The 57,589-nt window shown below is 35.3% G+C and overlaps 4 protein-coding genes across 4 annotated transcripts; 3 read left to right on the top strand and 1 right to left on the bottom strand.

Annotated features, from left to right (window-relative positions):
- Positions 1–11,333: 11,333 nt before the first annotated feature.
- On the top strand, positions 11,334–14,117 carry LOC146138263 (heparan sulfate glucosamine 3-O-sulfotransferase 3A1-like). The gene is made up of 4 exons (XM_083394548.1): positions 11,334–11,342; positions 11,767–11,930; positions 12,641–12,815; positions 13,530–14,117. The coding sequence occupies exons 1-4, from the start codon at positions 11,334–11,336 to the stop codon at positions 14,115–14,117; spliced, it is 936 nt and encodes a 311-aa protein (XP_083250674.1).
- A 646-nt stretch (positions 14,118–14,763) lies between these two features.
- LOC146138262 (uroporphyrinogen decarboxylase-like) lies at positions 14,764–17,775 on the bottom strand. Its single transcript, XM_083393579.1, has 5 exons — positions 17,358–17,775; positions 16,779–16,985; positions 16,434–16,606; positions 15,935–16,077; positions 14,764–15,482 (listed from the first exon to the last, which is right to left on the bottom strand). Exons 1-5 carry the CDS (start codon positions 17,456–17,458, stop codon positions 15,009–15,011), a joined length of 1,098 nt encoding a protein of 365 aa, XP_083249705.1. The 5' UTR covers positions 17,459–17,775; the 3' UTR covers positions 14,764–15,008.
- A 1,091-nt stretch (positions 17,776–18,866) lies between these two features.
- LOC146138261 (uncharacterized) lies at positions 18,867–27,596 on the top strand. The gene is made up of 11 exons (XM_083393864.1): positions 18,867–19,549; positions 20,558–20,638; positions 20,708–20,849; positions 21,115–21,249; positions 21,695–21,899; positions 22,393–22,580; positions 22,978–23,042; positions 25,133–25,262; positions 25,996–26,124; positions 26,575–26,702; positions 26,995–27,596. The coding sequence occupies exons 1-11, from the start codon at positions 19,452–19,454 to the stop codon at positions 27,095–27,097; spliced, it is 1,404 nt and encodes a 467-aa protein (XP_083249990.1). The 5' UTR covers positions 18,867–19,451; the 3' UTR covers positions 27,098–27,596.
- A 7,634-nt stretch (positions 27,597–35,230) lies between these two features.
- LOC146138260 (uncharacterized) lies at positions 35,231–56,544 on the top strand. Its single transcript, XM_083394547.1, has 21 exons — positions 35,231–35,422; positions 36,169–36,342; positions 36,628–36,660; positions 39,022–39,185; positions 39,810–39,921; positions 41,632–41,685; positions 42,597–42,749; positions 43,324–43,491; positions 44,551–44,661; positions 44,791–44,854; positions 45,736–45,927; positions 46,365–46,519; positions 47,131–47,319; positions 47,700–47,875; positions 48,314–49,255; positions 49,375–49,481; positions 50,509–50,703; positions 51,661–51,772; positions 51,951–52,150; positions 53,126–53,466; positions 55,293–56,544. Exons 1-21 carry the CDS (start codon positions 35,281–35,283, stop codon positions 55,310–55,312), a joined length of 3,804 nt encoding a protein of 1,267 aa, XP_083250673.1. The 5' UTR covers positions 35,231–35,280; the 3' UTR covers positions 55,313–56,544.
- The last annotated feature ends 1,045 nt before the right edge of the window (positions 56,545–57,589 follow it).

Genomic DNA, 57,589 nt, shown 5'->3' with positions numbered 1-57,589 from the left:
GCTGCACCCCCAGGGGCCTTTGCTTGGGGGGGGCAAAAACCTGAAATATTGCGTTTTAGCTCTTTCTAGCTAACGACTGCCATCAAGCAACAGAAAAACTTTCATACAGAATTCGTTCACATTCGCTTGCTTTGTCCAGCTTGTGAAGTGACGAAGCGACTCACCGCCTGCTGTGCTTTATTGTCCCGCGCGTGAGACTTTCATTGTGTGAAGTGGCACGTCCAACACTGGGCTCGTGCGACTTGCATTTTAAAAAGATGCTTCTCTTTAGTAAAATTACTTAATGCTCTTAAGAAATAACTTATTTTACCGCTGCAAATTTAAATGCGAAATCTGGTGGCAACTCTAATCCAACATATCAACACCAGGCCTACACAACTTAAAATTGTGTGTTGATATGTTGGATTGGAGTAACATAATATACAGGTGCAAATAGCAAATATTCTCCAAATACGATTTTTTCAAATATTCTTTAAATCGTATTTCATCGTATTGTCGCGGTAATACAAAAAGAGGTAAGGCCGTGAATAAAGTTTCACCCACCGTACAATTAACGCAGGGAAGCATTTCGAGTAGGGATGTTCAAGGCAGAATATCGGCGACTCATTTATAATGCTTGCTTTAAATGCAGCGTCAGCATTTTTTCGGGCGACCAATTACTTTGCGATAAGCTTCGCCTAATAATGAAGTGTCAATAGGGTGTATTTACCGCCTCAAATTTAAATGCGAAATCTTGAGACAGTCTACGCCTCTCTGTTAGCACCTGTTGTGCATCTTGCTCCACCCAGCATACCAACATCAGGCCTAAACATCTAGCAAAACTTTCGATTTAATAGTTTGCGTAATAGGCACATAATAGTGTGTTTCATATTGTTTGAAACTACAGATTTAAAGTCTGTTTTAAAAGTGATTGCTCGGACCAAGCCATGGTAAAAATTTACCGAGTAAAAGTTTGCAAAAGTATAGCAAACCATAGGCGTTAAACCATTTTAAGTCTTTAGGAGAATGATAATATTTGCTCTTTAAACACGTAAGCTGGCAAAAATGTAATAAAATGGCCATACACATTATCTACGTAAATTCTATTTATCAAATATATGTTTCGATCATTCCCCAAAATCTACGCCATATTTGAACCCCTTTCGCATCAAAGGCATAAGTTAAGTGGGGAATTTTTTGGCCCATATCTGTTTTTGCTTGCAGAAACAAGTTAAGGAAAATGAAAAACAAAATATGTAATATAAAATACACAATACAAAATATTAAAAAAAAAATATATAAACAAAAAAAAAATGAAAATAAAAATAAAACATAAAAAATAAAAAATAAAATAAAAAAATAAAAATATTAAAAAATAAAAATATTGAAAAAAAAAAATTAAAAAAAAAATAAATAAAATTAAAAATTAAAAAAAAATAACACTAAACCTTGAAGTATACCCCCTGACAAAATAAACAACAACCGCGCCCCTGTCTAGTCTTTTTTGGTTTCCTATGGTATGTTTCAGACCGATTTTTGTCCGAAGCTTTATAGAAAAAGTAGACATCGTAGAACCTTCAAATTTTCAGACATGGCGTAGAGTGATATGTAGGTGCTTTGTAGAAGTTTATGAGGCTGCACCCCCAGGGGCCTTTGCTTGGGGGGCAAAAACCTGAAATATTGCGTTTTAGCTCTTTCTAGCTAACGACTGCCATCTAGCAGCAGAAAAACTTTCATACAGAATTCGTTCATATTCGCTTGCTTTGTCCAGCTTGTGAAGTGACGAAGCGACTCACCGCCTGCTGTGCTTTATTGTCCCGCGCGTGAGACTTTCATTGTGCGAAGTGGCACGTCCAACACTGGGCTCATGCGACTTGCATTTTAAAAAGAGGCTTCTCTTTAGTAAAATTACTTAATGCTCTTAAGAAATAACTTATTTTACCGCTGCAAATTTAAATGCGAAATCTGGTGGCAACTCTAATCCAACATATCAACACCAGGCCTACACAACTTAAAATTGTGTGTTGATATGTTGGATTGGAGTAACATACTATACAGGTGCAAATAGCAAATATTCTCCAAATCGTATTTCATCATATTGTCGTGGTAATACACAAAGAGGTAAGGCCGTTAATAAAGTTTCACCCAGCGTACAATTAACGGAGGGAAGCATTGCGAGTAGAGATGTTCAAAGCAGAATATCGGCGACACATTTATAATGCTTGCTTTAAATGCGGCGTCAGCATTTTTTCGGGCAACCAATTACTTTGCGATAAGCTTCGCCTAATAATCAAGTGTCCGCTGCAAATTTAAATGCAAATTCCAATACACAAATTTTAATAATAGTTGAAACTTTACGACAATTTCCTAAACTTCGTCACGTCTAAAACAAGTAGGTTCTAACCTTTCGTTCTATGTAGGCACCAATATGTAACTGAAATCTTAGTTTAAATACAATCATGAATATTGCCGGATGCCATGTGGTGAAAAAGAACAGGACCTAATTTAAAAAAATAATCACACAGACCGACCTTTAAAAAACAACACTTGTTTCAGTAATGGAAATTTATCACTTGTTTAATTTAAGGAGAACCTTCAACTTGCTTCATGCAACAAGTTCTGAAATTGGGTAGAAAGATAACGTATTGTTACGTTATAAAAAACCTAAAATAACGGTAATACGATAAAGAACAAACGACAGGCCGACACGCAATAAAGCGACGGTTAAACTTTTTTTGACTGCGACAAAAAATTGAGCTTTGTAAACATCTTGCGACCCAAGACACAGCAAATTATAGGCTAGTAAGAAATGTGTTAGTTTTAATAAGTCATTTCTAAGCAAACAATTTAAAATGGTTTAATGGCGTTTTACCACACTCACAAGGACGGATGCTGATTTTTTTTGCGGGCATGACATTTCTTTTTTACGCTATAACGTGACTTCATAAAACAACCAAGGCCCAATCCTAAAACCAGCTGTCGATTTTGGGCGTACGCATAGACAGGGTTGTCGTGGAATACTAGTTACTAGGGTAGCCATATTTTTAAATAATCTCTGATAAACCCTATGACGGTTTAAGGGGCATAAAAAGGCCGGAAACGTCATAACGCTTTTAATTTTTTTAGGAAACTGCTGTTGCCACGCGAAACAGTGCGCAAACAAACGGCTTAAGTTAAGTGTTTTTGCGAAAATGTTTTTTAATTGTTTATACTAGGGCCAAGACGGGGCTCGCTAACAGCATGTGGCTCTTCACCGAGATATATGCGGCTCTTACGCTTATGTTGCACTTATGATTGTTTTTAAAGGTTTCGATTTCGTTTGGGGTATGGATTATTGCCGGTTCCGACTCAGACAGTTTGCCTTAAGGCCATTGTATTTAACACTTTTAAAACAAGATAAACTCAAAAAATCTGCCCATTAATGAATGACACTGTATCGAGAAATGTATATCTTTCATTCAATGCGTCGCGTATTCTTTTAAATTAACATTTTGTCTATTTAACAACATATAGACACTTTTTTCGCGCTCCGTGTGATCGCTTTGTGGAAGTGAGTAAGAAACGGAGTTATAGGCTATTCTTTTCTTTCCATGTGTTAGGTGTGGCTTTTTGCAGTTAACCAAGTAACAAATGCGGTTCTTGGTAACTGATTGGTTGGCCACACCTGGTTTATACCATTCTTTGTATTTAAAAAAACAGATTTTGTTAATTGCACCTCAAATAGTTTTGAGGGTCTATAATCTGGTACTCATAAAGTTAAACTTTCAAGCTTAACATATTCGGCTATGATCTTTAAAATTTATGTTTATTATGTTACATGGGACAATAGGTTCAAAATTATGGGCGGGGCCTATTTTTTAGCTATAAAATAGTGTGACGTTAAGTTATTTGAATCTCTCTACGCCTAACGACAGTAATATCTAGCAACATATCTCCCTTTTTGAGGGCTCGCCAATATGCTATTTATGTAAATCAAATTACTAGTAAACCATAAAAATGATACTACGAATCCCCTGTTTGTTTTTCAGGGGTGAACAACCCAAAAACTGGGTGATTTTATGGAAAATTAATACAAAAAGTTGATTAATAAGAAAGTTGTTGATTGTACTTAAATCGAATTTAGATAAAAAAAATTATCAAGAAAGTTGTAGATTTTTGTGGTTTGGGCCCAAGGGTTGGGGATGCATTTTTTAGAAGAGGGTTTGAAAAAATATATATTTTAAAAATATTGTTTTATTAATGAAATATTTACTTCCTGGTAGAGAATGTTTTTTGTTTTGTTTGTCGTTTATCTATGGTTTCGGGGGCATTAAACATATTTTTTTAATTGATTGTAGGTTTTTATTAATAGGGGAAAATGAATTGTTTTTTGGGGGGGTTTGAGGGGAAGGGGAGGGAACTAAAACAACAAGCGTATTTTTGTGGAAAAAATATTTGCATCTACTTCAGAAGTGAAAGTAGAACATTTTCGGTCCATATCTATTTTTGCTTGCAGAAACAAGTCAAGGCCCTGAACCCTTAGTAACAAGGCCCTGAAAAATACCCCCTGACAAAATATGCAACAACCGCAACCCCGTATAGTTTAAACCGTTTTCTGTTTACAAAATTGACTTGGTAGGACAGGCAACTAGGTTATGTTAAAATGTACGCGATTGAGCTATGTTGTTGATTTCGGGGCTATTTCCAGTTGGTACGTGGAAAGTAACGCAAAAAAGCGGTCTACAAATGCCGCATACCGCAACGAACATTATTTAGGTTATAGGTTGTCGGTTAGCGTTTAGGTGCGGGTCAAGTATTTTTATATTTATTATTAATAACAATGCTCGACCAACCCAAACTCGAACCCGCAGCGTTACCAGAATAAATAATGTGCGTTGCGGTATGCGGTATTTGTTGACCGTTTTTTTTTGCGTTACTTTCTACGTACCAAATCGATGGAGTTGTTTGTGACTTGCTGGCATAAAATAAAAGTACTTATTTATTTCAAATATTTTTTTAAATTTAGTATGTTACACTATTTTTCTATTATACAGGTTGGAAAACTGATTGTTACCATTTCTTGTGCTGTAAGAAGCCTGATAATTAATGTGAAACTTTATTCTATTGTGGACAACTAATAACACTTTACACAAATTCCTACTGGCAATTTTTTGGGCTTTTTAGTTATTTAGATTTCTTAAGTCAGGGTGGTTCAAGGTTGTACAATATTTCTTACATATTCTTTGCGGGCCACAACGCAGGCTGTACATCCGTGCCAGGAGCGGATTAATGATGTTCGTTAGGTCGGAGCATGGAGTATTTAAAGATGACGGCAAAAAGCATTGCCAAAAAGTAGCTGTCGAAAAGATATATAAGCTGCACAAACTTTCTGCTGTCGCCAAATTGTGAAAATATAATAGAGTGATAATAATCAGACTGACACAATGGTCGCGCCAAACGAGCAAAATTGCATATTTGACAACACTTAAATTCGAAGAAGACTGCATTTATGAGCGAACACAAATATAATTTGTATTGCAAAACAGCCATTTTGGAAAGTTCCATATATGACGCACTGCGACTTTCAAACCCTGTCTGACACATACCAAAAATTAGGCTTTTTTGCCAACCCCTGGATCTGAACTTTATAAGTGATAGTAAACTGGTTTATTTAAAGGTGTAATCGGAAAAAATGTAAACCAAACCAAATAATTGCAGTATGTTCGCTGAACGCTGGTCACTTATATTTCTTCAAAATAACCCTGTACAATAATTCAACAGTGCTTCGTGGGCCACAAACAATGATGTCGGGCCTGGGTTTTGGACCATCCTGCCTTAAGTAATCAATCTCTGTCAAAAGCGTCATTATTTTCCTATTTCTTGGTATACGTTACCTTATATGCAAACTCAGGCAAGCAAAACAAAATAATGTTTAATTATAATTTATTTGGTTAAACATGGCAAGAATTAATCAATTTAATGAATCAATATAGTTCTTTATTGACACCAGATTCCAGAGGCCACTTCAGTATTATATTATTTTTTTACCTTGTAAACAGCGTCTATAAGAACACAATTTATCGATCAATATATTACGAATGTTTTTTTATAATTTTATTAAATTATCTCTTTGCACTGATTTAATATATTTATATTTCAAAGTATGTATTACAAAGTAAACGTTTTGTTTTATATGAAAAAAATATTTATAAATTTTTACTTTGGTGTCAAAATAGTTGTTGAGTTATTACTTATTCTGAAAAATTTCAGGAAATAAATTATAGCTCTAAAAGTATACTGGCTTAATTTATAGTAAATAAAAAATCCACACAGAACTAGGTAGCATATTGTTCAAGTTTAAAATCAGGGCTGCTGAATCGGACTCGGGACTCGAGGAGTCGTCAGTTTGTTTTGCTGGAGTCGGACTCGGGCCTCCAGTAAGACCACGTAAAACTACCCCAGTCCGACATGCGCAGTACCAACTTAATTAATATCATCGAAATTGTAAAGGTGGAATAACATGTGGTGGAATATTTTCCAACCATGTATTATGATTGAATGAATTATACAACACCCCTATCAGTGGGTAGGTGAATATCCATGTTATTTTGGTTACGTAAATTGGCGGAATACAGGCTGTTTAGTCAGGGCTGGACTCGGAACTTTAACCGGAGTCGGACTCAGGTTATTTTTAACCGACTCCGCAGCCATGTTTAAAATATATATTTTAATTTTCATTGTAAGTTTGAGAAAAGTATTTTTTACCTTGAGTGCTTGATAATAAAAGTTTGGAGCTTAACTGCTCGAGGTTGTCGTTGAATGAATATCAAAGACCATACAGAAGTAGGTGCCATCTTGTAAACAGCTTAAACGTATCTTTATTCACTTTAAACTTAATTGGATAACTGGTTGTAAAATAATAGTTAATTGTTACATTTAATTTTAACAGATTACAAAGCTGCAAAAAATATAGTTTGGTGCTTTCTTTTTATAACAGGAAACAATATTACACACTAAGTGTGTGTTCACCGAACCCTATCCACTAAACTGGTACCAAAATGTGTAATGTTATTAACACCAAAACTAAAGAATAATTTAATATATTACAAGATCCCTATTTGCTGATTGTACTCTATAAGCGAACACACAAAGTTGTACCAAAAGGCTTACTAGTAATAATAACAAAATGTAATGTCCTCTCCGGCACCCCGTTTTGGTACACTGGCCTACTCTACAAAAACGCGTTGTACGCTTTCGCACTCATTAACTGGACGACGTTGGCGCGCCAACGAGTGTGTTATACCATATTTTATAGTACTTATGGTCAGCTGATATTTTATGCCTTTTTGCAGGCTTAATTTTTGAAGTGTGTTTACACGATCTCGGCAATTAAAGTTTGACACCTAATTCAAACATACTTTCAACCTTGAAAATTTTCAACCTTTTGTTATTCGAAAGAATACTTTGATTATACTTTCAACCTGTCAGAAATGTCGCACCTTAATATATATAAGCTGGTTGCGCCAAAAATTTACCTCACCAACATGCAAGTCAAGCCCAGTTGTTTATGTTTAACCATTATGCACCATACTAGAGTGACTAGTAACTAGACCAGACCTGGGCAACATACGGCCCGCGGGCCGGATTCGGCCCGCCAAGCAGTTTAATTCGGCCCGCGGCTTATTTTTAATAAAATGCAGAGGCTAAGCAAAAACCAGGGCGAGTTTGACAGATCTTGTCAAAACCCGCCAAATTCGATTTTTAGCCTGTTAAATGCTAAAACGGAAATTCTTTTCGCGCTTCGCGAATCTCTTCTGTGTTGCTCGTATGTTCTACGCGATTTTTTGGCAACTACACAGACAGATATAGCGACCTCTGCTCAGTGGCACTCTCTCCAACGAAAGTTTAACAAACTTAGCCTAAAATTTAAAATATATATAAATATTAGGCTAAGTTAGTTAAACTTTGTAACACATCGGTAACTTAAAGTTTTAATAAAGAATAAAAAACATATAGGTAAGTTTTTCGTACGAAATTTTCACGTGTTTTAATCTTAAGTTTTGGGTCAACGCGCCCCACAACTTATCAAGCAATATACATTTTTAGTCGGTGCTCAATGCTTCACGCACCATCTAAATCTAAATTAAAGTTTACATTTTCAAACAAACATAGTCGCAAATTTTTCGCGCTTCGCGCGACGTTTTGTGACCTTCTTTAAATCCGACTTAAGTTGCACATTTTTGCACAACTCTAAACGTAATAACAAATTGGTTGATTATTTGTTTTACACCGTCATAGTATGACGTTATATTGAATGTATTTTAGATCCTATATTTGACCCGGCCCGCGACGGTATTTTAGGTTTCTCAAGCGGCCCGCGGCTAAAAATAATTGCCCACCCCTGAACTAGACTGTAACAAGTCTAGAGGCAGAGCGGAACGCTGTCCAAAGTAAAACAATCGGCTACGTCACAGTTTGTCCTCTTGGTTATAATCTCTTTGTTTCGACAGAGAGCCTATTTAGCCTAATTGTCGCTGGAAGAAGTAGGCCTAGCATTTTTTTGTAAAACTTCAATTTAATTAGAACTAGAATTAGAGCACACAGGCTGTTCACAAATTTGATCAGAATTATAATTAGTCATTTATATTATTTTAATTAGCTCTAATTCTTTTAATATACCTACGTATAGAATTATCTAATAGACCAAGTCTAACGCAAACATTAACCTCTATTTGGTGGTTTTAAAGGACTTCGTTCGGTTTATTCAGAGATTCTCAACCGGGGTGCCGCGGCACCCTGGGGTGCCACTTCTAATGCTCAAGGGTGTCGAGAGATATTTAAGAACCTTCAAGAATCTGATTTTTGCTCAACAATTTTTTGTAAAGATCAGAGTGCAATAAATCTAATTATAACTTCCTACGTTTTGTAGAGTAGATGTGTGTTGTTCCAGTTCCGTTTATTGTGACATTCTAGTAGTAAGCAGTGAAATTACCAGAAAAATCGTGTAGGGGTGCTGCAATCTATTTGTTATTTCTGAGGAATGTTGCTAGCCGTAAAAGGTTAAGAAAAACACTGGGTTAATCACTGATTTTAGGCTTGCAACTATTGCTGACTTAACTTACTTTTATTAAATAAATAAGAGGATTAGTTTATACATACGTATTATTAATGCTAGTTTTTCTACATTTAGAACAACTAATAACTTACTATTATAAGTTAAATTTCTTCATTTTAACAAAGGGTTTGACAATTACTTTGGAAACAATTGCTTTTGTTCATTTAAAAATCTTTAAATAAGACGCTAAAAGTACGCTATTCTTTCGGCTGCGGCGAACAAAAGTAAGAAATGATTAATCGTTGGCTGAAAAAGCTATTTCAAAATAGATCACGCTCTGCTGTGACTACGTATCTGGTGGCCGTCCTGTGGATTATTTGTATAGGAACTGTTTTCGTGCAATATTTGGAGTTCAAAAGTACGTAAGTGGTTAAAAGTTGCGATTTTGTGTCAACAACCGCTTTAGCGGAGAACAAAACGTCTGTAGTTCACGCTATGTTATAATTTAGTTAACCAATCGTAAAATAACAGGAAGCAACGGAATTTTGAAAACAAGAGAAAGATTATTTGAAACATTGGAAGAATTCAACAAGAATCACGCCAAGGTAGGTTAATAGGCAATTTTGGTTTACCAGTAAATTTCATCCAAATGACCATCCGTTTAGTTGTCATTTAAATCACAAAAAATCGGTGTGAAGTAACAACTACTTAAGTTTTGTACAACCATACAGATACCCTACGGCCTCCAGCCATAAGACCTAGGTAAGGTAAGAACAACACCAACGTCAGAATAAAACACAACTCTGATCAAGGCCAAAATAGGACCAATACCTAATGGTATTAGTGCCGTCCAAGTCGGAGTAAGTTCTAAATCCGTCGGAATAAGACCTAAAAGGTCAGAATCAGGCCTAAACAACACTTTAACTAACCCCAAACCCCACCCCTAAGTTCATCACTAACTCCCCTAGTAATTTAAACACTAACCCATTTTCTATAACCCCATCCATTACCCACCAATAACCCCAAACATGACCAGAAATCCGGTGCCTAAAGAGCGGCGCCCTGATGGCGCCGGTCAGACTAGGGTGTCTAAACGTAGTCACCAAAACGGCCGATGCCAGAACGATGGCCCCCAATCGTTCCATAGCATCTACCCACAGGTCGGGCGTTATTTTGTCCATTTAGGCTTTCCTCCGATAAAATTAGGCCTTATTTCGATGAAGGGGATTGTCTGGGGGGGTCGCCGTGTAGCATTTCAAAAAGAAAATAGTAATAACAATCAGGCGATATTAAATAAAAGTTTAGAAGGAGAAAAAGCAACCGCCAGTCTAACATTTGTCTTTGTGTGGCTTTTGCTGCATTGAACCAGTCGTGTTTATGACGTCACCATTACACTTTTCAATTAATGAATCAGGCCTTGCTTCAGTCAAACAATGAGATGGCCTAAAATTCGGAACAAAACGATAAATGTCCTAATTTTACCTGCTGTGTCCGACGGTAAGCTTTCTGTCCTAATTTGGCCGTATTTATTTAAAACATTGTGGGATGAAGTAAAATCACGGGCTCACGAGGCCTTCAAACTTTATTTATACCAATTTGAACAACGTAAATCCAAAAATTGTTCGCGGGCGAATTTGGTGCGTATTTCAACAATAATTATGTGCAGCACAAAAGCGTCAGGTGTAGTACCGGTATAGGGCGCTTTAGTTCCAAATTAAAATTTAGGCCAACTTACAACAAATCGTTGTGCTAGGCTTACAATAGGTTACAGGCAAAGTATTTCTACTTTTTAGCGGTATCATAACTTTTTACATAGCTTTTTCCAAAAATCCACAGAATTCCGGTAATCAAATTTTGGTGTTGCAGTTTTGGAAAAATGAAATAGAATTTATGGAAAGCTTTATTAATGCACTGCTGTTAACGACTAACCGTTTTGTAAATTTGTAAGGAATTTTGGCCACTCACCAAGAACATTTAACTCAATTAATTCCCTTTTTTGTCCGAATTTCACACCAACAATGTTCTAATCCTAAACCAAGCATCTGGTAACCCTGGCTCAAACCGTAACTTTAGTTTGTTGTGCATAGTACATTTTAGCCAAATTTTTAAATTTTAAAACAATTGTTTGTGCTAATTTTAAAATGTGGTTTAACATACTTAAGTTTATTTATTATGCACTATAATTGGGGGGTCGCGCAAGTTATCGAAAACTTAAAAGGGGTCGCGAGAACAAAAAGGTTGAGAACCACTGTCTTATTTCGATGAATTTACGATGGTGATCTTATGCTGTACTGGAAATTACTGCTTATTTGGCTGTATTATGAATGTCGTTGGTCTTAATACTATGGTTTTACAGATTTTTTTGCTTTGGGTATTGTTGCTTTTTAGGCGCGCACCCCTGGTGGGGCGTGAAGGGTTACCAAGGGGGCGCGAAGACTCTTTTATAATCTATTTATTAAGTTGTACCTTTTTTTAAACTACTTTCTTGTCGTGCTTGGTGTTGCAAATGTTTTATAAGTTTTTGACTGTTTAAAAAAATCTTCTTAGAAGGCATCGTACACAGTGTGACATGTTTTTTTGTGTTAGGTAATACGCTCTCCAATGGCAACCTCTACCAAATTATTAACTTATTTTATGTGCCCATTGCGTCTTTAGCGCAATCTAAAACAGAAGGTGTTTTTGACATTAGTTAAGTTATGACTGGTTGATAAAACAAGTATATGTCAAACTTTTTTAATTTTGACTTTTTAAAGGGTGAAAAGCGTCGCTTACCTCGAATGATCGGTATTGGCGTAAAGAAATGTGGAACCGATGGAGTTCTACGATTCCTAGAACACCATCCTCTAGTTAAGGTGGTTGAAGGCCAGGAAACATTTTACTTCACGAACGGCTTCAGACGAGGAATTGACTATTACAAGTACATCACTAGTTCGATTATATGATTTGAAAATATACGTTCATCTCGAAGAAAGTTGTGTTGATAGGGTGTTGGTCATATAAAGCAGTGCCCGTCAACCACGGTGCACCCTAGGGTGCATCAAAATATGCACGGGGTGCACCAGTACGAAAAGGTATACAAGGGTGCATCACAAACTTTTAATGAACTATTGATATTTGACATTGAGGATAGAAAAGTTTGTTTAAATGATGTTTTATGACTTGCAATAGTACTCGCAAAAGCAACCTGCAGCCATAATCGAACTCTCACCGATCGTGTGTAAAACTTGGCAGCTCCGCTCAGTTAATCGACATGATGTTGATACGCATATAATGCTTTTTCACATCGCGTTTTACCTCAGTTTACCTTTTAAGTAAACAGGGTGCATGAGTTATCGTCACAACAACAGGGTTCACCAAATCAAAAAAGGTTGAAGAGCACTGATATAAAGTGTATGAATCCCACTATATAAGAAAAAACCGTTACGTTTTGGAGCGATTTGTATGCCCAGCTTTTACGAAATAATTTTAATGAGGAACAGAGTAAGAAATGATCACTGATGATGGCATTAAAAATTGCCGAAACGTTTGAAAATAAAGCATGTCGCTTTTAACGTCTATTTGGGCCGTTATTTTCATCATTAGAGTAAGAAATAATCATGAGAATAGTGAAACGCTTTAATTCTCTAGAAAACGGATGCCACTTACAAACGAAAGGCAGTTCGCCATGGAAAAGACTCCCGTGTACTACCTGGCACCACCGGAAAGCATACCGCGACTGATCAAGGAATTAGTGCCAGGAGTAAAGCTTTTCCTGATAGTTTGTGATCCAGCAGAGAGGGCTTTTTCGGATTACGTCCACGAGGTACCTTTATTTTTAATTAAAGGCAGAATTTCTCCTGAAATTATGGCAGTTTAATGCAAGTACAATATCGCAACTTAAAAACAACGCTTCTGTCATTATCCTGCAAACTTTAATATTGTTTTTGCATAATGCAAAGATGTACAAGTTTTCCAAAATTAAAAAATATATATTCAACCAAATCAATATTCACAATGCAAAAGAAAAAACAAATTGATTTGTGTAAACGACACTCATTTTCTTTATTAAACCCAATATTGGTGCATTGCAATAATTCAACATCAAAAATCGTGAACTTCATAGACAATACGGTTAACCGATATTCCGCTCCTATACTGATATATCAGTATCGAAGCACTTAATACGATATTTTACCATGAAAACATACAAAAGTTTTTCCTTACAAACAAGCAAATTTTCTATCTTTTTAAGTTGCAATTTTGTCCTTCGCTTTTATTTTATGGCTGCCTAATTTAACGTAATGTTTGGTTAACGGTGTCAACATATAATGCAAAGTAAATATGTAAAAAACTTGTATGATATGTTATTTGCATTATATTTTCAATTATTTAAATTATTACCGGATGTCAGGTTTATGAAAAAAATGTTATCACTATCGCACCGATTCAAAAAAGTTATATTGGTCAATCTCTACTATATACACTTACAAATACTTTCAGTATGCAGTTCAGTCACAAGCTACAGCATATGTTATAGAGAATACGATTTAACCTCTACAACGACCCGCTGATAAAGGACTACGACACGTTCGAAAAGTACGTCGACAAGCATCTGCCCAAAGTGCAAGCTTTGACGCGCGACTGGGAGGAGGGTCATGACGTTTCGGAAAAGATGAGTTCCAAATTTGTCGAGTTCTTTCGTCGCGAGGAGGCCGCCTCACTTCTGAGCAACGGCATCTACGCAGCACACTGGGGCCGCTGGATGCGCCACTTTAACCGTTCAAGCTTGCTGATCATCAACGGAAATAGCTTCCTAAACGATCCGGGAACCGAAATGGAAAGGCTGCAGGATTTCCTGGGTCTACCCAAGGTCCTGCTGCGACGGGACTTTGTGCGACGGCCCGACACTGGCTACTTCTGCTATCTTCGCGAGAAACCGACTTGCTTTCTTGATGGCAGCGACTCGCCGCCCCTTGGCGACCTTAAGTGTCTACACGGGGGCAAGGGACGCACCCGGAATGGAAGGCTTGCGGCCGAAGAGAAGACCTTGCAGAGGTTGCGCGACTTTTACGAGCCGTTTAACCGGGAGTTTTACCGACAGGTTGGGATCGACTTTAAATGGTGACAGCGACGTCCTAAAGAAAAACATCGTAAAGTTGGTGCTGCGACCTTATAAAACTGCAGAATTTACTAGGTTTCAGAGTTTGGCGTGTAAGAAAGACGGTAATGTTTTTTAACGTGGGTATTTTTTCAGTACAGAAAAAATTACAAAGATATGCTACGCAAAACCGTCTTTCGAATACTTAAAATGCAATTAATACATAAGTTGAGTTTGAAAGATTTTATGTTCAACTCTTGTAAACGTATTTACTACGTACGGTCACTTAGTGTGCTAAGATTAGTGGGCCTCGAACTGTGAGCCGCCGAACATTTTCGGATTTTTGAAAATAAACTCTTCGTTCACTATGACTTAAAAACTAAAAAATAATTATATATAACTACTACCTTGCCGTTTAGTTATAGGGTGATTGTTTATGGTAGATTGGTTCTGTAAAATGTGACGCGCATTTTTTTCAATGTGATGTAGGCTAAAAAAGTGAAGAACCATTGGCTAAGCTGCGGTCCTGTTTATTTAAATTATTTACCAAATAATTTACTTGTTTCGCAAGTATACTTGTTTGTGAAACAAATCGGTCAGCTAGCACTGGAAAGTATTAAAGCCATTTCACAACGCTGCAACCCCAGAATAGAAACAATCAATAACATTGTATAAGCTGTGTTTTACTGCCTCGCAAATTAAAAACAAACAGTACGAAAATCAATAAATAACCTCATCACAATTTTAAATTCTTTACCATATAAGCTTTGCGAACAAAATAAGCAAGCGGAACTTGAAAAGGTGAGATTTTGACGTAAATCCACCCGACACAAGATAACGGCACTGGTGTGTAAATAGGGTGCAATAATTTCCGGCAGTGGCGAATCCTAGCATTCAACCGACGCCTCATGGTGTGCGTCAATTACACTTTGGCGATCGAATAAGCGCCTCTGAACTCTCGTGAACCGCGTTCACAAAGGCCTTGAGATGCTCTGGGTCCATGTCCGGGTGCATTCCGTGTCCCAAGTTGGCAATGTAGCCGCGTGTCCCGAATTTGCCCACCATTTTGTCGGCTCGCTGACCAATGCTCTCAACGGAGCCATAAAGTGCGGCTGGGTCCAGGTTGCCTTGCAACGCTTTTCCGTGCTTGTCTGCGATCTGTCGCGCTTTGACGGGGTCGATGGTCCAGTCCAAGCCTATTATGTCATATTCAGTGTCGGCTAGTGCCTCGAGAGCGTAGTGGGCGCCCTTAGCGAAGACGGTCATTGGTGGAGGCTCAACACCTTGCTCTCTCAGGCGCTGCTTTACCTCGGACGCTATCCGACTTAAATAGGCCAGCGAAAATTCCGCAAACGTTTCCTCTCCCATGAGCCCGCCGTGACTTTCGAAGAGCTGCGCATTTAATGAAAAACAAATAACCGTTAACACAAAAAGTTTCCTGGATCGCCATCCGAAAATGGCATACAAATATGTGAAATAATGTGCTTTTTTAACTAACAGAGGCGCAGGCATGACAATGATACCAACAGTTTACCTTGTTCTAATCTAGGCACAGGCAAGGCGGGTTTTTTTGTGTGAAAACCAAAATTTCTGCATGTTTGGCAAAACAAAGTTGCACCTTGTTTCGATAGTACTTTTTTCAACGGCTCTTAAAATAATATTTCGTTTTTTGTATAAATATTTCAATGTTTGGGGAACTAATTTATATAAATAGTGCCTAATGTTCAGTTGACTATCTTTTAAACCTTAAACCAAGTGTGTCAACTCTACAAAAAGATTGCCAGGAAAACAGCTAATGAAAAAATGTATTGGTCTGTGCCACAGTTGTATATTGATATACTTGCCTGCAACAGCTGTGCACCTGCCTTGGCTTGACCAACTAAATATGTAATTATGACGTCAGCTAAAAGGTTGAGCAGCTTCTTGCTTTCCTCAGGGTGGCGATAGAGCCAGGCTCGAGATTTTGGGAAAGTTGTGGAACCTGAACCTGAAAAAGTCACGTAAAGTTTCCCAAAATCATGAGATCTATATTTTTCAAAAAACACATTTAATTACAAACATTTTAACAATACTAAATTAACAATCATTTTACCCATTACCAAACATAGTAAAGATAGATTTTATATATGGCCGATTTGTTTATTGGCAAAATGAAATAAACATAGTTTATTTACAAACGAACACATAAACAGTATTAAACACTATCCATGGATGGCTGACTTGAAGTTTATTTGTTGGACATACGGTTCAGTTACTATATTATTAGATGAGAACTCATTGGCGGGAAATTGTGTAAATTATTAATGCGATTTGATGGTGAATTGCATAATTTAAAGCATTTACCTTCAATCATGTATGACATTAGTGTCCAAGGTGCACCACTAAATCCAATTAGAGGTACTTTCCCTTCCAGTTTATGTCTTGTTAGGGTGAGGGCTTCAAAAACATACCCAAGCTCTTTGTCAACATCTGGAGAGTGATTTAATCTCTTCATGTCATCAGGGGACAGTAGTGGACTGAAAGTAAAAAAAACACGAATTTTGTTTAAAAATGTACACTGAATTTTTTTTTGGTAGGATACCGAATATTAACTTGTCCTCTTCTTAAACATAGGTTGTAATCTATTTGTTAAGATATACCTAATGATAATAATAATAATAATATATTTGGTAAAGTATTTTATTTTACTTTGGGAATACGGGACCCTTTCCCTTGACCATTTGTACTTCCATCCCAAGTGCCTGGGGAATCACAAGTATATCAGAGAAGATAATTGCAGCATCCAGATCCATTCTTCTTAGGGGCTGAAGTGTTACTTCACATGCCAGTTCTGGTGTTCGGCAAACAGTAAAAAAGTCATGCTTGCTTCTGACCTCCTGAAACTCTGGCAAATATCTGAATACAGTTGGAAACAATATAGTCATTTCACTCTGGAAAACTATTATTTAAAAGTTCACACTATTTAAACCCAGGAAGTCTAATAAAACCACCATTCAAGTAACTTTATGGTAACTTATAGAAATGTTTTTTAAAACCGACTTATATTCCAATCCAAATCAATTCAAAACTGATATTTTAGTGCAATTAAATAAGGTCATTGCAATACTGTCATTAAGTTAATATATCTACACTCAAAGCAAATATTACTAATTTTAATAAATATGGTAAGGTTGGCTTTTAGTGTTCGTAAAATAGGTTATTCAAGTTACTAAGAGAGAAAATATCCTTCAAAAATGAAAGTTTTTTAAAATGTTTTAATTGGGTTACCTTCCTGCTTGCCGCATCACCCATATTGGAACTCTTTCAACTTCCTGGCACTTTGCAGCACGCAAAATTAGATCATTTTTCATAGGGGGGAATTTATCCATAGTTATTTTAATAACTCAAATTGTTTTTATAAAAAAAGACTACCTATAATATATACATTAATATAGGGAATTGCACTTTTAACAAACTTGACATCCTCATGTTATATTAAACATTGTATGAAGCACATTGAAGAAAGTTATTTAGTTTTTAGCAAACCTAATTGATAAAATCTTGGTTAGAAATAATTAGGGTTCATAGTTTTAGCAACACTTAGGAAATTTTGTTCATTTAATCTGGCCCATAGGAAAAATTATATTAGGGTTTTTCATCTTGAGCTGATATGAGAGTTTTGTGGTGCTGCTGGTATAAGGACTTCATCTGAAGAATAAATATAATTCACAAGGCTATTTACCTGGATGGTAAAGTAAGGTAAATTGATTCATAATTAATAATCGGTGTGTTTGTGTGTGTAGCGCAACCGTGTAAAAGAGTAATTAAATTGATTAGGACAGGGGTTTCTTAACTTTGTTAGCCGTGTACGATTTCTAATTCATTTGTATAAATGTCATACTCCTTGAAAATATAAAGTAAAAATAAAAAACAGTGTTTTTATGGTTGTAGGTAGGTTAGGCATGTATAATACTGCTCAACAAATAGCAACAAAACCTGATACAAAATGACAACACTGTTAACTCCAACAAGAAAATTGGATAAAATAGAAGCGTTTAACGACATTTTTTGAGTTATACATTAAACCCAAACCTAAATGTTTTATGAAAAAAAATTTGGCTACAAAGTTGAAAATGAAATTTAATGAAAACAATAGCAAGGTATACATTTAATCATAAGACTTTTGTCTAAAACATATTACATGGTGTTACATGAGCATAAAAACACTCCCTACCTGGTCAGTGCTGTGTTGCTGTCCTAATACCAGCAGCATCACTTTACAATATTGCTGAACATTTAAAACTTGCTATTAAAAGTAACCATACATAACCAAGCACTTCTATTCATTGTGATTCATGCGGTGGTAGTACAAATAATTGCAATTCATGAGGTCCGCAGTCACACACTACGAAGTAGCCAGTCAACGACTTAAATCTTTTTAATAGCACTTGATTGCTGGACGAAAAACGTTACAAAGTTTGCATTCGGTAATCGGTATACTACCTTTTCGCTGATTCATCATTAAAGCACGATTTTCCTTAGGGTAACCACCTATTGTGATACTTATTACGTAACCAATTCAGTTAAAAACTATCTAATAAAGCAAGTATAATATATATAGCAAACAATTGTAATATTTTCATTTATACCCATATAATTTTATTAAGTATAAAATGTAATATAAACGATCTTATAAATATATTTAAATCAGTCTCCAGATATTTTTACAAATTAACACGTGACCAATATAATGCAGTGGACCATTATGAAAGCAAATAGAAAACTTTAGTTTCCTTAAAATTTTATAATTATGTTGTTATTGCGAGCCTTTTTTGGCGCTGGTATAGAATTGTACCATTTTTTAGGTACAGTGACGAAACCATTTGGATAAATTAAACTTGCAAACTGGGAAAAAACTCTTTAATAATACTTGACACACGCGAACCCAATACCCAAATAATGTGTGTTGATTTATAATTATTTAAAAGCATGATAAGATTCTAGACTAGCGTTCATTTTTTTATGTAGTGTTTTGTGCTTTTACATCCTCCAGTACAAAATATCTCTTACCACTACCCAATTGCATTCTAATAAAAGTACTCGCTCAAAACTGCGCCGTTTTGCATGAAATATCTCCGGTCTAGTGAATTTAGACAAAAAATTGTCGTTTTGACAGATGTATCATCCTATTTTGGCATCGCATTTCAGCCAAAAAAATTTGATAAATGTTTAGCGGCCACAAATTGTGGTATGCAGTCGGGTCCACTAGCAAAGATTTTTCTTGGAATTTGTATGTGCGATAAATTTGTGTCCAAGCTAAATGATTTTTATAATAAATAATTTGTTTTTTTTTGGTTTGTGACCCATTAACTCTGCAGTAAAATGCTTCGGATTGATTCTTGTGATGTAGTTCCTGCCGAGATTGACTCAACAAACCAAACTGCATTTCAAGGTCAGGAATTCACATTGAAAAAGTCCAGGTAACTATGCATTACGCTTTGTAATTCACCATTGATAAAAGGAAATATACCCAAAGTTTTTTTCACTAAAACCAACCTGTACTGAAATAAGTTAAATATGCTCCATGATTTTCCTGTGTGAAGGTGTGGTGCACTTATAGTTTGGTGCATCTAATCACCCTGTTTTTTTGCGGTCATACACTTGCAACATTTTACTTGTAACACTTTTACGAAAATCATTTTTACTATGAAAAAATTGCACCAGAACCAAAAATGATTTTTAGCAAAATTTTTACTATATTATAGTCATGAAATTTCACAAAAGAATTAATACATTTTTATATGTAGCTTAAAGAAAATGCCTGGCGTTGCCCTAGCTTAAAGAAATGCCCTGGCGTTGCCCTAAGCAGGGCATTTACTTGTGAACAATACTATGTTGCAATGGGCCCAATATTTTACAAGCAAAGCCCCAATTTCCAGTTGTTCACCATTGTATTGTGCCATTTCAACATAAGTTTGCTGGTACCTCATGTTATACCCGATGATTTAAATAAATAAATTATTCTTAACTTGTAACCAAAAGGTAAAATACTTTTTCACATTAAAAGTTGGATGTTGCTCTCTATTAAGCGCAACAGAAATACTATATAAATTGCAAAGTATTTTTATTTTCCCTTATAGTACTTTTTCGGTTAAACCTACTGGAATAAATAAGATATATTTCTATATGTAAATGCTTACTGTTAAACATGCTGCAAAAATGCGATATTTGCAAACTCTGCCTAAGTTTTGCATGTTAAAGTGAAAATTGCTTTTGCTATATATGAGTATTGCCATGATCAACCCTGGAGAAGGGCTCTCATTGCTACATCCTTCTCCCATAAGTTAGCAATAGATTTTAATTTTATACTGGTTTCACAAGATGGTTAGATAAAAGGTCAAACATTATTATTTTTCACTTATATATTTTTGTTTTTTATAAAGTATTAATACATTTGTATATAATACTTATTACATCTGTAATTTTAGGTGGATATCTGATGAATCAGCAATTTTCTGTGCTGTGTGCAGAAGCAAGTTCAACCAATTAAGAAGAAAGCATCATTGCAGGTATAATTTTTTTTTTCTCTTCATGGTTAGCAATATTGTGTTATGTCACACATTGTAACTTTGTTTTAGGTGTTGTGGACAGGTACTGTGCAATAAATGTTGTACGGAAAAGGTTCCACTCCCTCAATATGGCTTGGATTCCCCGGAGCGAGTTTGTCGAGCATGTGTTCCTGTTGCAACGTGTGTTACAATGTCCTACTCGAATGACCCTGTAAATTTTTTAAAATATTACTTAATCTTAAGCATAACTATTCTTTATTGTTGCTAGTTTGTTGGCTAAGAATTAAATATGAGCTACAATGTAAATCATGCTTCTAACTAAACCAATTTAATATATATTTGTCATTTTCATACCTCAATGACTATCATACACAAAAACTTCTATTTGTATTGGTGTATATATGTATAATTGTATATATAATTATAATCAACTACTTATATAAATATAATTGTTATTTTTATTCTACTATTGAAAGGCATTTCACCTGCGTGCTGTCACTGGATTGTCCGACTTGTGCAGAGATTCTCCAGCTTCTGTTATTTCGCTTGGTGGTGCCCATATGCTTATTTATTTGACAAAGAAGAAAAGTCCAAATCATATTCAAACATTGGTAAGATCTAATTTTTTTCAGAGGGGAGCACATTAAGAAAAAAACATACCTCGATTGCCTGCTGCATCCTGTTTCCTACATACATTGCTTCTTGATATGCTCCCCTCTGAATCTGATCTTGTGTAGCTCAGTTGGTAGATTGATGGTGCCGGTATGACCTCTGTTGTGAGTTCAAACCTCACTCCAGGCTAGTTGTTTCTTTAGCCTGATGTTAATTGCACTCTATTCCTGATCAGGCTGACTGATTTTGAGAAGCCTTTTCAAAGACATCCAGTGTACTATACAGTGTGTGACAACCCCCGAGGGTTTGATCACAGAGTACAAATTGTGTGTATGTACGTTTCAGTAAATGAATATATTTTTAGAAAATCAGTGAATTTGTTCTACAGGGATGACAATGCAAAGCAAGTTAAGAGTCACTTCATTATTTGTTTTATTGATTTAGGTGCACATTGCTAACAGTCTCCATTCTCTTGTTCGCCACTCCAGCCTTGTCACTTGGTTAGCTGGCATCGGTGCAATTGAGGCCATCGGAAAACTTCTAGAATTATGCAACCTAGCAATACCTGGACAAGCGGTTCCTGTGATCACAGATACTCTGAGTGCACTCAGGTTGTTTCTTAAAGCAAACGACAACCTAAAAATAGCAGGTGGCGATTTTTAATTCTATACTGGCTATAGATATTTATAAACTTAAATCCTACATAAAGCACCAAAATTACCCCTATTTTGTATTTTCAAAGTTCATATTTTTTCTTAATTGGTTTGTTAAATTTGAAATCAGCCCTTAAAAACTTATTTCGCTCTGAAAAATCTCTATCATATGAAGATGTATACTGCTTCATATTACAAAATAACAAACTCGTTTCACATTTTGGCAACCCTTGGCTAAAATATATCTCGAAACTATGTTATTTTTTGCTAAAGTTTTAACTAAACGACAATTTAAAAAAGCTGACTATAATTGTTTTAGTGTTGTAAACCGTTTATTATCATTTTTTTCGATTTTGACTTGAAATAATTTTTTCTAATTTTAACCTAACGTATAAATAAAGACAAAATTTTGACTTTTTTTAACAAGTCAAAAAATAATCGCCCTAATAATAACAAATCAGTGAAGTCCGTTGTTTTGTTCCACTTTAGCGGTCCAATCAGGCTGCCTTCCCTCTCTTCTGGTTTTGTGCAACCATACTGAGCCAAGTGTTTCACTGGTTGCCACCACAACACTGTGTCTGCTGGCAGAGTGCCAGGCCAACCAGGCAGTTATCATCAACGAGCAAAACGCACTGAGATCAATGTTATACAAGGTTGTGCAATCGCCAGACGAGCAGGTATTACTGAATTATTATAGAACCAGTATATGTTGATGGAGCACCAAACTGGTATGTCTCTATTACAAAGCTACCACCTTATTGCGTGCACCCATCTACTGCATTGTCCATCCAATTTTAACTTTGTGCCATCATGACTTTGGGTAATATCTGGTTACTAACACCTTTAACACAATGTTCAAATAAAACGTGGAAGTCACTTTCGGTTGCGTGCTGGTTTGTATGTTTCGCTCAATAGCATATTTTAATTGTTACCATGTTTCGATGGAATGCAATTATTCAATAAACATCCTTCATATTAAGATGTGTAGTTCTGACATTCGTGAAACATTAATGTAACTATACAATATTTAGTATCAATATGTATACGAGAAACCATTTTTTTTGTGCATGATAGGTCACCGAACATGTCCTTCGAGTTATTGTTGTTCTTTCTGCTGGAACTGAGAACACCAAACATGTGTAAGTCCATAACATTTATTTCTGTTTATCGCAGGGGTTCTTGTTCTGTGTTGTATGCTTGTATCTAACATAATGGCCCCCGCTAGTCCAGCGGTTTGTAAACCGTTAAACAAAATTCTTGACCAACACCTTGCTATTTTCTGTAATGATTCGCACTCCATGACGTATAGTGCAACGTTTATTTAATTTGCTCAATTTATTTGCCTTATTCCATTTACTTGTTTCGGGCTGTGTTTAGAAGTAAAACTTATCTGTCGTGGACCCCCTAAAACTGTTTAATGGTCCCCAGTTGGACGACGGACCCACTTTGGGCACCAGTGGGCAAGTGAGTCTAAGGGATTCGGAAGAAATCCTCAGAAATGTAGTACTTGTAATGTAATTTTGTTCTTGAGTGGAACTGGCGAATTTTTTACAGTCGTGCTACCTCAAATACCTGTATTTAAAAGTAATATGCTTGACAGCAATTGAAATCATAAAATCGCTGTTGTCACTAGTGCTCGAGCCAGCTACACTAACATTCATATCAATTGATGATTCTGATGAAATGCTTCCACTTTCATCACAAATTAAATTTAGCTTTGTTTTGCAATTACTACAAATTTTCTGTCCGGGAATAAGCCTAAAATTATTTTGTCTAATTTTTTGTGAAAAATCAAGTTGTATTGTTTGTAATTTAACCATAATATTTCTTTTATGTGATTTAAATGGATTGCAGCATATTTTTTGACACAGTTCATATTTCTTTAGGTAAAAAGCATGATGGTACAAGCAAATTTTATCCATCAAATTTTCTGTTTCCAATAAGTTGGCTCTTATTAATAGCAATGATTTATCTTTTGTAGATAGTTCAGCAAATAGAATATGCCCACGTTCTTTTACCATAGTTAGTTTATGGCAGTCAGAATTCCCATTTGTGTGTAAACCAACACTGCAAGCACTAAACTCTTCATTAACTGGGTTTTCCATAACTGGATGAGAACTTTTTTGATAATTTTAGATAAACAATTTACAAAACTACAGAATTTATAAACTTGTAATGAATCTGAAATAAATAAAAAAACAAGAAATCATGCACTTCATTCACCTATGTTTTAAAAAAATATTTGGAATATAATTTCCATAGACACTTTAGGAATAAAATATATATTGTGAAAATAATCAATTTAAAAAACAATGTCACAGTTTTGTAGTTGATAAACTAATGTAATTCAGACCTTGTGTTAAAAAAATTTGTAATTCGAACCAAAATACTATTTTTTAGATGGCTGTGTTACACAGCTCATATGACAGTGGTATTCCTTGAAAGGAGCAATGAAACCTGGTTTAAATGAAAGTACTTGGAATAAGCTTTCCATAGACACCGTACACAAAAAAATTTAATTCAACCCTTTTGAGATATTTTATGTCAAAGATTTGTTCCGCTTGACTGATTTTTAAAATACACATTAGTTTAACCTGTACTTGACCTTTGACCTTTGGTCTGAAACAACAAAACAATGTAACAAATGTAACATTAGATTATTATCTTTTAAATAAACTTTATTTTAAAGTAAAACTCCAATTCAATACAAAGTTATGCTAGATTGAAGTTTGCATAAGTAAAAATCAATAAATTTCACGGTTCAGCGAGCACAAAATACCAAATATTTCAAAACAGCATAACTTTTTAACCCCTTAAAAATTTTTGGTAAAACAAAGTTTATTGTAACCAGGTTGAAAAACTCTACACATGTACACAATTTGAGCAATTTTTAAAACCTATGGGTTAAATAGGTTGGTTGCTTTGACATGGAATTACCCCTAGTGTATTTAGGTGTTTCCAAGTAAAGCCAACTTGTTAAGGTTTATTTGTTTGATTAGGTTTGCTCTTAAAATGCTCATTGGCACACAGGCAAAAAATACAATGGTTTTTAACTGTCAGCTTTCTTCAATAGCTTAAAGTTTTTCGCTGTACAATATTACTCGTGGTATAGCATCCAAAAAAGATTTTCACAAAATCTAAGCGCCCTTTTCATGTTAAAACTTTATACAGTCAAAATCTTTGGTCGTAAAAACTTTTTGCGTGATGTTCATCGACCAGTTTTATTCAGGATTTCTTCGGAAGACGCTACTTGCGGTGGAGTGATTGCCCAGGCTCTACAGTCGAAGCACAACAACATGCAAATCAACGCGAACGCGGCAAGCGCCATCGCCAACCTTGCCACAAGCGAGAGAGACCAGGTAACACGTATTTGCAAGAGCTACACCGCTGACATAATTTCATTGGGCTTTTTCCCAACGACCTGGTGTTGTACACAGCATCGGAATAGTTTTAATCACTGGCACAAATGCTTTGTAAATTCGACCATTTGCCAAACGCCTAACACAAGACTAACGACAATAAAAATAAGGCCTTTAGTACAGTGTCCGAACGGAAATCAGTGCAGCAACTGAAGTGTGTAGAACGAAAATGCCAAACAGTAGTTAAGTCAACGACTTGACTTAAATGCACTTAAGTCACTGTTTTCAAATGACTTGACTATACTTAAGTCATTCGGACTAATGACTTGGGTTGAAATGAAGTTTAGGTATTTTTTTTTATAAAATTGCGCTATTTATTCAAATTTTAGCACATAAAACAATTTTGCTGCATGTTGCGTTTTCCTTTTTCTTGGTTTAGTTATTTCTCATTATCGTACGAGTTTTAACATTCCAATAGTTTCACGTTTCATATTTATGGCAGAGACGTGACTTGCGCAACTGATGACTTGGACTGGGACTTGTAATTTATTCAAAAAGAATTGTCTTGGACTTAAGTTATTCTACAAATCACTTAACTGTGAACCAAGTCATTTTCAATGACTTGTTTACAACACTGTCATCCACTCGCAGTGTTCAAACTGGCAAAAAAAGAAAAGCCGAAAAAAATTAAATTTTGCCAGCGCGAGGTTTTCAAAATGTTACTCTACAACAGGTGCTACTGCAATCCAGCTTGAGGGCGGTTCTGTCCCAGCTAAAGGCAGGTCAGCCTGATTATGTGTCCGTACAGCTTATTCGCGCAGCTGCCAACTTCTCAGCCCACCCGGCCCACGCAGCCTTGCTGGTACGTTGCACGTTTTCACTTGAAATATTTTTACTCCCCGCCTATAAAACTTGCATACTGTCAAACACTGCAACATGACTTGCAGTGAAAATGTTATGAAATGTTTTTTTATCATTTTAATAAGCGAACTATTATGTTGACAGACTTTTTGGACAGTGCTGTGAACTTTTGGGCTCTCCGCTTCTATTTTTTGTAAAATATGTTTGTTTTGCTTGAACTTTTAACAGAGAAACAACGCTTTTTTGTCTTCTATATAGTGTGTGTTTCCAGTAACGCTTGGAAACATGTTACTTATTAAGTTTCAACACTTAATTGCTATGCCTTTGACTTAACTTGTACATAACTTTTCAATTGAACTTGAACTTGACTCTTTCGGTATTTTTCTAAAACCACGTAACTTAAGAATTATTTGTCAGACGCTGGCTTGTGACTTTTTTGTTTTGATTTCAGTTGCAACACATCAACCCACTAACGGAGTACTTGACCAAATGCGGTTCAAATAGCAATGCCCACGCTGTGAGGTGTATCTTCAACCTGCTGCGACACAGAAAATCTGAAACAGTAGCGTCATTATGCAGGTGTGATTGTAACTTCAAGCATAATTTATACTCTTAAGCGAGATTGTGGTAACTAACTATTAATAATATTCAAATATTATGTTTTGTGATTCTATAAAGCTAAGCAAATATAAACCATTTGTCAAGCAAAGATGGAACTTGTCAATCGTTGACCCTCACAACATTTTTGAATTGCTACTAAATTTTCGGTATAACTTCCCATTTGAAATACGGCCTTGTGGACAATAAATCCCTTTTCCTACTATCATCATGAAGCGTAAAAACCACTACTTATTATCCCACGACTTTCTAGGAACGGCGTTTCCGACTTTTTGCAACGATTTACCGAACTTGACGACGTCATGGTCCAAATACTGGATTCACTCAACCGTGCTGCCCCACCAGTGATATCATAGAGGTATACGTTCATTGGCAGTTTTCGAACTATACAATGCATGACGTTCTACGTGTAATATACTTAACTCTTCATATATAATACGTCACATATATTTACACTTTTGTTTTTATTCATATTTAGTGCTTCATGAAGGTTTTATTACTTACGATTTTCTATACGTTGAGATTTTAATTGCTCAATTTTATTCGCCCAGAATAATGTGTTTTATTTGTAGAAAAATCGAGTTCAGTTGTGTCAAACCATTATGGTTTATAAACGCTTTTCTAGATATTTTGTATTGTTTATTTTAGAATGTGCAATTTTTGTACTACAATCTGTTTTTATGCCTTTTTAATTTTTTAATTGTATATTTTAGCAATCAGTGTAATTAAGACGTTTTTACTTTGTTTGTGCAATAAGGAATCCTATTCAATAATCATATCTTTAAAATATTGTGCATTAACTTGTATAGTCAAGCGAAATTTTACGATATATGTTATTTTCAAATTTGTGCAATCAAATAAAATGAACTGTAAGATCTTTTCACATCATTTTTTAAGGTTAGTCAAAATATAGGTATTATTGCTAGACATAGGGCTGCGGAGTTGGTTAAAAATAACCCAAGTCTGACTCTCAAGTCCGACTACGGTCAAAAAAATAAACCCGAGTCCAAATCCGGCTAACTTTGAGATTTCGCCGATTGTCTGACTCCGACTGTACAGCCTGCGTATACATCCCTTTATATAACTAAAATGGGGTGGATATATAGCAATCCACTCAAAGAAGTGTTATATAGCTCACCCCCCACAATTTATGGTTGGAAAATATTCAACTAGGCCTGTATTTGCTATTCCACCTTTACAATTTGCGGTCAAGTTGGTACTGCGCGTGCGCATGTTGGACTAGTTTTTAGTTTTGTAACCTATCACACTGTGTATGCTAACTATCCTCAAATAATATGGTCGCCCCAGATCAAAATATTTCAATAATGAGTTGCTGTTTCTTTAACTTGTATTAAATGACTTACAATTCAAAGATTATTCTCTACATTTATTGACCCACATTTTTAGATTTAACGTAACTTATATTGTATCCGAAGCGGAACTTTATGAAGCGGTTTTAAAATAAGGACGGTCGAACCGGAGCTGAACCGGAACTTTTAATTTGCTTGAAACCGAAACCTGATCTGAACCGGATTCCGAAAAAAATCCTTGAACCCGAGCGGAACCTCCAACGGTTTGACTCCCTGCTTTACAGTGTTGTAAACAAGTCATTTTGAATCGACTTAAGTTTCAGTCAAGTAATTTGTAAAACAACTCAAGTCAAAGTCAAGTCTTTTTGAAAAAATATATTATATGGTTATAATCTCTTTGTTTTTGAGTAAATAACAAGTCAAGTCCAAGTGCAAGTCATCAGTTGCCCAAGTCAAGTCATGATTTCAGCAAATCAATTTCAAGTCAGGTCCTTGTTATAAAAAAGAAACATAAAGGCTGGTTCACACTAGACGCGTTAACGGCTAACGTCGTCCAGTTCACACATAACGCGTTAACGGCAAAGTTCATATATTTCAACTTTTCCGCAACCGAAAGCGTTTTTTAAAGACTTTTGACGTTAACTCTAGACGCGTCTAGTGTGAACCAGCCTTTACACACTTGGAATTGTTAAAGTCGCAGGATTATAAACGATAACTAAACTAAAATGTAAGAACAAAAACGCAACATAAGTACATCATTTTATGTTTAGGATAAATAGCTCAATTTTATAACAAAAATGATTAAGGAAAACCTTTTATTTTAACCCAAATACATTGTCCAAAATAACTTTAGTCAAGTTAAGTCATTTAAAAACGGTGATTTAAGTGAACTTTTAAGTCAAGTCATTGACTTAAGTCATTTCAACACTGCCACTTTGTAAAACCACAACTAGGGCGGACCAAATATTTTGTTTGGGCTACACGAAAATTTTTAGAATGACGCTATGGAAGTTAGGTCATAAAACAATTGATCATACAAACATTGTTGTTTCACGAAAGAATTCTTGCGCAAATCCGCAGCCTGGAATCCAGTATCATCGTGCGTAGCGCAAAAAATGCGTTCAATTGTTTTAAATTGGCAAAACTTTCAAATAAAAAGAATGCGTGACGTATTATTGTCTTAAAATTTATTGATTGACGGATGTGAGATTTTGACCATAAAAGCTTACCAAACCCAAGGTTGCTGTAAAGTAAAACAAATAGAAGACGTACGGACAAAATATGGCTGGTAATCGCAAAACCTATGAGTTGACGCACTTAAAAATAACTGCCATTTCGTTATATCGTCGCACTCGCAACGATGTTTGTTGATGGGCTCGGTTAGGAAAGTGTATCGTTGTCTAAACTTTGTTGTCAAATGGCATATGGGAACAAAAAAAAATATAAAGATGAAAGCATTGGATTAGTTATAACTATTTTGATTTAACTGGGTAGTCGCTTTAGTGTTAACTGTTAATCAAGTTGGCGTATGGTGTTCACTTTCACTAAATCGATTACTTTTTTGGCAAATTTTATACACGACATTTAAGCCTGAACATATGCAAGACATTATGATGATTAGGCAACAAGATGTCGAATAACTTTTTAAAATCAAATAATGTAATAAAATATCATTGTAATTTGTGATTCAGCAAAACGTTTGTTTATATTTCTATAATCAACAGGTGTTTATTGTGCCTGTGCTGTTGGTATCAAATATTGTCATTTATGTCTTAAATCTGACTTTTTTGAACATGTATAGCTTGACAACATTTAGTAATAATCTATGCTTGAAACAAGCCTTGTATTTTGTGTCTATTTTAAACTTGTTGGCAAAAGTTGGGCTAATTTAAATAATAATGCACAAGCACATTTTAGGGTAGTTATTGAATTGACCTATCGCTATAAGTGCCTACTAAAAAAGTTACACTCACTATAAATGTTGGAACACCATCTGCGAATTTATGTTCTAGCTCAGTCATTTAAATTTTAATAACAAATCAAGTGCTAAGCATAATAACTAAATTGCAACTAGTGACCATCTTACCAGTCTGGAAAGTATGGCAGATCTCGGCAAGATCTCTGGGATACCTGGCCATAATAATCCGGGTGACAGGGTGCAACAAAGGTTTGCACATAAGCAATATTAAGGGTACAGCAGATTTTTTTGTGGTGCCATTTCAGAAGGTTGAAAAAAACTAGCGGATGTACTTGCCATACTTTCCACAGTGGACCATTGAAGCGTGGAGGGTTGTAGGGAGCTATAAGAAGGCTGCTGACCCTATAGACGAGGGCCGACGGCTGCCTAAGTCTCTTACAAGTTCTTAATCCGACTCCAAAGGAGCAGGCCGCTAGAATTCCTGTCCTTAACTTCTTGTACTCTAAGCAAAGACAATCCACTCAGTAGATAGTTGCTCTTAGAGTATATTCACAAATCTCAGAAATACAGCGATAAACAGAGCGGCGATTCAAGCCGCTAATCAGTAAGACGTATAAAGTAGAATGAATTGTCAAATGCGGAAAAGCAATTCGCTAGGTGCGGCGGTCACACGTCAGTGGACAATGGTCACGTGTATAGTGACGTAAAAGTAGGCTAAATGCTACAACCATATACCTTTTTTTGTGATATGTTTGCTTAATATGTTGTTGCAGTTGCCAAGCATATATGGTGAGCAATGTATGTAATAATTTTTCACAGATCAACAAATTAAATATCTTACCAGTCAGGTAAGCAGGTGGTAATGAGTAGGCTATTCAGCTGCAGTGTTTTTGGCAAGAATCCAATGATTAAGATATTTCGCTGGAAGGCCCTGTATTTCCAAATCGGAAGCTTTCTTTTTCTGACAAATTGATTGACAAAACTGAATAAAAAAGATTAAAAGAAAGTGAAATGCTTGGTTTGGGTTGCCAATTATTGTTGGCAGTTCTATAATAAAGGCAATTAGTGGTTTAAAATTTAAAGAAAACTAAGGTCACCTCTACAGTTGTAAATATGCATAGGATTGGGTGTTTAAAAGTTCATAAAACATAAAAATATATTTATTCAATTATATTTTGATATTACTGGAACAAAAAATGCATGATAGGCCACAGCTTACAAAATGTAGCATTTCCTTAAATACATAAAACCTTTTCAAAAGTTGTATAACTGGGCCTATATAGATAACACTTAAATTGTTTACCAAGTTGTCTCCACAAGTCAGCTTTGTTATGATAAGACTTGTAGTGAGAATATATTGGGAAAGTGGCTTGTTGTTTGCTTCCTTATTTCTAACTACTATGTTGTTGCAATCATTTTTAAAATTCGAAAGTTGCTTTTATAGAAAACTTTCTTTTTTATAGAAAACTTCCTGAAAATGTATAGCTGCTACTAAATATAATTTGCAGGTGTGTACCAAGTCTCCCCGGATAGAAGTGTGTGGCAATTATGTTAGTTGGTGGATATGATCTGGTCAACACTTGTTAACAGTTTCTATGTAATTGTACTAGTAACTTTACTATTTTGAATTGACCATAAAATTGAGGACATATATCAAGAGTATACCATAATTGTTTAAAATAAAAATACACTTGTTTTGTATTCAAACTTGGAGCTATCTTAAATCATTTTCTTTTTTCCCAATGTCATAAAAAATCCATTAGTGTTTGCTGTTAAGCCCTAATTACTAATTTTTTGCTTGTACTACCAGTATATAGAACTTCTTTAAAGAAAACTGTCTTTTTTGACAACTAGTTAAATGTGTTTTTTTACCGAGATGCTCTTTTATTGTCCTGCTTATGAATACAAACAACACAGGAACATGATAACAAAATTGTACTTATAAGCTGGCCAAATTATGGAAAACGTTTTAAAATATTTATATTTTCATTGTAATGCAAAGATGCTTTACTTTATGTGTGGATTAATTATTCACTGTACTAACAATATTAACATAATAAGGTTTACATGGATAAACAGCTTTAGATATGAAGATTTTAATGCTCATAACATGAAAGATGGTTGATATGCAACAGTGTCATAAGACATTAAATATGTTCAATGAAACATGCAACTGAGATCTAGCCCTTCTAAAGCTGCTTTTTGACCAACGATTACGGCTTAGGTATAATTAGTACACCGAAAGCCATTGACATTGAATATGTTTGTAGTTGCATAAAGTGTCCTTTATATGTAACACATTTAACATATGTCTGTTGATGTTTGCTAAATGTATTTTATTAATTTAAAAGCAACTTTGATTGGAGGATATTTCAGATGTACTTTTTGTTTAAATGTAACAATTAAAGGTTTTACTATACCCAAACAGAACTGGTGTTAGCCTAGCACAATTAGTATTTCAGTGAAAGTTTTTTTCATTACAGTGTAAGAAAGTTATTTCAAAACAAAGTGTAAGGTTTGCCTTTTAATATGTGTTTTTGCACTGATGGAGTAGCTCAGTTCGGAAAAAGGGATTATTTTAAGTCATCTAGTTGCTGCAAGTGTCAGACAGCTTCTGACTGCCCTCCAAGTGCCTCGGGGTGCTGACGTGTTCAACTCAGTGACGCGTACTACCCATTAGCCGCAGAGACGAACTTTTTTCCCCCGAGTCGCCAGGAAACTGACATGTGTTGTCATAAAACTGATTCCATGCGCCTTTCTGCTTGCTCTGTTCTTGAAGAACAAAGCAATCTGCGTTTTTTAACACCCTGGAAATTAGATTCGGAAAAAAAACACGACGACAGTGGAATTTGTGAACTTTTAAGCCGTATCTGATATTAAGTACGCGAAAAGATTTTCTCACCCCCCTTAGTCGCACTTTGCTATTCGCGGTATCAGCACAATAGCGATATGTTAACAATAGCTATTGTTCGCGTGCCGTTTGTTTTTCTAACTGGACACTTTTAAAAAAGTAATCTTACCTTTATTTGCCTATTTTCACTCAACAAATGTAACTTATTCGGTATGTCAAGTATTTAACTATTTATATAGCGCGTAAACTGGTGTAAGAAACATCGTTTATTACGACGTTAGGCATAAAAATGTTACCAAATGCGTAGCTGAAAGCTAAACTTGTATAATAACAGAAATAGTGATGCATGCGTAATGGCTAACATTTGTACGTTACAAACTTCCTCTCGATAGTTGGATGTGTGTTTTTTTTCTCATAGGTCGGGTATGAATACATCGAATTTATTAATTTGTTGAAAACTTAACACTTATTCGTGTATGTTGTTCATGTTTATTTAGCAACTGATCAGCAAAAATACACTGAAAAATGAATTCGAGTTTTTGACGCATTGTTCATTAAATACATCTTTTCGGGCGAACCGCGATATGTATCCGGACCATTAAAGTGCAAATGTTCAGCTTACCGAAAAATTGATGAATACCGGGTACCATTATAAAACTGCTTTGCCTTACGATTAGGTGACATTTTCGAGAAATTAGAAAAGAAACAGTTACTCCCAAGAGCTGACTAACAGAATAATAAATTGCCCTATGCTGCCAAGACATGTTGCATTCGCAATCTCTTTATTGCCTTTTGCTAAAACTAGTTAAGTAACCGTCATGCATTTTTACCAGAACCAACATTACCCGTCTAAAACACTGTAGTTTGGCTATTGTTTTCAAATAACTAAACAAAACTGACAGAGCCGGTTCGATTCCTTTAATGTGAAATTAATAACCAAAAGGTAAACTCATAAGACAAATAATACATGTTTTTTCGTTACTTATTTGTTACCTATTGTAAGAACAGGGTGTCACATAATTTCAATTTTTATGTCGTCCTCTCAACTAGAAGGTGACAAATTGTTAATGGTAGTCGAAAAGTGGCATTTGATTAAATCCATTACGAAGCGATTAGGGTAATTACTGTCCTTCGTAAGCCACTCTAATCTTAAATCATTTCCAAAGCGAATATGGATACCTCTAATCATGGATTAATGGCGAAAGGCCGTGCCTGTCTGCGATAACCGGAAGATGACAAACTTTTATTTGTTTTCCGACGATGGTAATTAGAATCTTGCCAACAGCATATGTTCGTAGCGTTGCTTGTGGTTAACTCACTCATGTTGTTTCAAGCACAATGCTAAGTTAGTTATTCACCAAAGCAGCCTAGGTTTTACGTGCCACTAGCAGCATGTTATTTATTGATTTTTAAACAACATGCAGAAATGGCAATCGAATATTTTCCACCCAGCTTAGATCTGTCCTTGACATGGAAACGGCGGGCGTGGCATAGTTAAGCCCTTTGCAGCGTTAGATAACCGTAACGCGTTAATTTTTGTATTTGTTGTCTGCCGTTGAAATCGTTTCGGCAGATTGCCAAAATGTTTGAATTGCCTCGTTCTTAATGCGATTGTTAAACACCATATGTCTCCGCTAAACCACCGGTCAGGTGCCGTTTCCAATGTCAACAGCAGAACGTTCAGTAACCGTTATATTGCAAAAAGGCAGACAGATCTAGACAGCGACCAGGCTTTGTAGACTTTTGCATGATGTCATAGTCTGCGACGTTGAAGCGACAGAAGTAAGCATTGTACTGTTTTTTTTGTACAATGATAGGGTTTTTGTACATATGTTAGAATGCGTAATACACTGATTTTCTTTGTATCAAACCTCTTGAAAAGATCTCAAATTACATTTAGGTCGTATCATGTTTTGTTACAACTTTAGGTGTTATATGACCTTAGAAATTTAACAAAAGTTGTTTAATGATTTACTTATTGTCCTTGTTGTTACTGCTAAAAAAACATTAACAACGGCAATAAGTAAATCCTATAAATAGTATTATAAGATTGTAAAATATGTTTAGATTGTAAAATATTTTGTAAGGCAACATTGTTAAATAAGAAAATAAGGTGTCATTCAAGGTAAAATATGCGTTTCACAAAAATTCTTAAAAAAAATTGTTCTATTGCTTTTGTCAGGGAACCCTTTATGTTTATTTATTAATAGCTATATCACTACCTTGGTGAACTTTACTACTTTCAGTACTTAAAATTATCAATCAAATAATTTTGTTAGTTTCGTTAATTGGTTAAAATATACTTTAATGTTTAAAACATTTTATAATGTTTTTGTTGACATTGGTCAATTTTGTTTCCGACATCATCAGTTTTAACTGGATAAGTGATTAAATTTTGTTTATAGTTTGCAATGTTTAGTGTGGTGTTGTAATGTGACATTGTTTCGTAACAAACCTAATATGGATATGCAAAATGACCCAAGCTTGGATGTAAATGGCCACGAAGCAAGTAATGGAACTGATGACAGCAAAGTTAATCAAAGAAAACAATCAAACACACCTTATGCACTACATGTTGGAGACAATAAGGAAAACTCTAAAGGTTTGCACTTCTACTTTTTCATATCTTTCTAACTTATCCATTTTGAAGGATTTATTTCATTATGTTGAATAAGGCTCATGCCCTGGATTTTACAATTTTTAAGAATTTGTTGGAAAAATGTTTCAGAACATCCACATAATATAGTTTTAATAGAACTTTAAGTGATTAAGAAATCACAAGTCAGTTTGTTTATTTTATATGTTATGGATAGGATTTTGCACTCAAATGCCAACCAATGGGACTACACATTCAATAGTTAAGTAAACAACTAAAGCTGTTGACATAAAAACTATGTGAACACTCTAATATAGAGGGATTTTATAATCATTGTTAAATAAAATTAGGTGTGGGATGTAAATTCGCAGATGACACACTAACAGTTTTGCAAAGTGTTATTTCATCTGGGCTAGCACACAGCTGCGGAGTCGAACTTAGGACTCTGGTAAAACAATGTAAAACTACCCGAGTGTGACGTGCGCATGAGCACTGCGCAGTAAGGCCGCAAACTGCAAATTGTAAATGTGGAATAGCATAGGGTGGATATTTTTTAACCATGTGTTGTCATTGGATTAGTTATATGACACCCCTGTCCCCTATAAGTGGATTGCTGTATATCCAACTTAATTAAGGTATGTAGATGGCGATGGCATAAATGGTAAATTAGGGAAAGTTCAACTTTCACAACTTGGGCTGTACCGATTTTACTGAGTTACTCATTTTGAATCAAGCTTATTGTTTATTACTAGGTGCAAACAAAGCTGCAAGTGAGAACTTTGAATCCGCACACACTGAGAATCAACAAAATTTAAAAGCACCATATGCACAACCCGTACTGGATGCTTCCAAGCTTAAGCGATCTAATGTGGATGAGAGAATTGCTCTTGTCCGAGAAAGAAGATTGCAAAACCAACAGGCCTTTGGTAAAACAAGTCTACCTGTTACTTAAATTGTTAATTTTTAATCAGCTGTTACTTTTAATTAACCCACTTACTCAATGTATTTTTATTTGAAACTCTTTTATTTTTTTTCACTTATTAAAGCTTTTTTCAACTAGTCAAGGTAATAGGTACAAACAACCTCATGTATCCATTTTACATAACTTTATGATTTGTTTTGTTCATTTAGTTAGATAGTAAGTTAAGTTTAGATATTATGTTATGCCCATTTAATTATATAATGTGTATTGTTCCTCACATTGCTTTCAGGAAATCCAATTGTTCCAGATCATAACATTTTAGGTTTGTTATTAAGCATGGTCAGATAAAGCAGATCTTGATGCTAACTGTTGCATCTTGCATGTGCTGCATTTCCTAAACTTCTGCTTGTTGTCATTAAACAATGTTTTACATATCATATTTTTTTTTATTTTGAAACCTATATATATTTATATATATTAACATTTTCACATATTGTTGCATAAAACATTTTAAGCAAAGTACCTCAATAAGTTTTGCTTTTAATACATACTTACTTGCAGAAACAAAGATCAATAATTATAAATTTGCCTAACTATGCAATGAAGTACTAAACATTTCATTTGGGTTTTGTCTCTTGTTTTTTAGTTATGGCAAGGATTCAAAAACTTTTTTGTGTGTCGCCTTTGAAAAATACTTTTGGACTTGAGATGGCATTTCAATTTTTTTATCTGTTTGTTTGTATCAGAAAGTCAAAATTAGGTAGTTTTCTGTGACAAAGATTTATAATACAACTGTCAAAAAATAATTAAAAGCATTTTATTACCGCAATTGAGTTTAGATACAAACAGAATCAGTTGTGTGGTGCCCTTGTAAAATAAAACTGTGCATCAGGTCTTGTGAAGAACAGTTTAACAACATCTGAGCTATTGGATCAAATAGCTGCATTGTAATTTTAAAAAAATATTCTACACATATTTATAGAATATTACCTGCTTTTATTAAATAATTAAAATTTTCAACTGACTCCAAACAAGAATCTTTAGATTTGTTATATACATGGGGAGATTACTCATCAACAAAAGTATTTGAACTATATATAAAATAGTTAAACAGGGCCACAGTTGTTATTCTATAAATTACTATCTTGGCCCCAAAAATCTTAGGAAAGCAAGATTGATAAATTTGGTTTGTAACTTGGAGGTAAAACTAACTATTATGTTTAAATTGATAATAAATATTTTAATTATGATGTTACTAAATAAAAAAAAAATTGTATAATCATAATTATGACCTGACAACCAGGAATCAGAAAATACTATTAAATTTCTCTAGAAGGAAGTTTACAATTAAAAAAAAAAACATTTTCTAGTTAACGGTTTATCAGTAAGGGTAACAGTGTTACTTGCATTGTATTGATGTGTATTTTTTACTTGAGTTTTGTAGGCCAAACAATTGATCTTTATAGTTTTAATGGTCATGACTCATGACTAGGGCCCAAAAAAGTCAATAAAGTCAAAATTTCTTATGGAGCTCGTCTGTCCACGAATCAAGGAATAAAGTTGTTTTCAGCACGTAGGGTACTGTTTCTAGGAAGTTTATAGGTTAAAATAAAGTTAAAATTTACTATAAAGTCAAAATTTGTCAAATTATGGTTTTTGACAAAGTTTTTGTGTTTCTTGAAAGTAGTTTTTGTAAAAGTCGTTGTGGAAGCATTGTAAATCAGGAACTGCGACACAAAAAAAAATTAACCCATAAAAGCAGAAAATATGTCATAATGACTACTTGGATCAGCAGTAACCTTAACCGCAAATTGTTCATTTTTTTATTCATAGTTATGCATTTAAATAATTCTTCTAATACACTTCCACTTCATAAACATGGTCTTTTCGAAGATCAACAGTTTGGATCTTAGGAATAGCTTACTGACATTCTGTAATACAAAAATGCCTAAGCAAGCTAAATCTAACGCCAGAAAACCCGACGCACTTTTTGAATCCATGAAACATCTTGACTTCGACAAAATATTACGTTTGGGCTGAAATTAACAAAATATTATGTTTGGGTAGCTGGCATCAATTCAAGAAAGAACTGTAGCCTCTACAAATAAGCAATTTCGTTGGTTAAAATAAAGTTAAAATTTGATAAAAATAAAGTCAAAAAAAATTTTTTTTAGGTTAAAATAAAAATGGCTGAACTCATGACATATCCAAAATTATTAAAAATGGTAAAATAAGGCTTTAGCTACATTTTTCTCTTTGGCAGTTATGCAATGATACTAATACCATTACAATATATCAACTTTGTGACAGGGAATGCATATATGTAAATTTGGTTGAACAAGAATTTCTATTTTCCTATGTGCTGCAGTACTAACATAACAGGACAGACCAGTTTTCATTTATTTATTTGATTTTTCCTTTCAGTGAAGAATCACACATGCATGCTTGCTCCTTACTGTTTGAATTCACCTTACCTTATTATACATATGATATAAACAGAATAAGTACATTGGGCTTTGTTTTGTTGACCTCCATGGTTTAAAATATTTAAGTCAAATATATGATTTAACTCTATTGTGTTTAATAATCTGCCTCTTTATCTATATATATATATTTATTTCAAGTAAAGAAACTGTTATGGCCAAAGATATTTTTCAAATCTTTTTTTTTTTTTAAACTGCAGAAAGGGAAGCAAACATTCGCAAGGTAAGAGATGAACTTGCTCTAGCAAAATGGGAGCAGAGTCAAAATGAGAGACGAAAGAAAATGGAAGAAAATAAAGAAAAGGAGGAAAATCGTAGGAAAGAGGTGGAGTTGCGAAAGAAGCAGCGTCTTGATGAGGATAAAGTATGAATTAAACTTATATTGATTTAATTGTAAAGTTATTTTGTTGTGCATTGCCCTTTGAATTGTGCTTTGTTTAGCTTTACTTTGATTTGGCTGATTAATATAATTAAAATGTGACATTTAAACAAAATATAATTATTACATTGAATTATTATTTGTTTCTTTTTTTTAAATTTTGACTGAATATTCACCCTACATAGTCAGAGAGTCACTAGCATTCTGCCATGCCTTTTATAGTCGAAAAGAGTAGGTTTCAGAACGTGTAATTTTACAAAGCTTGCTAAATTGTATGCATAACATAGCTATATCGGTGCCACTTTATAAAAAAATTAAGACCTAGTCATTCGGATTTATATTTGTTTTTTTAGCAAAACATGTTGTTCACATTCTATTGCCAATTGATTTTGTTTTGTAAATGTTTAGAAGTTTGTGGCATAGTTCGATGAATAATGTCTCAACAAGGAGCCATATTCGAACCACTTATTTGGTTGTGTATTTTGACTAGTCTGTTTTCTGCTCAAGTACACTTATCCAAAAAACAAACTAAATGTATTTTTTTATTTTTTTTAACTGTTTACTATTGCTTCACCTTTTGTGTAACAATATTGTGATTTGTATTTGCAGAAAAAGGCAGAGGCAATTGTTGCCCGTACTGACCAACAGGCCACTGTAGTGCTCCGAAGAAAAAGAACTGCATCTACTGACAGGACAAAAAGATGGTCTTGGGGAGCAGGAGGTAAAGTGCTTTAAAACATGTGCAGTTACATTGCCAATTTGCATGCATATGTTTGGTTATTGTAACTAATATACCGATAGATAGATTTATACTCCATTTTAATTTTGTAAGTTGTCCGATACATTAAAAAATAATTGTGTTTTAATAAAGCTTTTTTTAAATTTGTGTCATACCCAATTTATATATTTGGTAATTGCCTTTGATTTTTGTTGCTTTTTTATGCAGTTGAATTGTAAACTTTTATTGTGTAGATTTGTAAATAACAATTTGCAGTGCAGTTAAAACAAAAGTAGATTGGTTTGATTATGCGCATGTGTTTTCTAACATCGACAGCATTACATTGACAGCTTTTGTACGTAACCCTCACTTGATTTGTGTTGCTTTGACATGCATGTTTTTGTCTACTTGATCTATTAACAAGGCTATGGGGGAGGAGGAGGGGGCTTTGCATATGCTACTAGCGTTGACACTGCTCCGGGACCCTTCCACTACCTTGATGCTAACAGAATGACGAAACATCAACCTTCATCTGGTAATAACGGTGGCCCTACTACAAACTTAGCTGTTTGCTCCCTAAGTTTGCTGGATGCTGTTCGTTTAATTGCTTTTAAATGCAAGCAAAGTTAATTTGAAATTGGCTCTGACAAATGGGCGTAAACAATGACAAAAATTTGTGGACTTGCATGGTTTTGCTGCATGAAATATCTACGGACACCAATCAAACAAAAAAATATCTAAATCAAATCAAATAAAGAATGCCATGTTTGCTGATATAGTGGTAGTTATAAACGAGTAAATAGTTTTTATCAATGGTAAAAGAAATATTTTTTTCAAAATATGCTTAACTTTTTTTTTTCTAAACTCTAAACCCATTAACATATATATATATATGTGTGTGTGTAAAGATGAGTTTTGTGTTTTTGTTTGAACTGTATAACAGATTTTGCTTTTTTACCTTTGGTTAACTGCATGATAAAGCATGTCTTGATTTACAAACAGGACTTATTGGCTCGGCTCGCTCACAGGTCGTCACCTCTAGTTGTTTTGATTTGTCACAGTTGACTGATGGTGAGTGCATGTCTAACTCTTACTAAAAATACTTTTTGTTTAGTATGTGGAAATCAAAGTTGATGCATGTGTAACTCTGTTTTTATATTAAAACTGAAACATGTACTTTGTTATCTCCAAAACATATTGTTTATGTTTACAGCATTTATGATAAATAATATTTTTTGATTAAAACAGTAAAAGACCTTCTTGATTTCAGTTGTTTGGTCTAAAATTTGTACCGCCGCATGCTATTATTTACGTTATACCACACTGTCTTGGGCTTAATATGTTTTATGTTTTAAATTTTGGTATTTTTTCGGCATCCCAGATAGCATTCCAAAAAAACTTCATCAACATGTAAAAAATACCTTGGCTTTGTACTCGAGAAAAGTATACACCTTCTAGACTAAATGTTACAACACACAATCCAAAGCAGCAGACAATTAAAGACACAACATTTAAATGTTATGTCATATCAAAACAGATGTTGTCCTATTCACTTAATTACCAAACATGAATCTTAAGCTTATCTTGGAACTTAGATAAACATTACTTTAGTGCAAAATCCCTAATGCAATATGGTATCTTATTGACTACTTTCAGTTGTAACTGTGAGTAAAAGGTACTGTGTGGTGGCGTTTGACAAGTAGTTGTTTACAGGTGATGACGATAAGCCATCTTCCTCTAGCACCACAACTGGTCCGTTTGGTTTTGGTTAGTAGCTGCATGCCATGTCTTCACATTGTAGAATTGAGCATGTTAGCCTCGGAAATAAATGTTTAGTTAGTTAGCACTTATTAGACCAAGTTTGCCACTTTCCCAATACAATACATCAGTGAAAATTATTGATTGGGGTGAACTGGCTCACCATAAAATATTATGAATATGATTATGATTATTCACCAAGCAGTGTTGCTAAAGTTTTTTATGTAAATATTGTACAATGTTCAACTATATTGATCTATGTATTTAAATGACTTTTAACATTACATTTTTTTTAAACATTTTACATTTATGACTTTGTTAAAACTTTTTTTATGATTTCCCAACAAATTGTGTTTCTAACTAAACTTTAAAACACACTACATAACATAAGGAATATAATCCAACTAAAGTTTTGGGTTGTTGGTTTTGCACTTAAAAATGTATGGTATTTGTTTTACACTCTAAAATCCATGAACTTTTTAAATGCCACGTTCAATGCTTGTGCTGAAAAAGTCCAAAATCCACTTGTCTCAGCAATCAGGAACTACTTCAGGGTTTTTCATAATCATGATGTAACATATAAACTCTCTCTATGCTGAGTTTACAATTTAGGATTTTCCAATATTACTTATGTAGTTCTTTTTTGAAGATATGGGTATTTATATTTTTAACCATATATAAAAATTGTGGCAGTATATAAAAATTCAATTTATTATTTTGTGCCAAAATTGTTTTCTACAATTAACTCTGTCCAAACTAACATTTTTTTTGTTTTTTCCCCAATGATTGTAACCCTGAAAGTCTAACTACTAGTTTTGCATTGCAATTGCAATAATAGTGCCTGCTGATATGTTGCTGTTTTGAACCCAGGGGACGCAGTAGCACTTCGCTGGTAATTGATTTGCTTTACTTTGCTGTAGGCTCCCCGAGTGCCAGCAGCAGTAGCCAGCAACAGGACAGCAGGTTTTCAAAAAGCCCCTTGCTGCTCAGCACGGCTCATATGACATTTGCGTCAGGACTGCGCTCTTACGATTCTTCTCCTGTGTCCAACTCAAGCAAGCCATCCTCACCTGGTAAATTTATTTGCGTATACCAGTTTACTTTGGTGTCAGCTACATTTTCCATGGTATACCTTAATTTTCCCTTTTGAACAATATTTTAGAAAAGTTTATAAAAAAGTCTTGATAAACATGTCTTACCAACTGCATTGGAACTGTCCAGTGTCCATGGATGGTGGTTTTGTTGTTGTTAGTGTTGTTGTTTTTTAACAGAATGGCTTTATTGGTACACTGTCTGCAGTCATAAATCACAATTACTCTTTAGTCTTTAAACATTTTTGACAACTCGCCAGTAGCAAACAGTGGTTTGCTGTTGTGGTAGTCTTACAGGATAATGCTTTTAACAAAACAATAAAATGTTTTTCAAAAACAAGGCCCAGGAAGCTAGCCACCAATACTTTTACATTTTTGCGAATGCATGCACATTTCTTTGATGAATTACAAAGCATTACACCGCTTGAACTGCTAAAATTCATTGACAAAACAAACAATTAACCAGTGTCAATGTAACCGGGAGCCATTGTTATATGGCTGTGTGGTGGTGTTTGACCTGTAAAATTTAGCCTAATATAACTGTGATTGACAAAAGCATCGACTCCAAGAAGTGTGAGGTCAAGGTCGAGTGATACCAGGACCAAGTCACGAAAGGGAAACTCCCAGGGTTCGATTACAGGTGTTGATGGAAAACTTCAAAAAAAATCACCCCGGGGTCGGTCCCCTGCTGCCCGGCAAAGTGAAAGCCTAAAGAGACCTAAAGGTCTGTTCCTGGATGATGCCATGTTACTCTCAGTTCTGACTTTGCATTTTGGCATATATTGCATGATGAGACTTTAAGCAACAGTTTCAGCAATTTTGCATGCTGTATTTTTACTTTGCACCTCTCTTGTTTTATAGTTAATTTATATGTTAGACTTGCCTTGCAGCATTAAATTTAGACTACTATTCAGCACAGAGCATCATACTTTTAGATTCTCGGATGTTACAAGTATGTGCATGCAGCACTAGACTTCTACTAACATTTACCATTCTCTAATAAGCTGATAGGATCGGATCTGATTTTAGATTTAAAGTACAGTTATTTATTTACTAAATAATGACACTGATTCACAAATTAGCCGCTATTGCTGCTATACGTTATTACAGAACATAAACTTAGCTATAGTATTCTTTTGACATATTTAGTAAAAAAAATTAGTGGATGTTAGTACCTCAAAAAGTTATCTACAATTGTTTCTATAAAATGCAGTCTTAAACACATCAAATAAATTTCATTGAAATAAAAATTATTTTCATATCAAATAGCAGCCAGTCTATGGCCCTTGTACTGTAAGCAGCATTTAAAACGGAAATATGTCCTTCTAATTTTAGTTAATGCATCGATGTAAATAAAACACATACACCAAAGCTGCATTTATTTGATAAACAACATCCAGAAATACTTATAAACAGTGTGAGTCAAGGTTGTTATTATGTGCTAGTAAAGATAAAAGGTAGTTTTATCAATTTTTATATTTATTGTCTGCTTTGGATATTATTTAAGATTAATGCATTGCTGACTATTTCTCTGTATTATTTTATAAATTTGAACTACTTGCTTCTTGAAACTTAGTGATAAATCAATGCATGTTGTTTCGTTCTTTACTTTTACAGAAGCTTGACTTTGTTTTCTTGGATTGGTACGATCAATAAATTAGTTATATTCTTCAGGCTACATGTTAAAGTATTTCTAGTTTTTGTTTTGCTTTATGTTGACTGTTAAGATTGCATAAAAAACACATGCATGGATTGTGATATACTTGTTTGATTATTTTTCCAGCAGCTACCAACTCATCGCCTCAACTAACAGAGCCAGTTTCATTAAGTTCTCGTCTTCTGGCCCCAACTAGGGCTTCATTGGCAAGATCAAAACAAGCAGATTCTGAGGAAAGTGAGTAAATTATAACTATAAATTATAGCATGGCATTTTGCCAATTTTTTTTTCATATGATGTATTGATGAACTGTTATAAATTTTTGCAACAATTTTTCCATGCCAATTAAACCTGTGCTTGGTGTAGGTACTCCTGTGAGAAGTAGAAGCATAGACCGGAAAACTACTATAGAAAGACCAACATCAGGAAGGTGAGTAAAAACACAGTTTTACCCAATAGTCTCCTGATTTTAGTAATTTATCCCTTTGCGACAGCGTTTTGCCAAAGATTATAATTTGATGTGAAATTATCTAATATAAGGCACACTGGAGGTTACCAAGCACTGCACAGCACATATCAATAGCATCAGTGTGTCTTATATATAGTCTGTTTGTTTTGGGATGTTTGCATAAAGCCTTATGTTTGATTGCCTTTAACCATGTGATCTTGTGTTAGGTAAACCATATAGGCCTTGATCACGTACGTAGCATCTACAAAAATTGGTGTTTAATTATTTAGAGAAGAATACTGAACTCATTAAAAGTGTGACACATGCATCATTACATTTCACAAGAGAGATATTGTTGTAGATCTATCTTTCAGTCAAATACAAAGTTGAATATGACAATTTCATCTTCAGTTTTAAGAAAATAAATTCTAAAAACAGCCTAAAATTTAAACATAAGGCATGTTTTTTTTTATTTTACTTTTAGTAATGATTAGAATACATTGCGTACCAGCCTTAAAATCTTCAGCTATTTTTTTTATATATCCTACCTAATTTTGGTGCATTTTGCTATTAACTACCACACACCATAAAAGCCCTATTCACTTACACAAATTTAGTAGACCACAAAATAAACAACAACAATTCCTTGTGTCAAGCAAAAAAAGATTTGTTAGTTTTCTTTAGACAGCCCAAAACAATGAAGAAAGTAAATGCATAAATTGTAATATTCGAAAACAATAGGTTGGACAAACTTTAACTTAGAGATGAGCTTAAATTTACCTTGATTGGTTCAAAGTTCTGTGTATTACCTTTTAACAATTTTTTATTTTCAAGAAAATGCAACGTGTAGTTTTTTTATCCAGGTCAGACACCAGCAGCAGCTCTTCCCATTCGCCGCGTACGTCTGCTTCAACTACTCCAAAGTCCCGTCCGATTGGCAGGACCCCTTCACCTTCTCTACACAAAGCAAAATCCTCCAAACCAGATGTCCAGTATTCATCTTCACCCAACTTGGCTCAGGCAACGCGGGGAGAATCTCCACAGCTTAGAACAGGGTACGTCATTTTACTGTTTTTTGTGCTGCTTAGAAAGTGTTTCACGGAACTAAGTTAACCTTATTCTGAAGTTTGATCTATTTTAAAATGTAACTTTCTTAATCATTTAATTTTTCTAAAACGTTTGCTGTGAAACTTAATCCGTTTCAAAGTCAAACCATTTATAAAACATTTGATGGACTTTTTTTAGACAGTTATGTTTAAGTTTTACACATAGCATTTACTTTTTATTCAGCGTTTTGACTTAAACTACCAAGCAAATTACAACTATAAAAAACAAATCCATTATGAAAAACCTGTTTTGTGCTATTAGTCCGAAACAATCAACATGCAATTTTTAACACTTTTCTGTTGTTTGACGCTGACTGTTGCTAATTCGTTTTTGTCACAAATTGTGAAATAAGTGTAACTAAAAAACACTATAATGTTGATTACAGAGCTCGTCGTGCACCTTCACCAGCTAGTGGAAGGAGTTCCCTGAACAGCCAAAGCAGCTCTGGGAAATCATCAAGAGGGGTTTCCCCAGCAAGACAATCACCTATTTCTTCTAGACCATCTTCATCTGGGTCAAAAAGGACCCCTATAAGAACAGGTACCTAGTTCAGGTTTTACCGCAAGTTATTTTATAAAATCTTAGTAGGGTGGTTTAAACTCAACTTTTTTAAATTTGTAGATAAACTAGAATGATTAGGGCCATTGGATGTCCTTTTTTGCTTTAGGTAGGACCATTTAGGCCAAAAATTTGTTTCAGGTGTGGTTTGTTGTGAGCAGTTCTTTCTAATTTAAAACTGGTAAAGGTTATGTTTTGTTTAATTGTTTTAAACTTGTCCAAGTACATAGTTTTTTTTTACTTCCTCAGAGCCAACAATTCGCAAATCATAAAGCAATTCTTCAGTTATCTAACTATGCATTGTGTAATTTCGATGTACAACATAGTCGGAAAATTAACACCAAACTAAACATGGAATTAATAAAATCTTTATTAAAAAAGTTAAATATTAGAGTGTAATTTACGCCCTCTTAAAAAACTGTGTTGCTCTAGATGAGCCCAATAAAATGTATTTTAAACAAACCAGCCAACTACTGATGCATATGTTTGATCTGTTTCATATTTACCAAACGTCATAGACTCTGCTTAGCGTTTGAAAATTTAGCATATGACCATCTGTTTTAAAACCTGATTGCATTTACTTATTATTTCAGACGCAGGTGGCCAGTCCAGCAAATCAACACCACCTGTCATCAAACAAACACTTAGGCCTTCACCGGCATCCAGTCGACCAAAATCGTCATTTTCACCATCTGTTATTGCCAAGTCTAAACCTGAAAAGAAAGAGAAAGTGCCATCTAAAACTAAACCAAAACAACCAGTTCCAAAACTTGCTCTCTCAGGTAAAACTTTGACTAATTTCTTTAAATTAAACATATAAGCATTTGTATATTAATAGTTTAAAGCTAAAACTATAGCATTATATGTATGCAAAATATCCTAACAGTGAGGGTCAAGATTAAAGATGTATTTAAAGGGATAATCAGAGTTCGATTTCTCGGCATTTAATGCAACGTTTTATAGCATTGAAGTATTTTACATATATAAAGTATATTAACATACAGAAATGTAAAACAAAAATGCTGGAAGCAAAGCTTTCTGCAAAATGCTTCTTTGCGGGTCTAACAATGTTAAACTCATTCAATCTATTTGGTCATTCGTTGAAATATTCATAAACATTTTATCGTCCTAAACTTACAAGAAGATATTAAAAATTCTCCAGTCAAAGAGAATCAACCAGATGCAGCAGCTCGTAAAAATCCTAAAGAAAATACCGAAAAAGTAGAGGATCACCAAGTCCCTGAAAACATCCCTAATGCCGAGAACCAAGTGGAAAAAAGCCGTGACGTGGATGCACCGGAAGGGATCCAACAGACAGCTGATGCACCTGTGGTTGTGGTAAGCATCTGGTTAGGTTGGGTTTTCCCTTGGGTTAACTGCTGATGCCGAAAGCCTCTTTATCTTTGCTACTTTGTTTGCTAGCATTTCACTGTTTTTTGGTTAACAACCTTTGATTTTTATGTTACAACCCTTGTTTTTTTACGTTGACAAGCTTACTATTTTAACCATGCTATGATTATACCTAGTTTATTGTGTTGTTTACTTTGTCCGTACATACTAGTGTTTTCGTGCTTTAGTAAAATGAATTGTGCTAAAAACATTTTTTTCTCTTTACCAAGAACAAATTTAAAAAATAACTAACAGAGAAAAGTTGTGAAATTCGTTTAAATCACAGTTTTTAACTTCGCTTGGCTTTGACAAAAATATTTACTGCGGTTTAGTTGTTTAAAACTGTTGTTATGTCTCTAAGTAACAATGTCCCTTGTTATCTTGAAGGATCAAGAGAATTCTCTCGAAGATATCAAGAATACAGAGGCGAGCTTGCCTGCCGCTTTAATCGCCTCGGAAGTTGCATCGTCGGAAGTCAATGAAGAACGCGAGGTGCATCACAATGTCCATGAAGACGAGGCTCCAACTACATCAGCTGATCAATATTTGCACCAAGAATCCTCTGATTCCGCAAACTTGGTTTCGACGCCCTCAACAGAACAGCTTCAGAAAGAAGTTTTGCCTGCACCAGATAACCTTCATGTTGAGGAGAAAAGCTCGCATTTAGTGAATTTGGAAGAAACTTCGGTGGAACGACTTGAACAAGGTGAAACCGAGGATTTACCCACTCAAGAAGAAAGCATTATTGACCCTGAAACTGATAAGGCAAAATCTTACATCGAAGTTCAAAATAATGCTAAACCGACAATGCCTTTAGAAAGCCAAGATGTACAGGAAGTACACCAGTCCTCAAATCACGAACCAAGCAGTGATATAAACCAACAAGACAAGGAACAAGAAACAACTCAACTTGAAGACTCCTTGGACGAAGAGGATCACGAGCATGACAAAACTGATTATGAGAATGATAAAATAGCGACCAAAGACAAAGCAAACATCGTTTCTTCTTCAACAGATAATGAAACCTTAACTCAAACTATACTTAAAGATCAAAAGGAAGTGGTTTTGGAGGAATCGACAAAAGATTCAACAGATATATGCGTTACTGTAAATGATGATAAGCCAGCAGCTCAGGAAGAAGCTGTAAATGACTATAAGCCAGTTACTCTAAATGACGATAAGCCAGCAGCTCAGGAAGAAACACCTTCTCCAGTTGTTGAAATTAGTCCTGAAATCGTTGAAACCCCAGCTGTTCAACAAGTTGATCTTCCAGTCAAACCCGTCGTAGAACCAGCTCCTATTCCTGCTGAAACGAAAAAGAAAGAAAAGGTACATTAGGCCTTAATTTTAATGATAAATTAATATAAATACTGTCAATGTTTTGGCTTTTTTTAGTGCACTTGTTTTTGTCTCTAAGTTTAAAAGGGTTTTATTTTTATTTTTTGTAGAAACTTACACCTGAGGAGCAGGCTTATAAAGAAGCAATGGCAACAAAGCGAAGAGAGGCTAAAGAAAAACGGGAGAAGGAAGAACTGGAACGTCAGGAAAGGAAAAAGTTAGTGTTCTTTTCACATTATAAAAATAGTTTTCTAATAAAATCTGTCTGATTGTTACTAACTCGAAGATTTATGTTTTTTAATTTTAGATAAATAAATTGCTTTAGCAACGTTGTTGCCTTAACTTGTAATACATTTAATACTTACCCAACTCCATATTACGTAATTTAACTTTAAATCAACACTTAATTGATACGTTCGAAACACAAACACAAAGATTGAGTTCGTGAAACTGGTTATTAAAGTAGCGTATATTTTTAAAATCGTGCGGCACATGAGTTCAGAGCAAAAGAGTTCAAAATTGTTTTACAATCAATGAGAACACATGTACCTCCGAAGTGTAATGTCGAATGCGCTAGCAATCTTTCGTAAATTTTATTCAGTATGAATAGCAGCTATTTACCGGTTGCACAAGTGTAGTGGCCGAAATGGGCATGGCCGGGTAAATTCATTGGGTTGATGAAAAAAGCACTGTTTTTAACATGAAAGAGATAAGTTTAATAACGCTGTGACGTAACCTCAATGTATTGTTGCCAGAATTGCCAGACACTACCAACCTGACTAGAGGTCGTTTTACTACGTAGAATTCCGTTTTTGTTTAATAATTCGGCATAGAGAGAAAGACGAGCTATTTATATATAAATTATAACTTGCTATTGACCTAAGTCTTAGTCATTATAAGTTGATCAATATGTTATGATAACACGGGTAGTGATGGTTTCGATTTTTTATAATAGGTATTTTGTATGTTTGTCCTTCACATTCGCATTGCTCAAACCTTTCTTTTCCTTAAACCCTTTTTCCTTAAACGTCATGTAGAGGGTTTGCCATCAACATGGACCAAAAAACAAGCACATTGTGAAAAACACTTAAAATATAAAATATTATAGTTTTAGACGATGTTATCAAAATTCAAACACAATCTTATTTACAAGACCAAATTATCTATGCACCCTTCAAAATAAAAAAATTGGTCGTAATTAAAGGTTTTTCTTGCTCTCAACCTTTCGCTTTATGATTTTGCAGGTTAGAAGCTGAGGAGCGGAATCGTCGCGTCGAGATTGCGCGACAGATGGCCGAGGAAGCGAGGTTGGAAGAGGAGAAGAGGGTTGAGGAAGAGCAGAAGCAATTGGCGGAAGAGCGGCGAATTCAGGAAGAAGAGGAACTGAAGAAAAAACTTGAACTGGAAGAGCAAAACAGGAAACATGAGGAGTTCTTACGGTAAATTTGTTATGGTATTTCAAATGGGGTTGCCATACCGTCCTTATTTCTAAGATTTCTGCTTATTTTGAAGGGGCCAGATCTTAGAAAACTTAAATGTCCTTATTTCTAAGAATTTTATTTGCGAAGTGATTGGTAATGGGGAAATGGGTGCACTGAAGTCGCGATCGACCGTGTGATCGCCACATTTAGACACAGAAAAACAAAACCATAAACCTTGATAAATTGCAGGAGCAGATTGTTTCTGGCAAAAATTATAGAATGTGTTATGACACGGCTCGTATAAATACGATGCATATTCAAAAACGTTTTTTAAATGCTAATCTAATTTTCGTTTGTCTCTATTTTTGGGTCCATGTCGAAGGCAACCCTGGGTATTTACCAGGTGTTCCCATCCTGGGGGCCATGAGCCTTTTTCAAGGCGACCATAACAATTTGAAAAGAATATTCTTTATTTTATTTTATCCGCTTTAAGTCTACTCCACTATAACAAAATGAATACATTTAAATTTAATAAAAATGCTAGTACAGCAATAAGCTACTTTTTGATCTTGCGTTTACTTTTATTTGTTATACTTTTAGTTAGATTTAATATTATTAAATTTTAAAATTTTCCCTGCTAAAAGAAGACAATATAATGAAACATATCTGTGATGTATTTATAATTTTTATCATTTTAAATACCGGTTACTGTATAAACCATTTTTTTTAGGTGAAATGTCCTTTCCAATTTTTTTTAAAGCTTTAAAAAGGTAGGGAGACCATTGATTTATCAAAAAATTTAAAAGGGCCTCGATGTAAAAAAGGTTGGGAGCCCCTGATTTAAAGCTTTGAACTAATTTTCAAAAATATATTGCACGTTTAACGATAAATGCTGTTTTCATTTTTGCAGTTTAAAATACGTCGTTTGTAATATGACTGTAATATACGTTGAATAGTTTTTTTCCTTTTACTTAGAGAACAAAAGGAGAAGATAGAGCAACGGGCAAAAGAGGAGGCCGAAAAAGTTCGCAAAGAACGCGAAGCGGCCGCTCAAAAGAAAGAGGAAGAAAGACTTCAAAGGAAAAAGGTCAGCTAGCTATTAAAGAAATACACATCTTAACATAAAACATCAGGATACCAGCATAAAAACAAAATAAAAAAGTTGCCAAACACCAAAAAACTACCAGTCACTGACTTTTACAAAGAGGGTGTACCAGTACCACACTGTTTAACTAATTAATCATTGTATTTTGTCTCCTAATTAGCGTCTCGAAATGATAATGCGAAGAACCCGTGGCGGGGAATCGCCCACTCCTGGTGCCACCAACTCTAGCAGCACGCCGTCTGGCGACAGCTCGCCGGCGAACGTTACGCCCACTGGAGGGCGCTCTCCGCAGAACTCGATTACTCCAGATCGTGTGGTCTCGCCGGTGACGGTCGATTCACCCCCGGCTTTAGCAGATGGGTAATTCTTGCTACAAAATATTTATCTTAGTGTAGTATTGTGTCGGGCAAACCTGTCATCTAAAATTGCCCGTTCCATTTTGTGTGATGTCAGTAAAATAAACATTCAGTATCATTTGCTAAAAGTTAACGCTTTAAAATTATCTTGATTGGTCAAGTGGACTATCTTTTCATCTATTTACGCAAATTATTCTTCGATTGACTAACATCTATGTTCTATTTAAGAGTTGACAATTGTTCGTCAATTGCAGGGGTCGCAACCTTTTCGTAGGGAGTGTACCAGTTTAGGTATAATTTTAAAATCTCAACAACTCGCGTGCCAAACATTTTTCTAACCAGGGACCCGGAGTCTGTTAAAAACAACCCGAGTCCGACTCCGGCCAAATGTGCAATTTCATCGAGTCCCGAGTCCTGCTCAGTCTGCACAGCCTGTATTTCACCGATTTACGTAACTAAATACGGTAGATATTCAGCAATCCACTCATGTGGGTCATGGAAAATATGCCATCATCTGCTATTCCGCCTTAACAATTTACAGTTTCTAATTTTGGTACTGCGCATGCGCACCGGTTGAACTTGGGTAGTCGGCAACCTTTGCTTTTAATTAATTTATGATAACTGTTAATAAGGGGTTGTTCCTAGAATTTTTTTAGCTTCAGATAATAGATCTAATTACATTAATAGCACGGCGGTAAAAATAAAAAAATACGTTTGTTGTGTGTCAAATGCGTCATCCGCGATCACAATGAAGAGGCGTCATAAAATACTTTAGGGAAAAACAAAATTTAATTATTATTGTACTTAACAATGTATTGGAATAGGTCTGTTAAACTCCCGATGTTATCTTCCTAAAAGTCGCACTAAATTCTTGCTAAGCACTTTAAAATGCGGATGGTTTTATTAACCCCGCGGCCGTAGGTTGCCGACCCCTGCTCTATCGTGTTCTTGACATCATACGATTGTATTCTTGCACCAGTTCGTCAAATCATGCGGAAAAAACACAACAGGACAACTCCCAGGCCCCAATTTCTGCCGCCTATCCGACGGAAGATGGTGATCATACGGAGGCCAGTGAGATACCGACCATAGAAATGCCTCCAGAGTCGACAACCGTCGGTCAGTCGGCCCCATCTCCCGTGGAAGCCTTTGAACAGTCCGCACAAAACGCCTGTGAGGACCACCAACTCGTCCCGAACGCTGAGCACAACGGCAAGACCTTCGACGCGCTGCTCGACTGCGACAAAGTACCGATGAACGGCACCGACGGTGAAAATCATGACGGATTCGCGGAGAACCCGTTCGTTAAGGTTCCAACCGGTAAAACATGTTTTAAAACATAAATTTGGCAAGTTCGAGCGGTATAGCACACGCCCGCCGTGTTTTATCGGTCTAGTTTTTTATCATTTTTTGGGCCGCGATGTTTCACTGTAGACATAGCGACCGAACCTTTGTGTTTAGTGCTCGCTTTGACGCCTGTTTTTGTTTGTTAGGTGCCCGTGGACTAGATAATCCCTGAACTTCTCGCCTCACAAATTCCATGTAATTTGTTCAATTCTAGACCAGGGGTGGCCAACACGCGGCTCTACACGCCCAGTTATATGCGGCTCTTACGTTCATGTTGCGGTTCCGACTCATGACTCTTTGCCTTTTAGTAGAATCCAGTAAATTTTAGAAATTTCGACAACGTGAATAGATTTATTTAAGAAATCGAGCAGCCTGAATAAAAATACGCGTTCATGTAGCCCATACCTAATATTGTATGTGCATCTACCGGAAAAAATGTGTATGTGTGTGAGCAAGGCGGATGCAAAGAGACTAAGGATCATGTCCCCCCAAAAAAAGTATATTTTTGTCTATGTTTATTACGTTGATGCAAACAAATTTGTTCTTTGTCTTTGTAGGATGATCTATAGCAGGGGTGGGCAATTATTTTTAGCCACGGGCCGCATGAGAATTTAAAAATGTTGTGGCGGGCCGGGTCGAAAGTGAGGATCTCAATTACACGCATTGTGACGTCATACACTGACGGTATAAGACACCTAAGCTGACGAATTTGTTATTATGTTTGGACTTGTGCATGAATGTGCAATGTAAATGAATTTAAAAAGGCTCCAATAAGACGTCGCGCGAAGCGTGAAAAAATTGCGAATATATTTGTTTTAAAATGCAAACTTTTATTTAGATTTAGAGGGGGTCGTAAAGCATTGAGCACAGACAAAAAAGTACACTGCTTGATATTGGCGTTTATCAAGTTGTGGGGCGCATTGACTCAAAAGTTAAGTTTAAAAACATGGCATTAACTAAATTAGGTTGACAAAGGTGAATCGGTATATTTCAGAGTTTAGAAAACGTTCACTATTTCGTTCATATTTTATAGACGGAAATTTTCGACGCGCAAAATATACAAATATTAGGCTAAGTTTGTTAAACTTTCGTTGAAGAGAGTGCCACAGAGCAGAGGACGCTATTTGTCTGTAAATTCGGCAAAAATCGCGTGGAACATACGAGAAAGACAGAAGCGATTCGCGCTGAGCGCGAAAACAACTTCCGTTTTAGTATTCAAAACAAGCTAAAAATGGAAGTTGGCGGGGTCATTACTAAATCCGTCCCTGGAAAAGGTGTTTAGCCTACGATACAACCAAGCATGTACAAACTTGCCCTTGTTTTCGCTTAGACTTCGTATTTTAATGAAAATAAGCTGCGGGCCGGATTAAACTGATTGGCGGGCCGTATGTTGCCCAGGTCTGATCTATAGGCTCATTTAGAGAGAATCATTTTAGCACACTCCTTTTGAATGTTTTCAAATATGAACAAAACATCGAATGAATAAAGACCCTATTCAAATTACAATTTGCTCCAACTGTATAACTACATAAACCATGAAATTAAGGACTGGTTGGCCCCACCCCTGTTATCGACGACTAAGTTGATCATCGGTAAAATAACGCATATTAGTTTGAGAAGTTTTTTTTGTCAAAAGTTTCAATAGTATAGATAACATTTATTCGCCTTTTCTACGAATAAGCTGACGGATGAGCGAAATATTAAAGTTATAGAGCAGCACGAAATCACCTTTGCGCTTAGTCTTTCTTGCGTCGCCGTATTAAAGCGCTTAAATATTACGCTAGCCTTTTTCATTTCAGCAAACCTGGTCGAATTTTAAATGACGATAACTGAAAGAAAACAGCAAAAATCGTCATCACGAAGAATCTAGAGAAAGAGGTTGCTTGTCTTACCTGCTTCTGTACAGTGGCAATCTCTTTGTTCTGCCAGTTTTCAGAGCCCTCAAGTATTATGTAAATGTTGTGATGCTCGCGTAATTGCTTGGTGGTATACTGCTTAGCGCCAAGGCAAAACATATTTCCGTCTTCCCCCGTTCGGCAAGCTTTCCTAAAACGTATTATCTTGACCTTAAGGTTGCTGCTTAACTTCTAGAAATCCCAAGGACGACAACGGCTTGCTCGAGACTTACTCGACATGGTAGTACGTGTTTCTTTGTTACAGCCTGTGGTTGTTTCGTATTTCTAAGCCACTAAGGAAAAACTTGTGTCGTTTTTTTAACACTGCTTGGCTGACTACAGCAAACGATCGGTTTAGGGGCTTGCGCGAATGTTTGTCTGCGATTAACAGGCAAAAAACTTGAAAACTTACTGCTGTTACAAATTTAAGGAAACATTGTTTTATCGCAAATTAATAATTATTAATTTATTATATCCAATTTATGTCTTATCGTCGGTGCTCAATTGCGACTTTGTATTCTATTGCGCAAAATATACGCTTCGCACCACACAGTTATTGGCGAATTTCGCAGTAGTCAACTGCGCCGCTGTTCAAAGTGGATTACCCAACCAGTATTTATTGATTTTTTTTCAATCAATAGACTTTTGATCGTCACTTTGCGATATTTTCATTTAGCAATTTGTTGAAGCGCGGATGCAAACGACGCTTATGCAAATATAAATCGACCTGGTGGGCTGAGAACCTGAGTGGCGAAATCTGCTGTTTAGATTAATCCCGAGCGCCGTGTTGTTCCCTTTCTTACTTTTTATTTTATTGTTCTCTCGATGACGTTTGTTGATGTTTTGCATGTATCACGCTTCTTTTCCTTTGAACCAGCGTTCTTCCAAAGAGTAATCTCGTTTTTTCGTCTTGCGTAGAATCATACAGACATACAAAAAGCGGTAAGAAAACCCGATATTATCCAAACAATTATTAGCGTTGTGCGATGGCAGTTTTTGCGATACAGCGTTTCTCTCGCCGATTCTTTCGTTTTTCTGAAAATGAAATTTTTGCAACTGGAAGAAAATTTTATTGAACTCTATTTATCCGCTAGTGGCGCTCCCGGTGTGTGTTTCCACCGCAGAATGAGTTCGCGTGAATATATTTTCGCCTACATTTTGTGTGTATGACGACAGTAGTCTAGGTAGCCTTCAGCTCTTACAGTGACGTAGTGCAAAAAAGTTACATCTCGCAGTCCGTATTTCCGCTGAGGCGCGACACAATTTGCAGTAAAAATTGCATTTGCACATTTACAATATATCTAATGTAAAACTATAAAATAATTATTTTTTTTACAACAACAAACATTTCGCTTAGAACTTTTTTTCATATAGCTTTGTTTAGGTTGACTTCCAGTCGGAGTTTATCATCCACGATGTGTATTTTATCTGACGAAGTAATACTTGTACAAGAAAATCAAGCTAAAGGGTAAAAATTAGTTAAGCCAATGCTTCGGGATCATGAACCGGAATGTATTTTGGGAGCATATTTCTAGCACAGCTGTAATTTATCGCCGTTGAACAGAGCACGCAGCGCATAACTTCCCTATTAAACTTACCAAATTAAAGTAAATAACGAGGTTAGGTTTTGATTTATAATTTGCCATCGCCAGTCGAATAAGTCGCACGTCTTTCCATTGTGCCGCCTTGATGAATGCCAATGATCGAGTAATGTACGCAATGCACGAATCTTGATTGTTTGCCAAATGCGTCACGAGTCAGCCCTGCTTTCAAACTAAACGTTTTGGCTATTTAATTAGAAAGTCTTTTAAAATCATTAGTTTGGAATTCAAAAATGCGATTATTGGTATTAATTGTAAGTGTAATATGTATTACTTATAAAGGTTGAAAATATTATCCATTGACCCCAGTGGCGTATCCAGGGGGCGGGAGTTCTTAGCCCCCTTTTTGTAAGTGATATTATCGTTTTTGGTTCGCTTTTGTCATGGTTTAACAAACTTTTCGAAACGGAGTGTGTTTTTTATTTTTGCCATCTGGCAACCCTGCGTTGAAGCAGGGCATTCTAAATTAAAAGTAATAACATGTGTTCTTGTTAGGCTTAACATACTTCCCGGTTTAGCTGGGACAGTCCCAGTTTTAAGGCCTTGTCCCGGTGTCCCGCCCGGTTAACCAATTTGTCCCGGATTTTTCAATTTGAGATT

The sequence above is a fragment of the Ascidiella aspersa genome, chromosome 7 (assembly GCF_963924565.1).
Source record: "Ascidiella aspersa chromosome 7, kaAscAspe10.2, whole genome shotgun sequence".
NCBI classification, from domain to species: domain Eukaryota; kingdom Metazoa; phylum Chordata; class Ascidiacea; order Phlebobranchia; family Ascidiidae; genus Ascidiella; species Ascidiella aspersa.
The sequence above is the reverse complement of the archived record's forward strand: the minus strand, read 5'-3'. Positions and strand labels throughout refer to the sequence as shown.

Bases quoted from the DNA above. Each gene is read 5' to 3' on its own strand.
- LOC146138263 (XM_083394548.1), top strand. The intron at 11,931-12,640 runs GTACATCACTAG...TTAATTCTCTAG, and splicing joins CGAGGAATTGACTATTACAA to AAAACGGATGCCACTTACAA. The intron at 12,816-13,529 runs GTACCTTTATTT...CATATGTTATAG, and splicing joins TTTCGGATTACGTCCACGAG to AGAATACGATTTAACCTCTA.
- LOC146138262 (XM_083393579.1), bottom strand. From the start codon at position 17,458: ATGGATAAATTCCCCCCTATGAAAAATGATCTAATTTTGCGTGCTGCA. The intron at 16,986-17,357 runs GTAACCCAATTA...AACTGTATTCAG, and splicing joins GTGATGCGGCAAGCAGGAAG to ATATTTGCCAGAGTTTCAGG. The intron at 16,078-16,433 runs GTAAATGCTTTA...TGACTTTTTCAG, and splicing joins AATGTCATACATGATTGAAG to GTTCAGGTTCCACAACTTTC.
- LOC146138261 (XM_083393864.1), top strand. From the start codon at position 19,452: ATGCTTCGGATTGATTCTTGTGATGTAGTTCCTGCCGAGATTGACTCA. The intron at 20,850-21,114 runs GTAAATTTTTTA...TACTATTGAAAG, and splicing joins TGTCCTACTCGAATGACCCT to GCATTTCACCTGCGTGCTGT. The intron at 26,703-26,994 runs GTGTGATTGTAA...ACGACTTTCTAG, and splicing joins ACAGTAGCGTCATTATGCAG to GAACGGCGTTTCCGACTTTT.
- LOC146138260 (XM_083394547.1), top strand. From the start codon at position 35,281: ATGGATATGCAAAATGACCCAAGCTTGGATGTAAATGGCCACGAAGCA. The intron at 36,661-39,021 runs GTTTGTTATTAA...TTTAAACTGCAG, and splicing joins TCCAGATCATAACATTTTAG to AAAGGGAAGCAAACATTCGC. The intron at 44,855-45,735 runs GTGAGTAAAAAC...TTTTTTATCCAG, and splicing joins GAAAGACCAACATCAGGAAG to GTCAGACACCAGCAGCAGCT.